The 72089-nt window shown below is 36.5% G+C and overlaps 1 protein-coding gene and 1 pseudogene across 1 annotated transcript; both read right to left on the reverse strand.

Annotated features, from left to right (window-relative positions):
- Positions 1-13642: 13642 nt before the first annotated feature.
- On the reverse strand, positions 13643-39826 carry Gypa (glycophorin A (MNS blood group)). Its single transcript, XM_004868906.4, has 7 exons — positions 39511-39826; positions 37139-37219; positions 22811-22882; positions 20838-20879; positions 19306-19391; positions 17848-17923; positions 13643-15269 (listed from the first exon to the last, which is right to left on the reverse strand). Exons 1-7 carry the CDS (start codon positions 39545-39547, stop codon positions 15262-15264), a joined length of 402 nt encoding a protein of 133 aa, XP_004868963.1. The 5' UTR covers positions 39548-39826; the 3' UTR covers positions 13643-15261.
- A 15251-nt stretch (positions 39827-55077) lies between these two features.
- LOC101704449 (dynactin subunit 4 pseudogene) lies at positions 55078-56651 on the reverse strand (annotated as a pseudogene).
- Positions 56652-72089: the final 15438 nt, after the last annotated feature.

A 72089-nucleotide genomic window follows, 5' to 3' on the forward strand; every position in this document is an offset into this window, starting at 1 on the left:
CAAACATTTCCAGGAGATTAAAAACTCCATTGAAAGCTTATGCATCAGAATGAGCCAATGTGAGGACAGAATTTCAGACATAGAAGATAAGATTTCAATTAGTGACCAGGAAAAGAAAAATTGCTGCAAAATTGTAAGGGAACACAAGAAATCAATCCAGCAGCTGCTAGATGATGCAAAGAAGAATAACATAAAACTGATTGGAGTCAATGAAGAAAGAGGAGAGAGTGCAGATGACATAAAAACCTGTTCACAGAAGTGATGGCAGAAAACTTCCCGAGCAGAGGAAAAGAACTTGACATTCAGATAAGGGAGGCATATAGGACTCCAACTAGCCTTGATCAAAAAAAAAACTACATGTAGGCATATAATTGTTAAGATTCCAGAAACTCAACAGAAAAACAAAGTTCTACAAGCAGAGAGAAAAGAAACAAATCACATACAAGGGAAAGCCCATCAGAATCACAGCAGACTTCTCAACGCAAACCCTCAAGGCTAGCAGAGTTTGGAGTGACACATTCCAAGCCCTAAAGGAAAACAGCCTCCAACCCAGATTGATATACCCTGCAAAACTATCTTTCAAAATTGATGGTGAAATAAGATACTTTCATGATAAAAGTCACCTTAGGAACTTCATGAATAACAAACCAGCACTCCAAAAAATTTTGGACAATATCCTAGGAAAAGACAATGAGGATCACAACCTCAGGAAGCCCAGCAGAATTAATCTGTTGGGTGTGAAAAGAAAGTAAACGCAAAGGGGGAGAATCCAACAAAAAGAAAATGTCATGTCAATGATGAGTCAATACGTATCTGTACTGGCTATTTATCATCTTCTTATGTCTACTTTTTAATTGGGTTGTCTATTAATTAGCTGTAAGAGTTCTTTATATATTCTGGCCATAGATTATATGTATTATAAATGCAGTCTGTTTAAGGACTACTTTTCATTTTCTTAAAGATGTCATTTAAAGTTCTAAATTTTGATGGAATCTCATTTATCAATTTCTTTTTTTTATACATCATGTTTTGTGTATCCTAGGAAATTCTTGCCTACCCTAAATTCACGAACATTTTCCCTTATAAATTCTTCTTAAAATTTTATAGTTTTAGTCCTTCATATTTAGGTTCATAGGTTTTTTCAAGTTATTTTATGTATGGAAATAAAAGATTGAGGTTGTTTTTTTACATATGGATACCAGGTGTTCTAGTACCATTTGCTGAAAATACTAGCTTTTCCTCTGCTCTTGAACTGAGCTTATGTTCTATAAAGTGTTAATGTTAAATAATCTTTGAAAACTCGGTGGACCATATATGTGTGGTTCTACTTCTAGATTCTCTGTTTTATTCCATTGATCTATATGTCTTTCCTTATGTCAACACTTCCTTGATTACTGCAGCTTTAGAGGAAGTCTTAAAATTAGTTAATAAATGTCTTCCAACACTGTTTGTTTTTCTTTTTCTTTTTCCAGTTCCTTTGTACTCCTACATAACTTTTAAATTTCCAATTCTTCATTTATAGCAAGTATACACAGACCTGAATTTTTATATATACCTTGTGTTTTCTAATCCTGCTAAATTCAAATACAAGTTCTAGGGGCTCCTAGAGATTTCTTAGTATTTTCTCTGTAGATGATCATTTCACTGACATATAAAGATCTTCTACCTTGTCAATCATATGCTAATTGCTTCTTTTCAGACTATTTTGGCTTGGGCCTATGTTCCAAAGTTTAAGGGACAGATGAAGAGTATGCATATCTGCCCTTGTTCCCATGTTAGGGAGAAAGCATTGTATCTTTTCCATTCATATAAGGCATTTTTGCTGGAAGTATGAAGTACATGGCTTATCTGTTGAGAAGGCTCTGTTCTACTGCTAGTCTCCTGATAGCTTTTACCATGAATAGCTGTAGAATTTAGTCTGATACTTTTTCTGCAACTACCAACAGGATCTTATGGCTTTTTCCTTTCCCCTGTTAAAATGTTACTTATAGGGGTGGATCTTCCAATGCTGAACCAACACTGCCATCCCTCTAATAAAAACACTTTCCACATACTGCCAGATCTGATACATCCTTCTAATAGTTTATTTTGTGAAACAAATTTCTATCTATATTCATACTTTTTTCTCCTATTATCTTTATCCAGTTTTAGTATTAGCACAATGCTGATTTCCTAAAATGAAGGGAGAAGTGTTCCTTTTTTTTCTGCTTTAAATCTTTGATATAATTCATCAGTTAAAATGTATTTGAGTCTGTTGTTGTCATATAGGTAGATTTTTAATCTAGGAATATACTTTCTTTAATAAGCGCTATTCAAATTTTATATTTCCTTCAGAGTCAGTTTCGTTAATTTGTCTTTCAAGGTACTTCTTAGAAGTTGTCAAATTTATTTCAAAAAGGACTTTTGTAATATGCTTTCTATATCCTTTTAAATTCTGTAAAATCTGTGGTAATGTCCTCTAAATTTTGATATTATAATTTAAAAATGTATAAATGATACTGTGTAATAGGAAGAAAAGGTCCAAAGGAGTAGGGGAAATGAGAGGGATAGGGGAAAGGAAAGAAGGGAAAAGAAAAAAATGTGAGAAAAAGAAAAGAATGGAAACAAAGTCTTTGCAAATAGGGAAGGGTGGAGGGGGTGAAGGGAGGGCAGGGGAAGGGGGAAAAAGATAAGAACCAGGATACATCATGTAAAGGTACAAGATTCCAATGATGAATGTAACTATTTTATACCTAAAATGTACCAATAAACTTAATGGAAAAAAAAAGAATGCTGATAGAAATGTTTCCAATAAAGACCAGGTTCAGGAGATTTCAGTTAGGAGGAAGGACTACATTGGCTGGTGGATCATGCATGTTTTGCTGGCAGAGACCATGCATGTTTTGAGCTACTTCCTCAGCCTGGTAGTTAACTTTTAATAATTTCTGAGAATTAGACTTCATTTTTCCTACCTTTTCTTGGGCAAATTCTGGTAATTTACATTGACAAATAAATACACACACACACAGTTATTATTTATAACTTTACATAAAATCAATCGTTTCATTTGTTTCAAATTCATGTCCATTATGATGTTTTTATGAGTGGTGGTGTTGGATTCCTACATCCAATATACTGATATATATTCCCAGTTGCTAAAAATATACTTTCTTAGTAGTGTAGAGTGCTTTCACTTTTTGTATTGTATTATGGAGCAATTATGTTGTTCTCATTGCATTTTTACTTTTGTCTCTTATCTCTGTGATTGGTGTGTAGAAGTAGGGGATTCACCATTTGTTCAAGTTGGTGTCTTGGAATTTTGAAGTGGAATATCATGTTGTTTAGCTACCTGATTTTTTATTCATTAATACATTGCATAAGTATACACACATCTATTTTGATGCTGAGGGTATTTTGAAACCACATGTACTTTGTTACCCTTGATTCATCTTGCTGACTCCTTTACTCCATTGTCCAGATATCTCTGGTCACCATATCCCCTACTCCATAGGCTCAGGAGGGGTGGATGGGGTGAAAGTTTTGTTGTATATATGACTCTGTTTTTTTACACAGATTAAGTTAAATTTAATTTGTTTCAGACTATGAAATATTCTTCAAATCATGTTGGTCTTTCAGTTACAAGATGAATAAATTCTGGAGGTCAAATGAACAGCATGGGATTGGAATTTAAGACAGTAAACCTTAAATATTCTGAATATACACAGACACACACACGTATCTGTGGGATAATATGAGTAGATGTACTTATTAGCTTTATTTTGGTAATCATATAACAATATCTATGTGTAGCAAAACCTCATGTTATATACTTTAAATATATACAATTGGATTTTCCAATTATACCTCAATAAACCTGGAAAAGAGCCAACTAATTTATTATATATATTTGGGTCTATAAACAAGTTCTTTGCTATATTCCACTTATATGAATATTTATGTCTTTACTTGCACTATGTTCTTTTCATTAATATTTAATTAACATGGGTTTGTAATATGTTATAATACCTGGCTGAGTAAACTCCTATGCTTCATTTTGCATTTTCAAAATTTTCCTGGCTATTTGCACCAATGTGTTCTTCAGTCTCATCAATATTGACGTTCTGAGTTGAATAATTCTTGTTATGCGAATATAGAGTGGGATGGAGATGAGGCGTCCCGTGACCCCTGACTTCTACCCATGGGATGCCTGTAGCAGCTCCTCCAGCTGTTGTGACAATGAAGACCCTCTTTAGACTTTGTCAGACGTGTCTGGGGCAGGGTGCAGAATCAACCTATTTGAGAACCACCACTAAACTTTAGAACTATTTTCTCACAGGGACAGTATACAGCATTGTGGGTACCTATGCAGATAGTGGAGTAGGCCTCAGCTTGAATTCTGGATCTGCAACATACTTATACTGTTGAAAAAGCTGTTTAGACTCTCTGTGCCTCTCTTTACTCACCTGTAAAATGGGTATTAATATGCCTGGCAGGACTGTTGGATTTATTAATTGAATTATTTTTGTAATAGATACAGAACTGTGTCTGGCATATAGTAAGTATTTGATAAATGTTAGCTATTACTGTTTATCACATACCAAAATATATGATTGATGTTTTAATTAATAAATGTCAGGCATGGCCCTTGAACTCATTCAAGTTCTCTTCTATATTCCATATCAGAGCCTCACAGTTTCTTCACACAGTCATATTTTTTAAGTAAGCTAAGTAAATAAAGGATACTGGTGGGATCGCTTGACACTGTGCCCCCATGTAGGAATGCTACATTAAATCCACAACTTTCTCTCTATTTTATCCAAAACAATTTCTCTGCAGAGTTTCTTGTGTGAGGATTGGATTGTTTTCCAATTTCAGAATACAGTAATTTTTATTCTATACTTTTTCATTCTTTTAGTTATTTAAGCAGATTTTAAATAAAAGGGCTTTGTAAATGTTTTCTTAAACTGACACTTTACACTTCTTCATTAAGAAATAATTAGAAGTATTTTATTATGTTTTTATTTGCTTTACTATGATTTCCAAATTATCATTTTATCAATTTTGTAACTAGCTGAGAGACGTTGAGGGTAGGTTTGAGATGGGAGGGACTGTTTTGGTGGAAATAAATAAGGACATGGTGGAAAAATGGACCACAAATTTATGCAATTATTTTGGCTTCTCACAAGATCATAGCCTTTCCTTAGTGTTAACCACAAACAAGTGAAACATTGCAGTAACTGCCATTTCTCTGCTTGCAGATAAACTGCAAATAGCTCTTAAAAAATTGTGATTGGCTCAAGTACTTGATATATAAACACACTTTCTGCATTTTTCACACTTGAATGTTGTAGAATAAACCAATAAACTAATGTTTTCTAAGAAGGATGGATCCCTCCACTGACTTTTTTTTTTGCCAGAGTTGCCTCTGTCTGCCATAAAATTCCATCTCTCATGCATGACTTGAATCAGTCTTTACACAGTAAAGCTGAAGTTAAGATAGACACCTCATACTTTCTAGTTTCTTTTGCTATTAAAATTATTCCAGTTTCAAAATGCCAAGTTCATTTCTAATGGAAAGTTCTACAGCTACACTCTTCTTTCTTCTAGGAATTAGCTCCTCTGACATTGGGATCAGAGCAAAAGAATTAGGGAAGGGATTTTTTTTTTTTTACTTATCTGTTCATGGTAAAGTTCTCTGCTTAGTGGCTGTAGCTGCAGAATGGATTTTCACAGGCCGATCATCAGTGGACTCCAAGAATCAGAATCTAAATGCTCAAAAAGGCTTAGAAAGAATGTCAAAAGATTTTTCCAACTGATGGGAATTCAACTCTACCCTCTGCCTCTTCCTTTCTTGCTTGATTCTCATCATCCAACTTTTATCACAATGCTTTAATTTCTGGGTATCCCTTTGCTTAGGGGACAGTCTTCTTGGGTAAGATCAACAAGGTAACCCATCAGCCATGTTCCATTTGAACCTTTGGGTGCTCTGGCATCCTTACACACCAAATGGATGGAGGTCAGCTGCTGCACTTCTTCACTCCAATAAGCCTCTGCCATCCAACTCCAATTCTCTTCCTATTACTCATGCAGAAATAGGGACATAGTAATAAAATGCTCTCTAAACAGCCTTCCAACAGAAAAAAAAAGTCTTTCTCACCTGCCTTCAGGAATCTTCAACCTTTATAAACATTTCTCCCAGAGTATCCCTTTCCTCTCTCCACTTAGATTCTGGAAATGGACATCCATTCCCTTATAGATCACTAACAAGGAGCTCATAATATGCTTTTGTTCAAACGCTGAACAGATATGTGATTATGTTCTTACTGGCAATTATGGGGAAGGGATGCAGCACATGGCCTGGGCCTGCCACACCCTGTCTATTAGGATGGAGAGGAGAAAGCCCAGTGTTCCACAAGCCCATGTGCTGCCAATCAGAGTGTTCAGGTGCGTGTGAGGGGAATAAGGATGCTGCATATGGGAACACTAGGTTTTACCCATCTTTCTTGGGGCTGTGGACTCTTGGAGTCCTTCTGAGAGTCCTGACCCAGCATTCTGAGCAGGATTTGTCATGTCTTGGGGTGTGTGTGTGTGTGTGTGTGTGTGTGTGTGTGTGTGTGTGTGTGTGTTCAGTGCCCTTAGGGGCTGAGCCCTTTCCCTGCATGTTCTTACACTTGTGCCTGCCAAACTCTAAACTCCAGGCAAGTGAATTAAAATGGACACTGGTGGAAGCCAATCAAAAGATTTGAGCAAAATTCAGTCCCTCACCCAGAGCATCTCATGGTATAATAAACTTGGTCTTCTGCTTGTTTTTAATAAAACAGATTTAGCAGTCAGGTATTTTGACTGGATCATCATTCTTCTGTCGAGTTCCCTTCCCACTCTCTCTTACTTGTGTTTTCATTGGATCTTGTCAGCCTCTTAGATGAGAGGTTGATGTCTCCATTGCTCTTCTGTGTGTTCTTGCTGTCCAGCATCTTCAGCCCTCATTCTTTCTCATCGATCCCACAGTAATGGGCTTTACATTTTAAAACTGAATTGAAATTACAAATCATGACTGTAGTACCTGTGAATCTTGTGTGTTACTTCACTTTTATTTAGAAGTAGGGAGTACAGTGGTAGTTACCAGAGGCTGGTGGGGAGGTGAAGATGGGGAAAAGGGACAAGAAATGTTTTAAAACTCAAATTTATTTTTATGAGATTATAGTAACAATCACAACTGCAAATGTAGATCATTTATAAATGGCCCACTTGGCACCATGCTAAATGTTACCTCAATCCACGCCACAGTTCTTGGAGACAGTACTGCCTGTTATTATTGCCTTATATTCCAAATAAGAATAACTGAGTCCTACTACAGATTAACTGACTTGTCTGTGACCTCACAACTGATAAGGGCAGAATTTGGGTCCACACACATGTTTTGCCCACACAATCTGTCTTTTTTACCACTGTGCTAATTTCTTGACGATTCCCTGTTGGTTTCTCTCCCTGCTGTTCCTCTCCTGACCCAGAAACTCACACTCACACAGGCCTTGTGGTGTTCTCCAGGGAGTCTGGTCAGTTTAGGGGGAAAATACTATTGTACAAATCACTTTCTCCTTTACACCACGTTGTCACTTTTTTTCTGCTTTCAGTTTTCCAGATCTTTAGTAACTATTGATCTGTTGTTATTCCTTCTCTGTTCTTGTCATTTTCTTTTTATTCTTTGCTATCATTAGGTAGAGTCTAAAAGACCAAGATGTCTCTGGACCCAGGGTTCGTCCAGTATGATTTGTAACCTGGCTGCAGCCTGCTTTCCCATCTCCCTCTTGTTTTTCTCATGCATGCCTCATATTTTTTTTTACCTCTCATGTCAGTCCTTGAGTCTTTCTTGAAACCCACAGCTGAATAGGATTCCTCCCCCACTTCTACTCCTATAGCACTTGTGGTACCTCCTGGGTGCTGGGCATTGAGTTTTCTCTTTAATTATAGTCATTTCTGGTGACATTTTCATTTCCATATTGCTCAGAGGCTTCTTATGAGTGTTACTAGATCATTTTTGGTAGGAAAACATATGTTTTGAAATTATGTACAGTTGTGTACAAATAATAACTAAAAGACAAGGGAAGATTTAAATTTATAAATTCTCTGTAGCTGTAGAAGTAAGAGCAAAATGGACTCAATAATTACTTATGAAGAAAAACCTCTAAGGAACTAGAAGAGTTTTCTTAAAAAAACTTTAGGAAATATTATTGTTAGTGCAGAAACATGAGTTCAGATACAATCCCTTCAGGGCAGGGAACAAGAAGGATGTTAATGATCACAGTCACCGTAATGTGTCACCAAAGGCCATGGCTGAAACACATCCCTGTGCCCTGGCAGTTTGGTGTGGTCATGCATCTCGGTGACACAGACACCAGCATGTGGGTAAAGGCTGCCACTTGTACCACAGTCTGGCTTAGAAAACCACAAATGAGTAGTGCTCCATTATTTTTCTCAGCTTCTGGCTGTTTGGGAATGTGATGTCTCAGGTGCCTTTTGTAGACTGAGGACCAAGCTCCTGAATGACTGACTGAATAGAACAGAAATCTCTCTCCATGCCCATTCTGGAGCCACACTGGACAGTCATATTATCTAAATAAACAACTTTCTTTGTGCCGAGTCCTTAAAGTTTGGTCCAAAGCACTTAGAATGCCTAATTCACAATTAATTTGCTATTTAACCAAATATTTAACTTGCTGTGTATTAGGTTAGTGTCTGAGTAGTAACTGATAAAGTATTATATATTAAACACTAGAAAGTAGCCTATTCATGCTATGCTGAGATAAGTTATTTAGTGAGATTTGCATACAAGAACTTAGAAAGACTACTACTTGTCTTCTCTACCTATATTTTAGGAGAGTACTTAGAGCCCAAATTTTAATGTTTGCTAATTGTTACTAGCTGCATTTAGAAATATCCCAAGGAAAAAAATCAATTCAGAAAGAATTGGCTGATTTTCAAGAAGAAATTAAAGATCACAGAGTGTTGTAGAAACCAATTGCTTCTGGATATAAAAGACTAGAAGATAAGACTGAAAGAGACTTACAGAAAAAATACACATCAATGCTTCTTATTAACTGAAGGAACTCAGCCAACAGCTAGGATCACATCAAAAATATTGTTTTTGATCTTGGGCTGTTATGTAAGATAACTCAAAGAGCCAATATTATGTTTGAGGCAAAGGTAGATTCAAGTACAAAATGAAGTGAACAGATTTAGAAATGTGTTTCAGAAATAATTTTGGATGTAGTTACTGGCAAATGGAGCTGACAAAGAAAATTGACTAGGAAGTCACTAAAGTCTGTAACAAATTTGTATTGCCGAAGTAACCATGAGCTTGACTTGAAAAGCCTGTATCTATTTCTCCTATAAAATAGTCCTACCCTCATTGAGTAGCGTGTTGCATCATGTATACTGTTCACAGTAAGAGTGAGCCCACTAATAAACATTTCAGATGTGACCACTGAGTTAAATGACCAAGGAAGAACCTTTCAAACTACAAAGCCATCACTCCTGGGGAATATTGGCCCTTTCTTTTACTTCCAGGAAGAAGTTTTGACAGTGTTTGACAAAGAGATTCTCTTATTGTCTCGGACCAATGACTGATGTGTCTTTTACATTTACCTCTTTCTTACATCATCATTTGTGTAGATATCAACCCTTTCAAGGAACAGACTTAGTTGGGAGGAGTAAGAGAAGCATGGTTTTCTGCCTTCTGTTTCTAGGAGAACAATCTGCTAATGGTACCCAAGGTGCTAAGAGGGAGAAATACTCTAATTTTTCAAACTAGGATTTCAATGAGAAATTAAAATTAATTGATATGGTCAAATATTATGCAGATTAAGTTTTCTGAGTGATGAATTAAGAGACATATTACTATTTTTCTCTCTCTTTGAAAGATTTATTCTTCAGCTCTTAGAGACGACTTCTGCAGAGTCACAGAGCACATTTTGAGCACGCCCAAAAGAACACATGTTTTTTGAGATATGGCTAATGATGCAATACCGAGATGTCCCTGTGTTCAGCTTTGAAGTAGAGCCCAACTTAGAGATATTCAACAGGAGCTAGCAATGTTGCACTGCATATAAAAAACAGTGGCACTGCTTCTTAAACAGCAACGAGAAAGAGGAAATTATTGAACATTGCTCCATATTTATTTTGACCTTCTAAATATATGGATCCATAGTTTTGTTTAGGACAGGTTAAATATACTAGATTTTCTACTTTTACATTTAAAAGTGATGCATACATATATTTTGACATGTAAAAAGTTATATTATTATTATTAATAATTATTATTATAATTTTTCATTGTTAAATAACAGTTTACTTTGTTAACATACAAACGAGGGAATTATGACAGTGGCTACCAAGCTGCCAAACATTTAGACCATTTTCATTATGTGTTTTTTGCTATTACCTGTTGCTATTAATAAATAAAGTAAATTACAAAAATAATTTAAAAGAGATGTCGCTATTTTATCAAAGTACATTCTTCAAAATAGAAATACTTGGTCAAATTGTATAGGCAATTTTGTGAATTTGGGGATATACTGCTCTATTGTTTCCGAGTAAATTTGGAGTTACAATGTATATTTTTTCTATTTTACCATATCTATTTTATCAGAAGATATTGTTACCTCAGCTAAGACTCTTTTTAAGTGATGTAAAACCTAATCAAAACTGGCATAAGTAAAATGTGATTCATTAACTCATACAACTGAGAAAGTGTGTTTGCTCAGGCACAACTGGATTCAGAGACCAAAAAGACTGAAGCTTATCCTCATTCTTTTTCCTCCCTCTTTTTTCCCGCTGTTGCTCTTCATGTGCTGACCCTAGAGAGGGTCTCCCTGTGCCGTTTGCCCAGCTGGCTCTCCATCCCGCCGTCTCAGGTGGTGCACACTAATTTGCAGTGTTTAAATTAGGACCCACAAACATCTGCATTTCATACTCAGTCAAACTGTGTGCTCTCTCATTTTCTTTCTGTTAGCTGGTGGTGATACCACTGCACACAGAATTTATACCACTCTCACCCCTGCCAGACCACCCAGCCAGTTGTCAGGTTTAAAATTCTCTATTCTGTGGTTACATTTTTGACCCTTTAAATGTAGATTTAAGAGGAAATTACCACGAATTCTTTTTATGAGTAAACACCTATTAGGAAACAATACATGCAATGGTTAAAAATAATGCTAAATCAGGGTAAAAACTCCTTCCTTATAAATGGATTATTTTCTGTCACACACAGTAATAAATTACCTTGAGGTTAAACTGTGAAAAGGCGATTATGCTTATCTCTTTGTCTTTTTTCTTCCATGTTAATTTTGTTTAATCTTAAAATCCACAAGCTTTATATAAATTTCAATATAGCAAGTTTACATTTTTAAAGAGATAAATTAGGGTTAGTTCTGAAAAGCTACTTGTTTGTCCAAACAAAAAATCAGATAGTATATATAATCATATCTCAGTGACCACTTGGTGTAATATTCCTTTTTCTTTCAAAAAGTGTTTGCATGCTTCCTTCTTATAGGTTAACCTATGGTTAATATCTATGCAGGAAAAAATCCAGGAGCTTTAGTTTGAGGGAAAGAGCTGTAGAGAATATCAGACTCTATTCCATCAACATATAAATAAACCAGACACTATTCTGGTTTAAATACATATTAGAGAGGATGGCAAAAATTCTATGTACTCGATCGACATGTGGCCCACACTGACATGTGGAATACATTTTGTTTTCCTTTTCGACTGACTTCATTTAAAGTTTTCTTCTGCTTTTTTCCGTTGTGTATTATTGTGCTTTCCTTCTTGTGGATTCAGTACCTCATGAGAGGGTGGCTTGATGGCTCTTCATAGTTTTGTAAACCCTTCCACCCATTACATTTCTGCAGTCCTCCTAGGATTCTTCTTACAATACATAGACTTTTTCTCTGTGTACTGTATTCACCATGTGCACATTTCCATGTTTGCATGTTGCTGTTTCTCTGCATTTCAGTCTGAACATTCTCTTCAGACCTGTCCTTCACTTTTCCAATTCCCTATTCATCTGACTCTATTATGGTATTAAACCCATGTACTGAGTTTATAACACCAGTTAAATATATTTTTGGGGTGTAGAATTTCCATGTAACTTTTAGCAATATTTAAAACAATAACAGGCCCTCTGAGTGCTGTAACTGAAACACTGTGGTGTCTGCCAACATGCTCTTCTCTGATGGGTCCTTCTTAGGGTTTGAGTCTTCAATGTCCCCCAACAGTCCCTATGCTAAACACTTGGTCACCAGCCTGTGGTGTAGTCAGAAGGTGGTAGAAGCTTTAGAAAATGGGGCCTAGTGGAAAGAAGTTAGGCTACTAGGGACATGGCCCTGAAAGGGATAGTGGGACCTCAGATCCTCCTACTCTGGTGTTTCCTCTCCTACAGAAGTCTCATGTGCGCAGAAGTGAGGCTTTTGGAAGACAGTTGGATAATGAGGGTTCTGACTTCATCAATGGATCAAGCTCAATGTTCTGATAGGAGCTGGGCCCCCGTGGAGGAGGTGGGTCCCTGGCGAGGTGCCTTTAGAGAATATCTCTCAATATGGCTCTTTTTGGTTTCTCTGTTTCCTGGCTGCCATGAGTTTAGCAGCTTTTCTCTGCCTAGCTCTTCTGCCATGCTATTTTTGTTTTGGAGCCAACCAACCATTGACTGAACTATCTGAAATTGTAAGCCAAACAGACCTCTTCCTGTAAGTGGTGGGTATTAGGTATTTTGTCCCAGTGACGGGAAGGCTGACTAATACAGTTACACTAAATGGTGAAAATCAGGAGATTTTTCCCTTTTATGAAGATTGTCTGCTCTTTCAACTTACTCTAAGGGAGGTGATTTCTTTTTCTACATCAACATAGTAAAAGATTATATTGTGATACTAAGGTGACTAAAGAATATTGGTTGTTTAACTTTGCAGATCAAAAAAAAAAGAGACAAAAAGAAACCTAAGAACTAAACTTGATGATGAAATATTTCTATAGCACATTTAAAGTTAATTTTCTAGAGGATTCTAAGTGGCTTATTGGTAAGAGTTTGCATCAAGTGAGAGTAATCAAAACTGCCCTTCGTTGACCACTGAGGTGGTACTAGCTGCCATTTATACCTCATTCTTTTTTATAAAGCTCAAGACAGTTTTGTAAAGTAGCATGGAGAGTAATTAATCCTGATATGCCAATTTTATTGGATTAAAAAACACCTAGAAGATTACTAGAGCATGCTTCTGGTGTCTCTGGGTGGTTATGGAGGCATGGTCTTGGGGACTTTGTATGGTCCCTCATGCTTTCCTCTCTGGCTCTTTCACCTGCTCCCCAGTTACCATGTGCTAAGCAGTTTTGCTTTTCCATGCCCTCCTGCTACAATGTTCCTGCCTTCAGGCCAGCTGTCTGTGGAATGAATCCCCCTTTGCTATTCACATCCTTACTCCATAGTGTCCCTCACTTTTTCCTACTCATTTTCTCCTTCATTTAGACCTCTGCTGACATGGGTACAAAAAAATACCCAGAACTAAAGAACAAAATTTTCTAACCAAGTCACCATCTCCTCCTACCCCAGTATCTAACTTTAAGAAATTTAACCTGAGTCATCCATGGGGCCATTTTGTCTTCACAGGACAGGTTTCTTTATTAAAATTTTTATTTAGTTATTTAAAAAATACAAAGAGAATAAAAGTCATTTCTTCCCACAAATACCAAATTTAAATGTAGAAAGTCTACATAGAGAGGTACAGAGAAAGTATCAGGAAAAATTCAAAGAAGTTAAAGCAATTTGTAATTTAATTACTCTGGAAATTCTGTACCTTTGTTGGAGACAGTGTAGTCCTCTAATCTCTTGCTGGTTTTGATTTTTAAATTACCGTAAAAAGATTAGTCTTTTGTCCTTAGCTCAACATTTTATCTTTATTTTTAGAAATACAGTTAAAATTACCTTAGCACTTGGATCATTCATTGGATTAAATTAACATAATAATTTATTTTCAAGCTACTTTTAAAAAACACATTCTAATGAAAATGTTCTCATTTTGATCCTTTATTTTAAATAGGGAATTTAGCACAAAAATGTTCCCTGAACATACAGTAAGACTTAGATTTTTTTAGAACTAAATTTGTTTCTAGATCCAAATATGAACATATAATTATTTAATTCTTACACAACAATGGAAAGCCATATGGATTTTTATTAATTGGGAAATATAATATCACAAGAATTTCTTCCTTCCCTGTATACATATATTTATATTAGATGTCTTTACAAATGAGTGACAATTGTAAAGACTTACTCTATAATATCTGGAAATTCCATTTGTATAATCTAAAACAGTTTCTAAAGTTTTGTCATTAAGAGTAAGTGGAGTGAGTCTGGATACATTAAATAATTTAATTGAAAATATAGTGTGACTTATTAAAATATTCACCAGCATGTAAAGTTTGTACATCTTGTTACATTCAGAGTTGTTAAAGTTCTTTTGCAAGTCATTAATCTTTTTCTTACTCAGAATCTTCCGACCACTTATGTAAATAACTCTTTCAGTGGAACACAGTGCATTAGTGGTTTATTGCCAGACAAATTATTTTACATGGGCCAATTGTATATAGTCAATATCTCACCTTTTGAATGGCAGAAAACTTTGGTCTTGATTTATGCACTAAATAATGAATGTAGGTACCATTATATATAATTTATATTTATAGCACTTTCAAGCATAAGTCATATCAGTGGGAACAAAATGTCAACATCTCTAGTGTAATCCAATATTGTGCCTATTGAGCAATAAGGAAAATAAATCCTTTTAATAGATGTCCCTTCAACTTATTTAAAATAATGGAGAACTCAAAAATTTAGAATGGGAAGAGAACTTAGGGTGCATGGAGATGTCACAAGCCCTATATTTTACAGCACCATTAGTAAAACACAGTAGAATAGAATAACGCAGATAAATTCAACTGGAATTGTGGGTCAAAATTTTGAATCAACTAATTATAAGATTATGCTAACAAGAAAGCAAGCATGAGGAAATATGTGTTCTTTATCTTGAAGTATTAATGAGCAGAGTTATTTTTCCATGGTTAGGTCACTGGAACTCACTATAATGAAATTTGTTTCCTGAAGTGGTACAATTTAGGCAGGTACAAAATTTGTTGAAGTGCCCAATTCACAAGCTCATTTTTTGATTGACTGCCATCTTGTGTCTTGTTGAGTTCTTCCACTGTTTTGCTTGGTGAGCACATTCTCATTGATTACTCTTCTGTAAAGCATTGTAGGGGAAACATTAGAAAAGCAGTGCGAGACATTTTTAAACACAACAGGAAATTATTACACAAAATAAATTTCAGGATTTTTTAGTCTTTAGGTTTTCTTTGAATGTAACTACTAATCAATGAAAGGTATACTAATCAATGAAATTTACATATCGGCTCTATTGGAGATTTTTTTAAATACAGAAAGACACAGAAAATAGAAAATGTATTCTAGAAGCTTGAGATAGAAAACAAATTCTTCTGCTCCCACTTTGAGATGAAAAAGTGACAGCACATATAGGGAGTAAATAAGTGAGTTGAATTTCATAAGCATGTGTGAATTTGAGAAAGCATCCAAAGTTTGTAAAATATCTTTTAGGAATAACTTTTTTGAAAACACGTCTGCACAGAAATTATAGCTGAATTATCTGATTCTGGCACATAAAAGAAAGCACTAAGATGGTTTCCTGCATTACAACTCATATCTTCACTTTCTTGTTTGGAAATTTGAATTGATGTTATGTGTAGGTTGGATTGCTGTTTATGTCCCAGCAAGCACAAGACCGCAATGGGAAGAGCCTTTGCTGTTAGGGAAGTACGATATTTTCCAATCTTTTGCTTTGTTTACCATGGGAACTGAGCAGCCAAAAATTCCCTGTGAGAAATGGACTAGCGTGGTCACATGTAGCTGCCACAATGGGCAGTTGATTCAGATTCACTTATTCTCATTTCCCACCAAGCACAAACAACCATGTTCAAATTCAAAGAGGTTAAAGCAATCCATCCCTGTATTATTTCCTAAAGTCTCATATTTCTATTGGGATAACACAGTAACGCTAGCCTCATATGAATTTGCCTTGTAGATTACTTTAGAGCAGTATTACTTAATGGACTAAAGCACCTTTCATAAATGTGTGTATTCTGACACTTCCTATGTGATGAAGTGAGGTTTCATAACTCCTTTCAGTAACTTACTAAGATAGTCTTCATAATTTCATTTACATAAATATGAGGAAATTAAATGAACCTAAAGTTTGCTTCACCTGACTTTCCACTGCCTTTACATATACTTTGTCTGAGACATCAACAGCAAACTGGAACATTAATTCTGTGAATGCAGAAGGGCACAGGATTCCTGGGTGACCACATTCTGTCTTCCTCAGTGGCTTTGTCAAGCTGCCTTCTGCTAGCACTGTCTGCCTTGGGTAACTTCTGTCTGTTCTTTATGACTCATCATGGGATTCCATCTCCAAATCCTTTGCAACCTGTACCTGTCACCTCCATTACCTTAGAATTGTTCACTACTATGACCATCCCAGTTTCCTGTTAGACTCTCAGCTTCTAAAGGACAAAGACTCAGATTGGTGCTGATACTGTGAGTGTGGTGCCCACAGCAAGCATTTAATACATGTTTTTTGCACTTTATTGAATTAAATTTCCAGGGATACTTAATCCACTGTGCTGTATTAACTGTTGCATACTTTTGTGGTCTATTCTATGGAAAGGTTCAAGACTATATGAAAAACAAGTCACAGAGGAAATGCTATACACTCAATTTGTCACCATAAATAGCTCAAAACGTATAGAAATTTAGGCAATAAAAACTAGGATTTGAGTACATCAATGCATTTTATTGTGAAATAAGGCAGAGTATAGATAAAATGAACACTCTACAGTGTCTTGTAATAGCTGAAAGTCTGATTACAAGGTGACCTCAGTAGGTTAAGTGAATCTGGTAGATGACTGAAAAGCTTTTGTTGTTTTAAGCATCTGCAGATTGAATTTTATTCATACCTTTTGCTAAGAGTTATGGCTACGCCATTCACTCTGTGTAGCAGGAACTTCCTAGGACTATGGGATGAGATCAGAATCACTGTGAAACTTTAAGAACTGACAAGATAATCTGATGAATAAGACCTTGCATATGATCTGGGGAGCTGCGGTGGATCTTTTAAACTGTTTTTATGATGCCAACCTCTAGAAAACTTAAGTTCTTTGATGTTAGAGGTCTGACCCAGCATTACAACTAGAATCTGGATATCTCCTGAACCTAAGATCTGTCATAATAATTAACAAATATGGGAACATTTTCAATTAGTTTTTCAGAAAGCAGAATCAGAACCCTTTACTTGAGCATTCAAACTGATTCCGGAAAATTGTTCTTGGTGGACATTTCCCAAAATAGCTGTTTCTTGAATTTATGCTTCAGGCCAAGTTTACTAGAAATTATGTACTCTCAGTGAGATTTTTCCCAGGAGCCATTATGGAGGCAATAAACTTGATTGGGCTAGATATTTAGACAAATAGTAGTGACAACAGCCCCTATTTAGCTTTTACGACTTGCTCTCATGCTGATATGGAAGCTCCCATCATTATTAGAGTTTAGATTTATAATTAATATTGGAATATAAATATCAACATCTACACTTTTAAGGCTGGCAACACATTCTCTTTTAAAATTCTTATAGCAGTAGTATTGATGAATTAGAATATAAATGAGTGCTAATTGGTTATCCCTTGCTCAACCCAGAAAGAAGGACCTTATCAATTCATTTCCCTTCTTAAAAGGCACATATTCACACCAACCTGTATATTCTACTTCAACAGAACTTAAAGGTTCTCCTGTGTCTTCCAGGGGTGGTAGCTTGTCACCTGGCGATTTCTATGCATAAAAACCAGGAAAAATATTAGCACCAGAATTTTGAAACTCAAGGCAATACAAATTTAAATACTTAAGCTAAAAATATTTTTCAAAACTTTTTTTCATTGACAATCACTTTGTAGTGCCATTTGAGAATAATGCTCTTTTATAGATATTAATAAATACTAATTTAAAGTTCTCTTTGTATTTCTAAATAGTATTTAGCATTCAATAGGTGGAATATTACCCCATACAGGGACTCTTCCATATTCCAGTGCTGTAATTAACAGTGAAAATTCATGAAAATGTACAAATGAAATGCTCTGAATTTTTCCAACTAAGCATTTCATTGATATATTTTCAGGTTTAGAAAACTGATCAATCAATTCAGTTTGGTATATATTCTCAAACAGATGATTTTTCTCATATGTATATATATATATTTCAGACAAGAGAAGTAATCTCATATTCAGGCCCTTACACAATCTTTTGTACAATAGCACGTTAAAGTTAATAAACTATTGTAGTTAATAATGTGGGATTTATTAATATGTAATAAAATTTTATTAAAGTATTATGGAAGATGTGTTTATGCCTAATAATGAGAATCATAAAAGTGAATGATTATAGAGGTCACCTTACAGACATTGTTTATAAAGAAAGTAGACAAAGAAACTTAACAGACTTGGTATCATGCTGGTGGCTTCACCACTGGAGTGTGGCTACCCTCTATACAAGCTTGTTAAAGGGACTAGAGTGATTATGGTCTAGAGATTGCAGAGATTAAGAATAGAAAATGAATGAGAACCCTGCTGTACCAATCTTTTGTGACTAGGCACTTTGGATGTGGGATATAGATCCAGTGACAGCATCATAATGTCATCTCTGATGTTGTGTCTTACACATCTTAGAAAGTTGTGTGCTTTGGAAATCTGTGTCATATGTACTTAAAAATAGCTTTACTGATTTTAGAGAAACTCTCATGCTAAAAATTCATGGATAGACTGAAAAATTTGTTTTAGAAAATGTGATAATGGGAAAAAGCCAAAGTTTTAAAGATATTTAAATATATAATTTTATTTGAAATATTTTGTACATAAATACTGTAAGCAGAAATTTTCATCTATATCCATTAAAATATACTATATCATATTAGACAAAAACTTTGGGGGAAATTTTAATTGGGAACATGGAAGACAGATTCATATTGGAGGGTTATCATAAGCATTCAAAGACAAAAAAAAATTCTGCTAAAGCGACTCAATTCAATAATGCGTCCAATTGAAAAACATGGAATTTTAAACAGTTTTCATTCTCTTCATTTTTATTTTACTCAAAAAAACAAACTTACCTAACACTGCTCACATCAGAACTTAAAGCAAAATTAAAAATTGACTTCTCACCTTTGTCAGTAGCTGGACACAGACAGCAAAAGAGAGAATAACTCCAACAATAGCAGCTATCACCCCCAAGATAATGGCTATTATCACTATGGAAGAAAAAAAGAGAGCAGAGAAATTATATAAGTGTGAAATGAACTGCCATATGTTACTTGAAAAATAAAACAGGTAAAATGATAATATCACCTTGCCTGTTTACAGAAAATATATTAGTACTGCAAAATTTTCTGCATATTTTATAAATTTTGAAAATTGGAGACTTCAAAATAACTGTGTGGGCATTTAGAACTTTGAGTGACAAAATATTTTACTTAGGGTCACTTAGCTAGTTAATGACAGAACCAACACCTCAGAGTTCTGATTCCAAGTCCAGTGTTCTTTAGAGTTGTAATTATAGGTAAGAGCTATGTGATCATTCTACCTAGATGGGAGAAGAAGCCACAAACTCTTTTGTAGTTTGAACATTAGGAGAGAAAATAATGTTTTACCTTATTAAATGGTGCTAAACAGATTGCATAATCAATCATTAAGCGTGGAACAAAACTGGCATAAACAGTTTTCAAATGAGTAAGTAAAGCCTTATGAAGCTAAGTCAAACATTTATTTGTGTAGAATTGTAATTATAATCCAGTTCTCCTATATTCTAAGTTTGTGTTTCTTCCAAACCATCTTTATGCACAGTCACTAATACAGTGGCTCAAAATAATTTTGAAATCTTTTATATGTTGTAAATGAAGCACTTTAAACCAGGCAAGTTAGAGGAATTCCCCATATTTGCGGTACATGTATAGTGCTGCCCAAGATGTGAGTATAACCGAATGCTAGGTATACAGCTGACATGGCACATTTATTTGGCTAATTTATGTCTAAAAGACCTATTTTTTTATTTAAAGAGCAAAAGCACATCTTTTAAAGGTAGCTTTTCCTCCTGCTGATGTTGCCTAGCCTTCTTGACTACTTGACTTTAGTCTGTGAGATAGCAATGAAGTTAGTGTTTGTCACTTCATTCATTTTTCCCTCTGTGAAATGTGGACATGCCCAAGAGTGAATGGAGAGTTCAAAATGTAAAACAGTGGGAACATGAATGAATTAAGGCCAGACCTAAGGCAGCACGAAGGGAAGGGGATGACATCAGCTATGTCAAACATGAATCAAGATTGAGGTGATCTGTATTTATTGTCAGTATCACACCAATTAAAAATTTTTGAGCCTCTTTTCTTTACATTAGGGAAGAATTGTTTTATACACTAAGAAACTTTTCTCAATTACCTATGATTGATTACAAAGCCAGAAAAATGTAACTTAAAAAAATTATCAACATTTTGTTGCTATTTCCAAAGTGCTTAAAAAATTAAAAGTCTTCTTGTAAATTTAGGAGAACATTTCGTTTGCCTTTTACAACTCCGTGTGAGCAAAGTTAATAGCATATGCTTTTCTGTTTTAAAATAGACACTTCTTATTTCTCAGGCATTTCAAACTAACAGTATATAATTTAAAATGGAATGACAATCAGCCTATAGCAAATATTAACATACCTGGTTCTGAGAACATGTGAACAAGTTGTTTTCGTCTTGGTGCTAAAATAGACAAAATTTGAAATGAGTCAGAATAAATAGGATATGTATGAAACTTCTTAGAGGTAGATTATTTTATGGGTTTCTTGTTAACATATTTGGGGACTAATTTTCAACCTCAAATATTAAGCTAATAAAATTTAGTAGAGAAATGTGCCAGCCTTTTACCATTAGTAATTTCAGAATCTACTTTTAACTATCCAAAACGTGTTCATAAGTGAGAAATAGCAAACTATCCCCTTTGCTAAAGGATAGAAAGGAGGAAATACTGATGAGCCACCTATAGATTTTCACAAGAGGTAGTGGGTTTTTAATTTAAATGTAAAAATGATAAGAAAGGAGACACGCCGCAGAACCAAGACTCCACCCAGATTCTAGTCCAAGCCTGTCAAACACCATGTGGCTATCAGTTTTCTAGTTTTATGCCACAGCTACTGTCTGATTCAAAACCCATACCATGTTTCATTTGAGCTTTTGACAATGGCTCCACTGAATTCCTTGTCTGTACAAGTTTCTAATAGATTTATTTGCCTTAAGGTTCCAACCAATCAATCTACATCTTAGATTTCTCTCAATGTTGTCTCCATGTTCCCTTTCACATCATGAAACTCTCTTACTACCACAGCCACAGAAATTTCTTGACTTTCCTTAGTACAAAAAACCCATTGCACTACATTGTGTCATGTAGTCAAGGGCTCTTATATTTTGTCATTCTTCAGGAGTTATGTATACAGGTTCATTGAAGCTTCTCTTTTATTGTATCAGAGTATGAGGGCTTTGGAGAAAACAGATGGAGTTTCAGCCATGACCATTGTCTCTTACTAGTCAATTTCTCTGTGCTTCAGTACTCTCTTGGGAAAAATGAATATTACAATGCCTATCTTGGGTTCCTATGAGAATAAATTATGTATGAAAATACTGATTGCCCTGCCAAGCTGGCCATTATTTGCATAATACATGGCCTGTTAGCCTCATGTATGTCTATCACTGGCCCCTTAAATGCTTTCCAGTTTGACTCTATCATATTGGCTTCATGTCGAAGGCACCTGAAAGTGAGATTGTTTAATTAGATCCAGAAGCCTAATAATTAGTTCTAAGCTCTTAGCCTAATTCCCTTGGCTTCTGTTCTTAAAATCCATTGCTGCTGGGCTGGGATTTAGCTCAGTGGTTTGGCTACCTGCCTTGCAAGCACAAGGTACCAAGTTTGATCACCAGTACCAAAAAAAAAAAAAAAAAATCTATTGGCGCCATTTATCTTGGGACATTTTCTCAATGGTTTTTCTAGCTTCTGATTGCAAGGCCACTCTACAAGTCGTCTCTCAGGCATCATTTTACACCTGGAGTATCTTCCCTAAAGCCCTGCTACAAAAGACTCTCACTTTTTACTATCAACCAGGCCTTTTAAAGTCATCTTCTTCTCAAAAGAAAACTATTGAGAAGGCCTCCTGCTACCTTTATCTCAGCACCCAGCTTGGCTCATGACTATCAGTTCTCAGGCCCTCAGGATGTGTCAGAGCTTTGCATTTTTACATACATCTTACCTAATGTTTAGAAAAACACTATGGGGCAAGGATTACTGGCTTCATTTTAAACATAAGGCAATTAACTCAGGGTCTGCAGGCAGCACAGGCCTAGCCCAGGTCCTAGCCAGCTCTGTTTGGCCATCGGCCCTCTTACTGTGGCACCCTTGGATCTCTTTCTCTGGCCCAGTACTTCATGGCCACATTCAATCTTTCCTTGCTATTTTAGTTTTCTTTAACCCACAGTACTATTTCTGTGAGAAGTGGAAGTTCCACAGAAGTAGGTGCCACATCTACCTAGCTTGCATTTCTCAGTGCTTGTCACAGTTTCCTCATGGTAACTAGTCAGGTACCGTTAGAGTTGCATCCCATTAATTCTACATTCAAATCAACCATGTACAAATAAAAGCAGACCTGGTAGCTTTGGAGGTATGTAAGGGTCGTCAGACACAGCAGTGTCTTCAGCTGTCATTGTATGACCAGGACCTATAAAAACACAGAAGTTGAGAAAGGGACCAAGAATGAGGTGACCAAGTGGGCCATGAAATAGATCACAAGACAGTTTTACCCCACAGCCCTCCTAGTAGCAGTTCCAGAATTCTGCATAGCAAGGGCTTACAGATGAGGCAGGCAAGACTTGCTTTCTTCAGTTGTACAACGGAAATGCACACCTCAAAATGGAGTAGGAAGGCTTTCTCAGACCTAACCCACAGACAAGGTCACCTGGGCTCCTCAGCTGGAAGCTCAGATTCATGGAAAAGCCACAGAAAACTGAGCACATCTTCTTTGACACCTCTGATCTGTCTCCTCTCGTCAGCTGCCAGCGAGTCAGTTTGTTCCCAAATCATGGAGTCATGAATCATTGCTCCAAACCCCACAATGTTTTGTCTTCTATTATAAATTCCACTTTAAAATTCTTCTGCTTCCTTGACTTGGAACATTTCTACATTTTTAAACTACTAATTGTTACTTGTGGAAGTTCATGTATGTTTCTTCCAATACTCTATCACATCTTTCGCCATAGAGAATGATAAGCTTTCCTAACTTATCACCTGTGAAACCTTGGTGGATAGCTAAGTGTAAGTACTAAAATTTTCAATGTTAAAACTGACATATTACATAATAAATTTAAATCAAGCCTATCTCCCCATTCATAGATATATATATATAATGTATTTATATTTACCACACAAATTAACTAAAGAGAATGCAAAACATACTGTTTCTGAGTTATCCTTCACTACCCAGTTATAATGGCTTTTTAGATAATAGAAAAATAAATACTATCAAACACCAACCTATTGATAGGGATTTTGAGGTTCAGCAAATATTAAGATTAAAATTATGAAAATATTGTCCTTCAAATAAAATGAAAATATATAAAATTATAAAAAGGGTTAAGTAATGAAGAAAAATAATCTATATCTCTTAATAAATGCTGTATATAAGCTTTAGCTTACTCCTACAGCACAAAATGTGGGAATCAGTGGAAATTATGTCTGTCTATTAAAGTGTTATAAAAACAGCTAAGGAGAATTAGTAAAAATAATCAGAAAGTATTAAAGGCCAGAGGCACTGAGTATACATTTAACAAAAACTTGATAGCAGCCTAAGGCTTAGCTACTTGGTAATAAAACTGGAAAAGGCATTTGAATTGCTCGCTCTTTTCATCGGTTCTTTTTCTCAACTTACTCCCTCTACGGTTTCTCCCTCAAATCCTCCTGTTTAATATATTTCATTTCAGGTGACTCATTTACATTTAGAATGCACATCTATAACCCTTTGTGGACACCACATAGGTTTATATGACTGGAAACTTCTTTTTTTGGAATATCCCCAGCCCTAGTAGAGATCTCTGAAAGGAAAGACATCCAGCGAAACAATAACGTCATGAGTATTTATTTGGTCAGCTTCTTACAAAGAATGAAGTGAGTTCCTAGACTGCATCTGAAAGTGAACAAAATGAATTCAGACAAATGTCAAAGTAGCATATACACAATAAGAGCCAGCTCAGCATCCATAAAGGACCAACAAAATATTTTCAACATTGCACTAATAAGCACACATTTTTCCAACTAGAAGAAAAAATACAAGGGTGAAAACAACTGCAGAAATCAGAAAATTTATCAGTTTTTAACAAGTATTAAATAAGTATTAAAGTGTTAAAAATTTAAGTGAGGCTATATGGGAGTTTGACTATGACTATCAACACATCTCCTACTGTGGGTTTCAGCAGGACCTTAGGAACAACCTGAGTTGGATTCCCATGGGAACCCACTAGGGTGGTGTGGTCCATCTATGGATGGTGACCCACTGTTTGGTGTGAATACCTAGAAGGCCATGCATGATGTGCCCATTACTTGACACGATGTCCCCCTTCTCTCTGGGGCTGCAGCTTTGCTGGACATCAAAGACACCATGTCTTTTCTATGCCCAATATTTTGTGCCTGTGTTTCCCTTCACCTGGACTCTTTCCCTCCCTGTCTTTGCCTCACTATGTTCTTTTCAGTTCTCAGTTGGGAATTTCTAATATCGAAGGCAACACACTGCTTAGAGAAACAAAGTCATTTAGACAATTTCCAAAACCTGTGTATGTTTCATGCAAGTTCCATCTGCACATGAAACTTTTGAGAGTTCTTCCCTGGCCTCCCCTAATTATGGAACTAAAAGTTCCATTAACTGCTTCCGCTTGAGCTGATAGGGAAAAAGGCCCAATAAAATCTTAGGATTAACTCTTTAGAAACCAGATATGTGTTTCTTAGCCCTTGATGGTTACTGGACATTTTCCCTGGTTATTTATTTGTTCAACCATTTATAAATATTTTTGGGTTTTTTGCATCACCAATATAGGCAATGTGCTAGAAGTCTAATGAAAATAATTCATGGTCTTTAAAGAAAATTCCAACTCTGTAGAGAAAGCAAGTACTTCAGCAAAGTCTAACAAAGTATTTTAGGATGCAGGAATAAGATGGGGCACAAAGAACACAGTAGTCAGTTCTGCCTGATGGAAGAGTTGGTGGAAAGACCTCATGTTGGAATTCTTTGAGTTTTTCTTGAAAAGGGTGTAGGATTTCAACAGGTTCACTCTGTGCACCTTTAGGTACAGAATCAGCAGTTTCAGTGATGTCCTAGAATTGGAGACCTCATTGCAAGCTGGGGGAACTTGTGTGTCCTTGTGGCTGCAGCAGGACATGTGGGAAAGGAACAGAGAAGATGAGTAGAAGAGGGAAAGGCTGACGGGATACTGCAGGACCACGTATCATGGGCCAAACTATAGAGCATGGTGGACTTTGTCCTGAGTGCAGCAGAAAGCCAATAAAAGATTTGGACCAAATGTTCAGTCGGGGAAGTCACTTTCAATAGTGTGGAGGATAATGTGGGTAGAGAGCACACCTAGAGATCCCCTGTGGCTGGGAGGGACCCAGATAAGCAGGTCCTGAGCATGCAGACCGCCCTCCTCACCCAGGGTCCTTGTCACTCTATGACATTGCCTTGGGAGAAGCTGATCTGTAGCCTAAGGGCACAGAGGGACAGAAAATTATACCAATACATAAAAAGGACATGGTAAAGATCAAAAATAAGATTTAACATTTCTTAAAATTAATACTTTAATGCTCATAGTTTTCAGTAAAGTCAGAGAATAGGAAAAGTATATCATAAATATATGTAACTTTTTGGTATCCAAATAAAATGTTTCAGGAAGCGAAAGCTCATTAAAATAAGTTTGGAACTTTATCAGAAGAATTTTAACCCTCTAGTGAATAGATTTCTTTCACCAGCAGCCATCCCTCTTAGGAAAAGAATATCACATAGAATTTGTATTCAGAAATAGAAACTAAAGCCTCAAAGATAAAAAAAACAAAACCTGCACCCAAGTTTAGAATCAGACTCATATTTTGTCTTACATTAGGCTACAGTGCCTCAACACAGTAAGGAAATAAATACAGGAATGGCTAAAAACAATTTGATTTTTAAAAATACTTTAGTATTATCTTTGCAACAATCTAATATTGGTAGCTGACCTATAAAATGACCCTTCTCATAGTTCTTTCTCCACTTGCTGAAAAAAGTAAATAACCTATGAATTTCAGTAGGACTTCATATTGTGCTTGCTTAATGGTGAAAGGAGGGCACAGATACCTTCTCTTGAAAGTTCGTAGTTACGAAACAGTATCAGCTTGAAAGAACAACAGTTCCAGTTACACACACAGTTTTCTTTTCTTTTTCAGTATTTAATTAAATTTTAAAGATTTGCTAGGTTTCTAAGATTCACTTGGGGTAATTTAAAGAGTTTTATCAATAGCCTCAAATTAAGTAAACCAGTATTTGGTTGAAAAAAATCCTTTACCTGAAAGGAGAAAGAAAAGAAATATCTTGTTATGGACCTAATTAGCTAATATACATCTATGGACATATTTGGGTCTAAAACACTACAAAACATCTATGAATATGTGGACTCTGAACAAGGTATTTTACCATTACATCTTGAGATCAGTGAGCTTAACAGAAAATATTGAAGACAATTTCTAATCCTTAAACATAACTTGCCTAAAACTTATCAGAAGAGTGTCTGTCCTGTTTTTTGCACTTCTTTGTGCTCTGACCTCTTAGCTTTCTTTCTTTCTTTTTTTTTTTTTTTTTTTTGGTACTGGGGATCTAACTTGGGACCTTGTGCTTGTGAGGCAGGTAGCAGAACCACTGAGCTAAATCCCCGGCCAAGCTCTTAGCTTTCATAGCTAAACCAGTTTTCAAAAATCCTTTTGCATCATTCTAAGGTTAAAGGTTAGTTTAAATATTGTCCTGCTAAATTTGTAATGAAGTTTAAGCTAGAAGGCAACTCAGAACATGCAATCCAACTTTCTGCCTTTACAGATAAAGTGTGTCCAGCATCTGACTTCTCAGGAATGAATGGGCCTTGTGCCAACACTACATTTTTTTTTTTTTTAGCTGCACTGAGCTCTAAGAAACTTACTTTCAAGCACAGACCCCATGCATACTTGCAAACAAATTATGGGCTGGCCCATGAAACATGGGCAGAGCTTTAGGTAGAGATATGTAGAGGAGTTAAGATGTAAAAATAGGTTAAGAGATAGAAAAAGGAAAGTGTAATATGCATTCATGTGGACTTTGGAGGGAGACTATCAGGCAAAGGCTCGAAAACCACTGAAATTCATAAGAATTTAAAGTCTAAGAAGAAAGTTAATCTATATAAATAAATAGATTAGCAAGATCTCAAACATCTAGTTTAAAATTCTGTTCTCAGTCATGGAAGTGGCATTTGCTATGATCAATAGAGGTGCATCTCCTACCATCTGCTATACACCCTATTTTGTTGACCACATGGCTTTTCCCAAACTGCTGTCATTTTTAATCTGAAATGTAATTAGAAAGCACAGAAATAAAATGTGATGTTGGGCAAATACCCTGATGTTTTGCACCATGGCAATATTTCCAGTGGTTGAGCTCCTGTCGTGATGTGATAAAGTTAGGTCACACAAATGCTGGCTTGCTTTTTGGTTCCCTTCTGACTTGTGGTTGATAAAAGTCTTATCTTGCAAATGCACACCCTTTCAAGGATACACCCTGCCCAAAATGCTTTATCTAGTTCCCAAGCCAGAAAACTAAATGTTTAAAGTGTTACAATTTTTTTGGCATTGTGGTGACCATGTAAACTCATCAATCAATTTATCTATAGAAGTTTTGAAGAGTTAATTTGTGGTAAAACTGGAACAAAAATTCATACCCACTGATCTGCAGCTCTGTGTTTTTCTGTCAGACCTCATTATCTTATGAAGAATGAACGATAAATGGAACTCTTCCTTGTGCCAAAAGATGTTTGCAGCCCACTGCCATGGAGCAATGCCTTAAGGGAACTATTCAATCTTTCTCTTGAGCCAAAGAACGAATAAAGTCAATCTGCATCAAGGTGCAATGATATATGGTACTCAGACGCCTGCCCTGTCTGTTATCATTCAGTTTTCTTCTGTGGGGAGGTTTTATTAAGTTTATTAAACCAATTAAAGTTCAGAAAAACTAAACTTTCTAAAGGATAAAATGCTCTGTGCGATGACGTTTGAGCCCTGGTTTTCGGTAGCCCTCAGTGACGTTCGTCTGAACTCTTCAGTCAATGGCTTTTAAAGAGCACGGCCTGTTGGTGGGGGCAATTAGCGGGCCAGGTACAGAATGCAATGACCCACTTTCTGCTCATCGACAGATCGCGTGCTGTGGTAGTTCCCGTCCAGCCAATAATCACAGGGCTTCCTTCCCTAACTTGGTGCAAAGCAGCTTTCTACCCAGTCTACCTGGAAGGTGTTGTGGCCTAGGACAATAACAGCAAACATTTTTAGACCTTTCAGTGATACAAACTGCCCCCTTTGGCACCATCACTGGCCTAGGAGGACAGCAGTTTCCCTCAAAGAACTTTGAGCTTTATAGGTAGCCTAGCTCTGTTCTTCCTAGCCCTTGGTTATCCTCATGGTCCAAAGCCATACCTGAGCTAGTTGGGATACAGAGAAAAACCAGGTTGCAATCTCAGCCACTGTATACCCTTTGGCAGAGACATTTCTGTCCACTGCTGCAGTAAGAAAAGAGATCACAGATTCAGTCTTACAATTGCCACCAAACGATGGAGAATTGAGCAATTTTCTGAACTTATCTGGGCCTCAGTTTTCTTTCCCCTATTATGAGAGTAATGGAATAAATATTTTCTAAGGCACTGTGTCATCTCCAGATTCTAAATATCTGTATGTCGAAGGCTTATTGTTACTTACTGTGTTTCAGCCACCCTCTCTTGCCATCTTTAAAACAATTTGTTGAGAGTCTGCTCGTGTGTATTGATTATTATTTGTAAGTACAAAAACAAATATCAGAAACATTGTCAAACTTGCCCAAGGTCAAACAGCTAAGCAACAGAATAGATTTTTAATTCAGTTCTCTTTAACTGTAGAAATATCTGCTAAAGCCTACTGTGAGTCACACGGGCTAAACAGAATGAGAGCACCAGCTATGTTTTCTTGAAAGTTGACTACACTCTTCCCAAATTATAGAGCAACTAATTCTCAAGCAAATCTTCACTTATAGCAAATCAGGGCTAACTGAAAAGATATAAAAATAATAATTCACCTTGTTCATTATCAGAGGGAGGTCTGTACTCTAACACAGAATTACAGGGTGACCCGGAGCGACAAATCCACATACGGAAAGGCAAATGTTTCCAGTGACTGGAATTGCACTTTTCCAGCCAAGTATGTTCCCACCTTCCTGCTCCTGCCTACAGAAGAATCCCAGAACAAAAGAGGATTTCACGTACTTTACATGCATCACCATTATTTTAAAATGTTGCTGTTTTTATAGCTGAACTATGCACATTAAGTTTGAGCTTAAGTAAATTAGGTTGGATGAAAAGAACTCTAATTAGAAATGAAAATTTAATCTAACTTTTCATTAATACTTCTTGTCCCTAGTGGAACAACCACAAATATAGATCAATACTTCTTGCTCCTACCTGTACATGAGTCACCTGTGCTGTACAAGCAGCAATTCTGATAAGCTGCCAGCACCAGAAATTGCCCCAGACTGGATTAACATATATAAAATTCGTACTTCTGGGTTTTGAGGTCAAAATTTACATATCTTAAGGTTATGTTATTTGTATTTACAGCATGAACAGTTTTGGAAAATGACAGAAAATTAACCTGAATTTCTTGAGGAACAGAACCATTTGGCACATTGAGTGCTGATACTCCCTTCACTTTTGTGTTAGGAGCCCCCCCCCCGATGACACACATGTTCGTGTGCACACACATTTGACTTCACCCTAGGCACTTTCCAAAGTGCAGCAGACCAAGCTGAAATGCTCAGTGGATGCTGGCCTGGTGGTAGGTCTCCATGGAAACTGAGCTTGGAAATCCTTAGTCTAAAGTCAAATTTTTCACATTACAGTCCAGGATCCCTTAGTGCAGAGGTTGATAAACTTTTTCTGCATGGGATCAGAAAATAAAAATGTTAGGCTTGGCAATCCATACAGTCTCTGTTACTATTATTCATAAACTATTGATAATTAATTAATTTTAAATTGGAACTTGGTCATATTCCAATAATAATTTATGGACACTAGAATTTGAAGTTTATATAATGTGTCATACAATATTATTCTTTTGATTTTTTTCAGCACTTAAAATATAAAATTCATTTTTAATTCATAGGCTCTGCAAAAGTAGGTGCTGGACTGAATTGGGACACTCACCTTTGATGGGCCCAGTATTTGTATAATCAGGGTCTCTGGATATGGAGCTTGATGGTCAATGCTTCTTAGATGCTCTAAGATAATTCTAATTGGCTACCAACACACTGCTTTTCTGCACTAATAGGCCATGAAATAAGTTCACTGGATTATCACGAGAATTAAAAATTGAGGTGCATAAAATAGAAAAGGTAACATCAAAGTGCACTGCACTTTGTAAGGACAAGTATCATGGAATTTTGTTTCACGTGTGTTTATGGGCAGAGTGCATGTGGAGTGAGTTGTAGTGAGTTATAGTGGAGTGTAGACAGTCACTTTCTCTCAATAAAACTTGATTGTGTTTTAAGATTGAAGTGCCTGGCTGTAGTCTATCTGAATACTTGGCTGTCAGAGGGACCAAGGGATCAATAGTCAAAGACTTCCCTAGTGACACGTTGAAGGTCTTCATAAGCCATTGGGCATGTGGTTCATAAGTAATCTCATCCAGCTTACATAAGGTCCATAAAATCATTTAGAGTCTGTGTGTGCCTGGCCATTAACATGTCTGGGAATTTTGAGACAGGCTGTCATTTAAAATATTAAGCTAGACAATGGATAATTAATAAACGTGTGACATGCCTTTCAGATATACATGAGGACAAGGGTAAACAAAACATTCTACATGTATACATATATATATTCAGAAACAAAGAATATATAATAAAGTATGAGATAAAGATAAGAAAAATAAGATAATAAATGTCACCTGTGAATTCACAAATGTATATAGATTAAATTTCTGGGTTAAAAGATGCAAATCTTTACTTTGAGCTTAAACATACAGATTATAAACATTTTATATATATATAAAACACTATATATACATATATATGCTAGATCACAAGGAACACAAAATGAAAGGATGAAAAATGTGTAAAAACATGAGCAAAGGTGTACTAGACAAATAATAATAAACATAAAACTAAAGAGAAATCACAATACTAATATTAGACTAAGAGAATTAAAACCAAAGACATTAAAACAAAATGAAGAGGATTAACATATTGATAAATGCTATATTACACAATGATTCTTATGTAAAAATAGACTATTAAATCTCATAACACAGCAATAAAGAATATAAAGCAAAATAAAAAATTGGCAGAAATACAATAATAGTCAGAACTTTAAACAGATCTCTCCTATTGTGACAGGTCAATACAGCAAAAAGCAAACATTGAAAGAATGGGAACTATACTTGCCTTGACATTCCAAGCTATTGATTTAAACTTCTTTTCTTCCTAATGAATAAATCAGGATATATTGTGTCATGCCTTCCAATATTCCCACACATGCATTCTGAGGGGACATTGCTACACTGCCTGACAAAATACTTTGAGATCTCACACAATCAATTCGTGTTTTTGTGCTTTGTGTTTATTTTTTTTTTTGGCTTTTAAGTCTAATTAAAATGGGAAAATTACATCAAAGATAAGTCCTTAGATTTAAAAGAAATCCAGCCTATATTTAAAAAAAAGAACAAAAAACTAACAGAGTACTCGTATGGCCAACGTTAGTTCATTATGTACACCTAAATACTGCAGACTTTCACTAAAGATTTCACCTTAATGAAAACAAGCAGAACACTAAATGATAATGTTGTAAGAGTATAGGAAGAGCCAAGCATGGAACAGTACTATATATGACGAAGAAAGGCACCATAATGTATCCACTCTGGATACATGAATGGAGTTGTACCCATTCAACTTTGACTCTAGAGTTGAATCTCCTGCATTCAAACTAATCCAACTAAGGACTGGGTGAGATTTTTAAACAATTAACCTCTGTACCTTTGTTTCAGTATAGTAAAATGGAAAGAATAATGATGTTTATCTTATGGAGTTATTGACAAGCTTAAATGAATTAAAAATGTGTAAATTTTTGCAGATGGAAAAGCTGGTCCTAAAATTTGCAAGGAATCGTTAGAAACCAAACTAGCCCACATAATCTTGAAGAATAAAATTTGATATTTCATGCTTTCAAAACTTACAATGAAAAGATGGTAATCAGAAATGTGGTATTGCCCTAAGAGTAGACAGACATATCAGTGGGATAGAACTGAGAGTCCAAAAGTAAACTTATAAACCAAGAAGGATTCCAAGAACATTCAAAGGTGAAAGAATAACAATATCTTCAACAAATGGTTCTGGTAAGACTAGGGTACACTCATGCAAGAAAAATGAAGTTGAATGTTACTTCACACCGTATATGAAAATTAACTTAAAATGAATCACAGATTTAAATATAAGAAGCAAGACTACAAAACTCTTGAAAGAGAGCATAGGAATAAATCTTCATGACCTTGAATTTGAAATGGGTTTTTAGATCTGATACCAAATGTATAAACAATAAAAATTAATTAGGACTTCATAAAAATTAAAAGTTTTTAATCTATCAAGGGACACTATCAAAAGTAAAATGACAACCCATAGAATAGGATAAAACATTTGTGTATTGTAAATCTGATAAGAGATCACTGACAATACAAAAAGAAATCTTGTATTTTATGAACAAAACCTCATTTGCCTGTGAACTAGCACAATCAACAAGTGGGATCTCTTCTTATTAAAAAGCTTCTGCACAGCAGGAGAAACCACCAACAGTGTGAAGAGACAACCCACAATGTGGGAAAAAATCTTCACCACTATCTCGAATCTATAAAGAACTTAAAAAGATCAGACCTCCCAAATTTAAAGACCCAATCCAAAAATGGGCATCTGAAATGAACAGACATTTCTCAGACAAAGAAGTAGAAATAGCAAATAAATACATGAAAAAATGTTCAACATCACTGGTCATTCAAGAGATGCAAATGAAAACAACTCTGAGATTCCATCTCACTCCAGAAAGAATGGCTGCTATCATGAAATCAACAAATAACAAATCCTGGAGGGGCTGTGGGGAAAGAGGAACCCTACTCCACTGCTGATGGGAGTATAGACTGGTGCAAGCACTGTGGAAATCAGTATGGAGATGCCTCAAAGAACTAGGACTGGAAGCCCCATTTGATCCCGCTAGTCCACAGGGGATCCGCTGGGGATCTTCCCCAAAGAATTAAAAGAATCATACCACAGTGATATATGTGCACCCATGTTCATAGCAGCACAGTTTGTGATAGCTAAAACTTGGAAACAGCCCAAATGTCCATCAACTGGAGACTGGATAAAGAAAATGTGGTTTTTAAAAAATAAAATGAAGTACTACTCAGCCATATAAAATGAGGAATTAGAGACATTTATAGCTAAATGGATGCACATTGAGGCGATACTCTTAAGTGAAATAAATAGGACACACATGTATAAATACCAAATAGTTTCTCTGGTATGAGAAACTGAAAGAGTAAATAAGGACTAAAATGCATAATAGGTCATGTGAAATAGGAAGAAAAGGGGCAAAGGGGAAGGAAGTGGGAGGGCTAGGGGAAAGAAAAGAAGGGAATGGAATTAATATGAGAAAATGGAAAAATAGGAAGAAAATCTTTGTAAATAGGGAGGAATGGAGGGGTTGAAGGGAAGGCCGGGCAAGGGTGAAAAATAAGAACCAAGAGAGATTATGTAAAGGTGTAAATTTCCAATGATGAATGCCATTATATTATATACCTAAAATGTACTAATGATCAGAATGAATAATCGATAATGCAAAATAGGAAGAAAAGGCCCAAAAGGGTAGGGGTAGTGGGAGGGGCAGGGGAAAGGAAAGAAGGGAAAGGAAAAATGATGAGAAATGGAAAAAATGGAAATAAAGTCTTTGTAAATAGGGAAGGGTGGAGGGGGTGAAGGGAGGGCTAGGAATGGGGAAAAAATAAGAACCAAGATGCATCATGTAAAGGTACAAGTTCCCAATGAGAAATGTAATTGTGTTCTATACCTAAAATGTACCAATAAAAGAATTTAAGAAAAAAAAAGAAATCTTGTGACTCAACATTATAAACAACAATATAAAAATTTTTTAAATGGGCAAAGATTTGATCAAACACTTCTCGAATATATACAAAATATAAATGATCAACAACCACATAAAACCATATCATTAATCATTAGAGTAATGCAAGTAAAAGCCACAATGAAACTCCATGGCATGTTAGGATGGTAATATAGAGTCTTTGGATTATAATGGCTTGACTTCTAGTTTTTCAAGTTTATGATAGTGTAAAACTGCATTCAAAAATGTCATTCTAGATTTTCACTTTTAGTACAGTATTCGATAAATTACATAGATATTGAATACTGTAGTAACTTGTAAAATAAGCTTTGTGTTAGATTATTTTGCCCAACTGTAGACTAATGTATGTGTTCTAAGCACATTCAAGGTAGGCTAGGTTAAGCTATGATGTTTAGCAGTTTAGGGGTATTAGATACGTTTTTAACTTACAATCCTTCCAGTTTCCAATACATTTATTGAGACATAACCCCATTGTAAGTTGAGAAACTTACATTGAAGGACATTGTAAGTTGAGGAACGTGTAATTTAGAAAACAGAAAACTAAAATATTGGTAATTATGTGGAGAAATTGGAACCCTCATACACTACTGGTGGGATGCAAAATACTGCAGCTCCTGTGGGAAATAGTGGTTCTTCCACGAGCTAAATGTAAAATTACTATAACCAAACAATTCTATTTCTAGGAATATACTTATGAATATTGAAAATGGTTGTTCAAACAAAAGCAGTTTAAAATATTCAAAGTAGCACAATTCACAATAACCCAAAGTCAGAAACAACTTAAATTTCCTTCAAATTTTAAATGGAGAAGCATGGCCAGGGATTTAGCTCAGTAGTGCCAGTGCCTGCCTTGCAAGAGCAAGGTCCTGAGTTCGATCCCTGGTACCAAAAAGAACCAAACCAAACCAAACCAAAACAATAAATAGAGAAGCAAATTTGGTATTATCTATACAATGGAATAATACTCAGTGTTTAAAATGAATGAATACTACGTGCTACAACATGGGTGAGACTTTATCACATTATCCTAAGTGAAAGAAGCCAAAAGGATATACAAAAGTATAGCTCTGTACTTCTATTTATATGAATTGTAAATATAGGCAATTCCATAGAAATATGAAATATGAAGTAAATTAGTGATTGTTAAGGACTGATGGGAACGTACTGATAATTACTATAGGATTTTCTTTTAGAGTAATGAAGAGATTCTTCAACAAGATAGTGGTGACTAATGCACAATATTGTGAATGCATTAAAGGCTCCTGAATTCTACACTTAAAAATGGTCAAAACAATAAACATAATCACGTGCATTTCACTTCAATAAAAAACTAAATGTATGTAAGGAATATAGAGCAGTGTCTGGTACAAAGTAAGTGCTTTATCATTGTTGGCTCTTACTCAAAACCTAACTATATTCGAAACCAACTTATTGTGTAGAAATCTAGAGATGAGCTTCATGGTCTTGGTCCCCTTCCACTCATATGTTGGCGCTCAGGGAATAATGTGATGGTATGAAGAGGCAGAGCCTTCAAGTGTGACCATTATCATAGGTGGCTGGAATGTAAGAGAAAGGCAACTATCTGAATCAGAAGGTTATTACCATAAACAGTATGTTGGAAGACCCGTTCAATTAGAGGGCACAAATACATTTTGTACACCAGAAAAGGAGCAGTAATAAATATCACAGTCATATAAAATCTTATGGTCTTCAATGTAGTTTGGTACCAAAAGCATCTTTCTAATAACACTCTTTTGTTTATGCCACAGAAATTAATCTTGTGAAGATGACCAATGTAGACATATCACAATAACATGTTTAGAACTTAACCAATGTAAACATTTTATAATAACATATCGAGACAATATTTATTGCGGTGTGTCTCCCATAAGATTATGAAAATTACTGGGGGTCCCTTTAGTGAATTAAGACCAGAATAATTATTTTCTGGGTGGCCGCTTCATTATTCACCAAAGGGAGGACACACGGTTTCTATTTACTTTGACAAACAAACAAAGAAAAATATACATAAGCTAGTTCACCTGCCTTGTGCTACTGTAGCACGCAGGAGATTAGGACTTACTGCAGAGGTTCTAGAAATGTCCCCTTTCCCTGTTCCTTACAAACAATAGGTTATCTCATTTGTTCACTCACTTCTTTCTCTACAAGATTCCCCAAAGCAGTTCCAGCATGCAGCCTAACCAGATTGAGTAATTACAATTACAATGAAATGAAGCACCCACAAAACCAGGAATTGTGTTCTTTCACTTTGCCTTTCAAATCATTTTAAATGTTTTGTCATTACACTATTAGATTCTCTTTGCACAAAATTTAGAAAGTATCAAAAAAATGTTATCAACCATTCCATCACTCAGAAAAATCTCAAGTGGTTTTATTTCCATATTTTAGTTTTAGTTTAGTTCACTTACCACAGAAAACTGCAAAAATAAGTACTTATTAAAGTCATGGTTATTAAAACAGTGGCTAGAAATTTATTATGTAAAAGATACAATTCCTACCTACTGTTAATGACACTGGAATTTCTGTTGTAGAAGGTGCAGGTGAAGTTGCAAGGATGGAAGTTGATGTAAAAATATAACCTGTAAAGTTAATGTGGGGAAATTATATTAAAACATGCTTCCTACAATCTACACAATAGGAAAAAATATTTGGCAACTATTTATCTGACAGGATTAACACTCAGAATACGTAAGGAACTCAACAACATAAAAATAAGTAATTCAATTAAAAATGAGCAAATAATCTGAGTAGACACTTCTAAAGAAAGAAAGAGAGAAACAGAGAAACAGAAAGAAAGAAAGAAAGAAAGAAAGAAAGAAAGAAAGAAAGAAAGAAAGAAAGAAAAAGAAGCTAGGTGTGGGGACACATGCCCGTAAAACACTACAGAAAGCTAAGGTGGGAGGATCACATGTTTGAACCCAGCCTGGGTAACTATTGGCTTAGCAGGAAATTCTCTCAAAATTAAAATAATAACAAAAACAATAATAATATTAATATTAATAATAATTAAAGGACTGGAGATGTGGCTCGGTGTGAAGGCTCTGGGTTCAGTCCCTAATACCACACACAGACACACACACATGACAAATGGTCAAATAATATATGAAAAAGTGCTCCATATGATTAGCCACCAGAAAAATGTAAATGAAAAGTACAATGAGATTCCATTTCACCCTAGTTAGAGTGATTATTTTTTTTAAAAAGCAAGAAATATTGTTAAGGATATGGAGAAAAAGTAACTCATATTCTGCTGGTGGGAATATAAATTAGTACAGCCTGTATGAAGAAAAAATATGAAGTTCCTAAAAGAACTAAAAATATGTCTTCTATATGATCCAGCTATCCCACTTCTGAGCATACTGCAAATCCAAAGAAAATGAAACCCATACACCAAATAAATATCTGCACACCCACTCTTATTACAGCAATGCACAATAGCTAAGACACAGAGTGGGCCCATGTGCCCTTCAGCAGATGAATGGGTAAAGAAATGGAGTTTATGTAGGCTATGAACTATTATTTGCCCAGGGTTCTTACCCTGGTTTGATTCTTCCTAATAGGTAGTATCTATTTTAATAATACTTATTAATCCTTATTATTATCATAACTAATACACTAGTTTAGCTGTGTCAGGCACTGGAGTACATGCAGTGCACTAAATACTTGTTTGGCCCTTCTGCTGTTACTGTGAGGCAAGCACCAATGTGGATAATTATTTAATCTATGTTTTAATATCCATCAGACTTCCAGATGCAGTTTACATTTGAACCCAGGTCTGATTGCTCCTGATGCCTGTGCTCTTACTCAGTACTCTATGTTATCCCCTAAGGAACCTTAGAAAATGTGGGCTGTCTTCTCTCTGTCTACAGAATGCTCAGGAGACCTTGCTACTCACCCTAGTGTGGTTACAGACAAGTCAGTGAGTGAAGTACACCTTGCTCCCCATCTCTGAGCCAGGGACAAGTCTTTCTAACACAGAGACACTGCATTTGAGAGGATGTCACTTACAAGACCCTCAGAAAGAGGCCACCTTTAAGAAGGCTAATTTGATACAGTAATACTTCCGGGTAATTTTTTTTTATTTTAATGAATTGACTTAGATTTTTCCCAAAACCACATGAAACTTAAATCAAAAAGTCTTGTATTCCTGCATCCAACCTCAGTAACAGATACGCAGAGAGGGGATCAACTGTCCCATGATTTCAGGCTTGTGGCTTGTCCCTTTTTGGCAAGAGGAGTAGGAAAAAACATGTTTTGAAAACTGAGGACCATATACCTACCATCACCCCCACTAATTACTAAGTCAGGTGTGGTGAGGACACACTTGTATTCCTAGGTCTCTGGGAGACTGAAGCAAGTGGAGAGCAAGTTTAAGTCCTCCCTGGGCAACTTAGTAAGACCCTGTCTCAAAATGTAATTTAATAAATCCAAATGGGCTGGGAACATAGCTCTGTGGTAGAGCACATTTTGGATTGATATCCAGTACCACAAACACGCACAACTATTTCATTTAGAAATTAATTTTCTCACAAATCAAACCAAGCAACAAATTTATTCACCCAAATATATCTGTCATATTTGATAAAATTCCTTTAATTCCAGCTGGGCTTAGAATCCAAGCAAACTTCTCATACTGGAAAATGTTGATTCCACCACAATTACCAGGCTCCCTTGTGCAATACTCCCATTACTGTCCAAATCAATATAATCCATCTACCAGATTAGAATCTAAGATACTAGCTAATTTATTCATTTAAATAAGATAGAAAAATGGGAGTAGTTTGTATTTTAATCAACGTTACCATATCCGTCAAGCTAAGAAAAGCATCTAACCAAAATGTAATAACATTAAGCTAAAAATTTCACTCACCTGACAGTAGTACTGCAATTGTGATTTTCTCATACATTCTGGGATCCTGAGCTGGCTCACAGAGTCAGTGCAAGAGGACTACTGAGGAGCATAGACAGCATCAGTCTTGGGCCCCACCTGCATGCTGTTATCTTTCTGGCCCACCTTTCTGAGCCCGCTGTCATGTGATAGGCATTGGGCAGCATCTTATATAATGCAAATTTGGTAAAAGCCTGTCAATAAAGTTACATGACTATCTGCTTAACAAGGGCTATGAAAGTGGTAACTTCAAGTGACTGCTTCATGTTAAATTTTCTTGGCATGCATTCAAGGGAATGACTGCTTCCTGTTAATTTACTTTACATAAATTTAATGGGCAAGGCAAGGCCGTAGCCAAAAGCTGCCAAATTTGGCAAAAGAATCAAGCTGTGTGGGCCTAAGGTCAGGACACCAGGCTGTTGAGGAGCCATGACCTTTCTCATTTCGGAGAAGACCTCATATAATGTAAATGTCCTTGTGGAACAAGATGAAAATTACTTTTTATTTTCAGGGTCTATTTTCAAGCTCACTATGTAGCTCAGATCAGCCTCGATCTCAGAGATCCCCCCCACCTCAGCCTCCAGAGTGCTGTGATCACAGGTGTGCACCCCCCCCCCCGGGGAAAATGACTTCTTACATGTACAATCAACATATTGGAGAATTTTAATTAGCATTTGAGTGTTCTGGGGTTTGAAGAGACTCAAACTAATGACAAGTCAAATAGCAATAAAAGAGACACATGTAAGACAGCTTCCACTAAAAAATGAATTAACAGAGTAGCCAGTGGCCGTGCTTGGTGGAGCCAGTGAGTGGGTTCTCTCCAAAATATTATGGTTCGCTATGTTATCATGAGTTATTAACCAAGACAACGAATGCAAACACTCTAAAACAAACACTCAAACTCCAAACCATATTGGAAAGCAGGTTAAAGGTAGAGGTGTGGAACAGCCACCTCTATGAGAATAGGACACGCGAAAGCAAGGGATGTTTTGCTCAAGGTCACTGGAAGGTTAATACAGGTACCCATCTTCTTTGCGGGGATAGGTTGATATTTCCTGTCATGATTAAAGAGCAGCAAAAACCTGGTGCGTTCTGGGTGTGAGAATTGTCAGATTTCTCATCTCACAGATTGTGACGGAGCGGTATGGTGCCCTCTAGTGGTGTATCTGTATAATAGGAGGAAAAATGTGTGCCCCGAAAATACAACAAAAAAATACACACATTCACACATACACACAAATAAATATACCTTTCTCCAGCTTTCTTTATATTCTTGTGAAAACACATGTCCAGGAGTATTATGAAGTCTCACCTATGAGATAAGTGTGTTTGACAGATCATCTATCGTTTGAGAATGTAGAATCTGTGCCTAAAGCACATACTTTTGAATCATTTAATCAAATATAATAACCTCATCCCAATTTCCTTGTACTATATGCTTGAAGACCATTTTTATGAGTCACGGCTATGACATGGTCAAGGAGAAAGATGAAATTTGTTATTGGAAGCCAGGAAAACCTACTTGGACTGATGAATACAGACTGACACCTTATCTGCTTCATGACAGGGAAACAGCCATTTATTTTTGTCAGTCACTTCTCTTTCAACTCCCTCTGGCTCAGATTACTTCTAAAGGTGCTTGCCTGCTAGTCTGACCTACTACTGGAAAGTCTGCTTTTCATGTTTTGCATAGAGGTCCCGAGAAAATAGAAAAGGCAGAGAAGTTAAATGGCACTGATCTACACTGCTTGCCTCCTTGGTACCTTGTCATCTTAGGAATCCCCACAATGGTTTCCAGGGTGATCTAACCACTTTCCATGACCATCTTGGTTAGATTATCACTTCCAGACTTTAAAAACAGGAAATATAAGAGTAGGCAAATTTGCCACTCAAAATAACCCTGTTAGCAAAGCAGAACTCATCATATCGTTCTTTTGCTGCATGGTAAGTACATGGTGAGGAAACTAAGCTGTGGTAAGAGACTGCAAATGGATTCCTTGATCAGATTTGACCACAAGTGTTTTTTAAGCCTATTAATTTAGTTTTCTATTTTAATAGGAAGAATATTTTAATTAAAAATCAGAAGGAAATTATGACCATTAAATGTTTGAAAAAACGTGACAGTGAAGTTATTCATGCCTGGTGTTTTATTTGTAAGAAAGGTTTTAATTGCCTTAAATTATGAAAACAATTACGTTGTGTGTGTGTGTGTGTGTGTGTGTGTGTGTGTGTGTACAATAGAGTCTTGTTATATAAGCCAGGCTAGCTTCAAACTTGCATTCTCCTGCCTCAGCCTCCTGAGTGCTGAGATTACAGGCATGCTCCACCATACCAGGCATGGATCCAATGTTCTTTAATAGACCAAGTACATTTTATTTTATTTCTTCTTGTCTTAATTTTGATAAGTTTTCAATTTTATCTAAGTTGTCAAATTCATCAGCACAATGTTATTCATAAAATTTTCTTGCTACATTTTTTAATGTCTATTAAATTTCTAGGCCTATCTTGTTTTCACTCCCAATTTGGCAGTTGACGTTATCTGTCATGTTTACTTAATAATTCTCAGTATTTTTGAGGAATGAACTCTGGATTTTGTTTCTTTTCTCTGCTGTGCATCTGCTTTCTATTTGAATTATCTTTGCTTTACCTTATTCATTCTACACTCTTTAGAGGTAATTTGGTGGCCTTTATTTCTCACTTGTTAAAATGGACACTTAGGCCATAAATTTGTGTTCTTTCTTCTCTACTAATATGAAATTAAGCCTATATTTTCACTATATAGCATTTTAGCTGCATACGGCACATTTTATTGTTATAGTTTTATTATTATTAAATTTATTTATTCTTTTATTTATTTATTTATTTATTTATTTTTGGTACCAGGGATCGAACTCAGGACCTTGTGCTTGCCAGGCAGGTCCAGTGCCACATCCTGGCCCTATAATGTAATTTTAAACACTTTATTCTTTTTCCATTATTTGACTCATGGATTATTTAGAAGTTCATTGTTTATTGTAGCTATTTGGAGATTTTTATTACTTTTTTGCTATCAATTTCTAATTGAGTTCCCCAGCTGTCCATGAGTGTGCCCTGTATTGTTTTAATCCATTATATTTGTAGGAGGTATTCTTTGTACTCTAGTATGTGGTTTATTTGACAAATATTCTATGTATGTTTAAAGAAATGTATTTTTGCAATTTGTTGGCTATAATGTTTTATATACATCAGTTAGGCCAACCTAATTATTCACATTTTATTGACATTTCATCGGCTTCTTTATCAGTCATTGAAAGAGATGTATGAAATATCCTGTCGTGAATTTGTGTCTTAATTCTCCTTATTTTCTTCTTTTATATATTTTATATTATTAAGTACGTGTACATTTTGGATTTTTATGGTATAGTGCTAAATTGTCTTTTTCATGTTTTATGAAACGTTGCTCTTTGACACAAACAATACTTCTTACATTAGATTCACTTTCATGTGATACTAATTTAGCCAAACCAACTTACTTTTATTTAATATTTATATGTGATATCTTTTTTTCATTCTTTTACTTTAAATCAATGTCCTGAAATCTAAAATGTGTCTCTTATAAACAATATAAAGTTGGCCTTTTTAGTCTGTCAAAATTTGTCTTTTAATTGTAGGATTTAGTCTATTTAAATTTAATTAATCAATTTTATTTTTGTATTAAATCTACCATCCTAGCTATTTATTTTGCATTCATTCTTCTGTTCTGTTTTCTTTTCTGACTTTTGTCTTTTGTATGAGTCAAGTATTTTGTTCCTGGGTGGTATAGTCATTTATGTTTTAGGCTGATTTACTGCAGCCTTCTTTATATTAGGCTTGTCAATTCTTTTTTCAATTTTTATTTTTGTTTGTACATGTTTGCAATGTATAATAATCACATTCTTTGTGAGGAGTTGCTCGTGGATATACTACCTCTCCATTCTGTTTTCCCACCCTCCCCTTTTCTTTTCTCCTCCCCCTCCCCATCTCTTGGTCCTCTTGTTTTTTGCAAAAACAAATCTACCTTCCTTCTTTCTAGTATCCTTTTAATTTTTTTCTTTATTTATCTTTTGGGTTCCTTAAATAAAAGAAAGTGCAATGTTAACGCTTGTGTGTATGATTTATTTCACTTAACATTATGATCTCAAATTGTATCCATTTTCCTAGAGATGACTCAAGTTTATCCTTCTTTATGGCAGAGTAGTACTCTATTGTGTATAAATACCATATTTTCTTTATTCATTGATGGACATATAGATCATTTCCAAGATTAAGCTATTATTAATTGTGCTGCTATTAATATGGGTGTGCATATATCACTGTAATAGGATGCCTTTAACTCTTTTGGGAATACACCTGGGTTAAATGCAATTGCTATTTTATTTAGGAATCGCCATACTGTTTTCCATAATGATTTTACCTGTTTACATTCCCACCAACAGTGCAGAAAGGTTCTTTTTTCCCCAAAGCTTCACCAGCATTTGTTATTATTTGATTTTTTATCATAGCCATTCTTTCTGGACTAAAATCAAATCTCAGTGTTGTTTTAATTTGCATGTCTTTAATGATCAGAGATGTTGAACATTTTTTATGTATTTATTGGCCAGTTGAACTTCTGTGGAGCACCAATTTATTTCAGTTGCCATTTTTTATTCATTTAGTTTTTTGGTACATTTTAGGTATACAATATGATGACATTCATCATTGGGAATTTCCACCTTTACATGATATATCTTGGTTCTTATTTTTTCCCCATTCCCCTTCCCTCCCTTCAACCCTTTCACTCCTCCGTATTTACAAAGACTATGAATTTTACAAGACATTTAGAGAAGAACTATTGCCACTACTGTTTAAACTCTTCAGTGAAATCAAAAGGTAAGCAATATTTCCAAATTCATAGCTGGAAGCGAGCATCACCTTGATCCCAAAAGCAGAGAAAGACCCAACTGAAAAAGAGAACTATAGGCCAATCTCACTAATGAACATAGATGCAAAAATCCTCAATAAGATTCTGGCAAACAGAATGCAGAAAATCATCAAGAAGATCACACATCCTGACCAAATGAGATTCATCTCAGGGCTGCAGAGATGGTTCATCATATGCAAATCAATAAATGTAATACACTATATTAATAGAGCCAAGGTTAAAACCCATATGATCATGAGAAATGGAAAAAATGGAAATAAAGTCTTTGTAAATAGGGAAGGGTGGAGTGGGTGAAGGGAGGACTAGGAATGGGGAAAAAATAAGAACCAAGATGCATCATGTAAAGGTATAAGTTCCCAATGAGAAATGTAATTGTGTTGTATACCTACAATGTACCAATAAGAGAATTTAACAACAACAACAACAACAACACAAACCGCATATGATCATCTTAATAGATGCAGAAAAAGTGTTTGACAAAATCCAACTTCCATTCATGATTAAAAATCCTACAGAAAATTGGAATAAATGGTCTTTATCTTAACCTGATAAAAGCCATCTATGAAAAACCAACTGCCAACATTATATTAAATGGTCAAAAACTGAAATCCTTCACACTAAAATCAGGAACAAGACAAAGATGTCCACTATCACCACTCCTGTTCAGTATAGTTTTGGAAACATTAGCCACAGCAATTAAACAAGAGAAAGAAATAAAAGGAATAGAGATAGGAAATGAAGAAGTTAAACTGTCATTATTTGCAGGTGACACGATACTGTATATAGAAGACCTCAAGAACTCCACCAGAAGTCTTCTAGACTTAATAACCAAATTCAGTAGAGTAGCTGGATACAAGTTCCCCACTTTTTGATTGGATCATTTATTTTGGGGAGAGGTCTAATTTTCTTAAGTGTTTTATATATTCTAGATATTAGCCAAGGCAAGGCATAACTGGGAACATTTTTTCTGTAGATTGTCTCTACAATCTCTTCATTGTTTCCTTTACTGTGCAGAATATTTTTAATTTGATATGATTTTACTTGTTGACTCTTTTTTGTTTTGTTTTGTTTTGTTTTTGTTTTTGTTTTTTGGGATCAGACTCAGGACCTCACACTTGCTAAGCAGGTGCTGTGGCGCTGAGCTACATCCCTGGCCAACTTGTTGATTCCTGATGTTATCTCTTGTGCTGTTGTATTCTGTTCAGAAAGTCCTTGCCCACACCTGTGTCTTCAATAGTTTTACCTATTTTTGTCTTCCAGAAGATGAAGTGTTGCTGTTTTAACATTTAGATGTTTGATCCATTTTGATTTTTAGTTTAGTACCTGGTGAGAGATATGGGTTCAGATTCAATCTTGTGCATATGGTTAGCCAGTTTTTTCACCAATATTTATTAAAGAGGCTATCCTTCCTTTAGTGTCTGTTTTTGACCCCCTTGTCAAAGACAACATAGCTGGATGTGCCTGGTTACTTCTGTGTTCTCTATTCAGTTCCATTGATCCATGAGTCTGTTTTGTGCCAGTACCATGCTGTTTTTATCACTGTAGCTTGTAGTATAACCTGAAATGCAGGATTGTGATGCCTCTTGCTTTGCTCTTGTTACTCAAGATTGCTTTTGCTACTCTGGATCTCTTCCAGTTCTATACGTAAAGAATGCTGTTAGCATGGGGATTGTGGTAAATCTATATATCAGTTTTAGAAGCATGGCCACTTTGATTATATTAGTTCTACCTATCTAGGAACAGGGGATATCTTTCCATTTTCTGATGTCCTCTTTGACCTCCTTTTTTAAGAACACTGTAGTTTTCAATGTAGAGGTCTTTCATTTCCTGGGCCCGGTTAATTTTTTCAATTCTTGAACCATGTAAAAAACATACTACACTTCCCTCTGCCATTTGCATAGCTATTATGTGATTTTTAACTTTTATATATGTTGTAAATCTCGTAAGGCCTGACAAAGTAAAATATTCCTCTCTACTCACATATTTAAACCTGCCAGTATTTTCTGGGGTCTCTCTAACTCATGCTTCCAACTGGAAGCATTTTCCTTCCAGCCTGCATTGTTTTCTTTACTATTTGTTTATTACTCATCTCATGGTGAAGAATTTATTCCATTTCTGCTTGTATTAAAATGATTATTATCTTTCTTTAACCTTTGAAGGGGATTCTAGTTATGAATCGATTTCTAGGTTTTTAGCTTTTTGTCATTTTAAAGTTTGTCCTTTATTTTCTGACCAATATAATCATAAATTCTGCTGAAAATTAGTTTTATTACTTTACATTGAAGGGAAAATGTGTTTTACGCTCTCGCTGCTTCTTAGATTTTCTCTTTGCTTTAGATTTTGAGAAACTTTATTATGATATGCCTACTGGTAATTTCCTTCCTTCCATTCTTCCTCCAGTTTTTCTTCTTTCCTTCCTCCCTTCCTTCCTTTCTCAGTGGACTTTGCTAAGCTTCTTAAAACTGTAGGTTGATATTTTTAGAAATTTTGGAAAAAATCTTGATTGTCATTCTTTAAATATTTATAAATGCTGCCTCTCTCTCTACCCTCTGAGATTTCCAGTATGCATACTTTCAAGTAGACCTTTTAACCCATAATGTTACTCACATTGTTTTAAAAAAGTTTTTAAATTCACATATATTCCTTTCCTTATTATGCTTCAATTTTCGCATAACTAATGATATCTAATAATCTTGTCTGCTGTGGTTTTTTGTAAATCTGTATGGTGATTTCAATTCAGAATGCACATTTGAGTTATGTAGGTTCCAATTTATATTTGAAATTCTATTTATTTTCATTTGTTTTATGTACCTTTTATTATGCTTTCTGGAACATATTAGAGTTATTTAAAAGGTTTTTTTACTCCAATACCTACACATCTGCAGTTCAGCTTTTATTTATTTGTTTTTATTATGGTAAAATATGTGTAATATTAAATCACCATCTTAATAAATTTTAAGTTTATAGTTAAATGACATTAAGTGCACTCACATATTTTACACCATCAGCTTTTATTTTTAAATATATTGACTATTTGCTCCATTTTTCTGTCTCTTTGAAGGACTAATATTTTGCCCTATATGTAGGCTATTCAGCTTTGCCTTTTTGCTACCTACACAGGCAGCTTCAATGGAGAAGAAGGAATTTATCCTGTTTTTTGCAGGCTTCTTCCCTCTGTTAGGATTTTGCTGTTTTTCCAACTTAGCTTCCCAGCCTACTCTGCCATCCTAAAACTCAGCACGTGTTCTGTGGGGGAAATAAGCTGATGATTAGGGCTGTAGTTGCTACTCTAATATGTCAACCTGTTTATGCACGGAATGATCAGACGTCACCACCCTCAACGCTACTCCTACAGTGTCCTTCTGCTTAAAATTTATTTATGTCCCCATGGAAGAAATCAGCAAATAGGCAAATTTCCCTGAGGAAAGAAAAAATTTCTTCCTTTCTAACTGTGTACTTCCCTATTATCTCTCCCACCTGCACATGACTATGAGGCCAATAACGGAATTTTCCTGATGATATTCTCTCTCTTTTCTCCAAATGCCAAATTAGGAAGAATGGTTGTATAGCATGCTTTAAATAATCAATGAGTAAATAGCCAAGTTGTCATTTTTGGTAACAGACTTCCAATTTTTAAAAACTGGACCAAAAACTGGTGATTGTTACAATAAATTCTGAGAGTATAGATTCCTATGTTGCTGCTAATTTCCCTTTCTTGACTACAATCTTGGGACAAAAGGGCAGAAACTGGTGGCTTACTGTAGTAAAATGTAAGTGAGCTTCCATGGGCCCTGAGAGCCAGCTGGACCCAAGATGATAAATTTATTTTTAGATTATAGTACAGTGGGATGCTTATTATACTGTTATCTATTCACTCAGTTACTCTTGCTTCTGACAGGCCCATGAGAGTAATTAAAAATCACTGAGTGCTAACCTAGTGCCAGGCCTTGTACCAATGACTTTTGTGTATTATGTATTACTCCTGATCATGATTCTCTTGGGTAGGTATTATTCTCATAGCATGTGATAAAGCCAGTATTTGAATATAGGCAGTCTATCCTCAAGTTCTAGGTTGACACTCCGTAAGTTACAATGCCTCCTGCTGTATTTGACCATATAATAAAAAGTCAATTATTTTGTCTTGGGAACAGAAAACATATCTACTATCATGCTAAACAGTCCCACATGGTTAGCCATGCACAAAAAGGCTCCTTTAGTCATTTGAAACTGAATTGTCTGCAATGGCTTCAGTCACCAGAGCCTTCACTTGTGCCATGGAGACTTGTAAAGCTGCTTATCTTGGTCCCTGGCAAGTTCAGTTTAGTCTCAGCTCTGCTTCTTTTTTTCTTTTCCCTAAATTCTTTTATTGGTACATTTTAGGTATACATTTACATTATCATTGGGAACTTGTACCTTTACATGATGTATCTTGCTTCTTATTTTTTCCCCATTCCCCTGCCCTCCCTTCAACCTCTGTATCCCTCCAGATTTACAAAGACTTTGTTTCCATTTTTTCATTTTCTCCTATTTTTTCCTTTCCCCTACCCCTCCCACTTCCCCTACCCCTTTGGACCTTTTCTTCCTATTTCACATTATCAATTATTCATTTTAATCCTTATTTATTTACACTTTCAGTTTCTCACACCAGAGAAACTATTCAGTATTTACACGTGTGTCCTATTTATTTCACTTAAGAGTGTTGGCTCAATGTGCATCCATTTAGCTATAAATGTCTCTAGTTTCTCATTCTTTATGGCTGAGTAGTACTCCATTTTATAAAAAAAAAACCCACATCTTCTTTATCCAGTCTCCAGTTAATGGGCACTTGGGCTGTTTCCAAGCTTTAGCTATTACAAACTGTGCCGCTATAAACTTAGGTGCACATATATCTCTGTGGTATAATTCTTTTAATTCTTTTGGGAAGATACCCAGCAGAGGAATAGCTGGGTCAAATGGGATCTCTAATCCTACTTTTTTGAGGTATCTCCATATTGATTTCCACAGTGATTGCACCAGTCTACACTCCCACCAACAATGGAGAAGGGTTCCTTTCTTCTCACAACCCCATCAACATTTGTTATTGGTTGATTTCTTGATAGCAGCCATCCTTTCTGGGGTGAGGTGGAATCTCAGTGTTGTTTTCAGCTGCATTTCTCGAATGACCCGTGATGTTGAACATTTCTTCACATATTTATTTGCTGCTTTTACTTCTTTGTCTGAGAAATGTCTGTTCATTTCAGATGCCCATTTTTGAATTGGGTCTTTGAATTTGGGGGGCTCTGATTTTTTTCAGTTCTTTATATATTCTAGATAGTAGTCCTTTGTCTGAGGTACAGCTGCTAAAATTTTTTTCCCACATAGTAGGTTGTCTCTTAGCTCTGTTGGTGGTTTCTCTTGCAGTGCAGAAGCTTTTTAATAAGATGAGATCCCAGTTGTTCGTTGATTCTTTGTGCTAGTTCCCCGTGCTACTGAGGTTTTGTTCATAAAGTCTTTTCCTATGCCAGTGTCTTCAAGCGTTCTATCTAAGCTTTGCTTCATTCTGCTAACGATTCTCTAATTAGACACATCAGGGCCTGTCCTAATGGAGACTCTTGATTACAAGTATTGCAAACTTACTTCAAAATAGCTCCCTAGAACAAGAAAATTTATTGGAACAACACGGGGACAGAGGACTACCTTACAGATGCTAGTGTCAGGCAGCTGAGAGCATGGGCAGTTTAAAGAGCTAGGGAGATTTTCACTCATATTCACCTGAGAACTCCATTACTGATAGGGTTTAGCTTCTAACTTCCAATCCTCTGTGTTGTTCCAGAGAATATGTGGGCTGAAGTTGTGCCAAGTATCTATAGATGCACTGCTCAGCCATGGTCAAAATTAATAGTCACGTAATGAAATATATGACTGCTGAGAGCCTACCTCTGAAGGGAAGGAAGTACTCCAAGAAAAGGGGCAGATGCTGGGCAAAGGGTATCTTTCAGAAGATGGCAGCTGGATGCTATAGAAACCTGGGACTTAATTGAGTCAATATGGCCTAGGTCTTCTCTGTGTCTCCAAGGCAAAGTGGAAAAACCTTCTGCAGCCTGTTCAACCAACCTGAAAAGAATGTAAGCCTCTTTCCCATGACTCTTGTCCATCAGAATAGAGTGAACACCTTTATTCCCTCTAAGTATGGGTGGATGGATGACTGCCACATATCTACCTTCAGTCTAGACTACTCTTCTGAGAGCCAGATTCAGTAATCCCTCTTCTTTCCTACTTCTTCATAGATGTGTTTCAGAGACCTCAAATCCAACACATCCGAAATGAACCTCATATTTTCCCTCACAAATCTGATTTTGCTTCTAGAATTTTCTCTCTCTAAGGAGGATCACTCTTTACCTAGTCATATGAGCTACAGAATTTGGATACAATATTTAGCCTCCTAAATATGCTTTTCACACTGCCATAAGTGAGATGTGAACCTGAATGATCTCCTCTTGATAAACTCTGCTGAGTCCTTCCCCCACTGTTTCTCTAATGCAAAAAGATCTGGTTATTTTTTACCCTTAAAAAAGCAAACAAACAAGCAAACAAAAAAACTGCCAAGGAATGGTGTTGGTCCTCTTTGGCTTAGAGTCAAATCATGTTACACAAATTCTTTTCTTGTTTATATGGTTCAGCCAAATCAGCAGGGTTCTTTTCCCCATAGAATGTGGCAGTACAGAAAGCAGGCTCCCTCCTTACTTGAGACTGAGAAGTAGACTCCTGTGCTCTTAACCTGCTACTCATCAAAAGAAGAATTTTTATTTTCTTCTGAGGCATTAAGAAACTTAACAGATGGTTTTGTTAAAAAAAAAAAAAAAAAAAAAAAAGTGACTCTTTACTTGGGCCTACAGCTAGTTACCAATAGGTAACTAAAAGCAAAACAAGACCCAACCTTCATTTTGTATCCTTTAGTACCTTAAAATTTTGGATATGGGTATTTTAATTGTTTAGGAAACATTGGCAAAATAATTTTACCAGCCCTAAATCTCCCTAACTTTTCTCATCCCCCTTCGAGACTAAGGACAGCAAGATAAGTGATTTACATGGTCTTCCAGCTATGCCCAGAAGTCTCCATTGCCCTAAACCTAGGGTCACCTAGGATTCCAGGAGAGCCCCACATGCTGAGACTGGCCCAAGCACACACAGTCAACTCACGGAGACCACATCTCCCTTCAAGCCAAGGGGCTTGAGCTGCAAAATCAGGGCTGAGATAAAGATAAGCAGACCCCAGCCTGCCACAGCAGTGATGCAAGTGCTCTCCATTCTTTTATGAAAGGGCCATTCTGGACCACCTCTTCAGGCCTGTGCCTGGTTAGCTTCTCAAGTCCAAACTCTGTTCCTGTTTTGTTTTACTTTTCTTTGTTAGAAGACTGAATTGATTTTGTACAGCTGTTGTCTCCTTTATTTTCTCTTACTTTTAATTGAAAAGTAAATTTATGCTGAGTGCCCCTGTTTAAATTTCTGTTCATTTTGATTTCTATTACCACTGAAGCAAGGGCCTGTGCTTGTCGATGAAAGTTCTATACAGACACTGCAGAGAGCAATGAAGGTTAAAAATTCCTTGAAAAAATTTATATCTTTCTTAGAGACAAAGGTCTCAGAATAAGTGATGACAGAAAGCATTTTCAAAAATCCTATTTCTTTTTTTTTTGCCATTAATTTTATTGGTACATTTTAGGTATATAATACAGTTACATTTATCATTGGGATCTTGTACCTTTACATGATGCATCTTGGTTCTTATTTTTTCCCCATTCCCCTACCCTCCCTTCATCCCCTCCACCCTTCCCTACTTACAAAGACTTTATTTCCATTGTTTCCCTTTTCTCATATTTTTCCTTTCCCTTCTTTCCTTTCCCCAACCCCTTCCACTTCCCCTACTCCTTTAGACCTTTTATTCCTATTTCACATTATAAAATATACAACAAAAACCCTATTTCTGTCTTACTAGCCTCATATCTTATTAGTATGGTTTAATAAATGAGATACATAGTATAATGTGTCTAATGTATTGTATTATCTTCAATACAAAGTACAACAATGCAAGACCCAGCCTAAGAGAATAAGCAAGGAAATATTCTGTCATAAGAATGCAAGGAAGATTTTAGTAATACAATGCTTCAATAACTTCAATAGAGATTTAGGATTTATCTGTTTAAATCTTACAGATTTGTTTAATGAATTTTTAAAATGTTGTACTTTGTCAAAAAGAAAACTGCTAGAACTCAATAATAATCTATAAGTTATTCTCCAAAAATACCTAAGACTGGAGATTAGGCACTAAATTGATATAATTAGCTTTCTGGGGACTTTAAGAAATAAAAAATACATCTCACTCCGAAAATATGTAGTATTTAGCAAATAAAATCGACTCTGGCTCTACATAAACTAGTCTTCCTTGGGTGAATAGGATTGAAAGAGATACTTAAATGTGTCCCAAGAGGCATTTTGAGTAGAAGGATTCAACCACACATATGGTTTTATTTTTAATTTTATTTATTTTTATTTTTCAAGCTTTGTCTGCTTTACTTCACTACATTAAGTTAAGCAATAAGCCAAAACAGCAACCTGTCATTCATAATGGATAAGGACTGCCTCTTATTCCCAAAAGGGACCAAAAAGGATGCTTCTTTACAAATATGCATGACATTTAGTTCAGGATGCCTATTGTATGTACTCTGAACAAGAGAAAACGTTGGTGAGTAAAATAAATCACAAATCCAAACTAACTTAGGCTCATGTTTCCAAAAGTGTAGTTTCAAGTGCTAATGACATCTAACTCTCCTGTGTGGGTGCACACTGACTAGTGTTAAACCTTGCACCTATTCTAATACAAAAAAAGACAACAGATGAAATTTCTAATTCACCAGCTGAAGGTGTGGTACCAGTTTTATCACAGAGAATACCAGATTGTGCTAAAACCTATCGTGAGGAACCTGAAACCAATAGCTCTGTTATTCTGCACATTAACTTGGCTTCTGAAGAAAAAAGTGATTAAGCAGTTTTGGGTTTTGGTATCACATGGGAATGATGAGATCCATTACTCCAAATACCAACTTCGTGCCATAAAGGCCTGACACACAACTCTGTACGGTGCATGCAAATGTGTAAACGTATGAGGCTGTCTTCTACTCTCACGCCCATGTCTTCCACTGGCCAGTATGGAGCAGTGGTTTCACAGCAAGCTCTAATACGCAGTGAAATGGAAACTGACACTCCGTGGAGTCACAAAAAACTAAACTCTTTCTACAGTCTGCAAAACTATTAGTTACCCATTTCCCTGCCCCAACTCCTAAGAGGCTAAATTTCAATTGTTATTACCATAATATTAGAGATGAGCATTTTTTTCTTATACTGCAGCATATATTATTACTCTGCGGGAATATTGCTTCATAAACTTGGCTTGACCTTAAAAGTACAATTTACGGTCTTTCAAAAGCTTCCTAAATAGCCTTATCTTTCAAGGAGAGCTGACAGGGACCATGTCCTACATGTATTCTAGATTATATGTCTTAGTATTTTTAAGCTAAAGACTTAAAAACAAAATCAGGATAAACAGGAAATTTATCTTTTCCTCAAAAGTCCATTGGCCACTTACTAAGAATGCTTTTAAAGACACATCGTGTGCAGCCAGTGGTCTACTTTGTCAAGTCTTGTTTTAGAAAACATCACAGAAATTAAAGTAGCAACTCAGCTCCAGTATCCAAGTAAAAACAGTGCATCTGCTGTTGGGTCAGCATTCTAGGCTACTTGTGGGACTGTGTTATGGTTTACAATCAGAGTGGTCTTATATGATACACCACAGGACAAAAGTCTTAAACTCTGCAAGAGGAAAAGTCCTTTTTTAAAATGTACAGTTTGGGATGCAAGAGATTATAATAGTCAATTTCCCTTTCAAGTTAGTGGAAAAAATATTAGTTCAGATCATGCTAAAATTCTAACTTATGTTTTCTGCATTCCAGAAATGAACTTGTCCCTCAGGCTTTCCTGAGCTCTATCCCACCACTTTTTATTTCGTTTTGAGACAAGGTCTCACCAGGCTGCCCAGGCTTGCCTTGAACTTCCACTCCTCCTGCCTCTACCTCCCAAGTAGCTGAGGAGTACAGCCCTGTGCCACTACGCCTGGCTTGATAGCACGTGTAACTACTCACTTCTGAACTTTTTATTAAAAGAAAAAGTTCCATACTCTACTGGGAAGCCATTTAAGAGCAACTGAAAAATAAGTCTCCTGTATTCACTTAGAAGAGGGTAAATAAAGAATGCCTTAAGAATTTTACAGGTTTTCCCATCATCACAAAACTAAAGACAATGTGGCAGTTGTATTTTTCTGCTATGCGGAAATCTGTGGCAAAGTGAGAGCCATGATGGCAAGTGAAGGGATGTGCTTTAGACTGCCCAGCTATATTTCATGGAATGCACAAAGCAGTCAGTACACCAAGACCAAAGCTGGACAAGTAGCAGGTCAAGCTTTGGGTTATCATTGTAAGTCTCCTCTGTCAGGCTGATCCTTGTGAGGACACTGAGAGAGAGTATGGTCAGTTTCTCTGAAACAGCCATCCCTTTGCTGGGATGGAACTATGTTGCTGTTACTCAGGTGCAGGGTAGAATGAGGGAGACACAAACTTACTGGTGCCAACACAGGAGAGAGCAAGAGGAATAGCAGCTACCCTGTTCCCAATGCCTGGCTTTGCTGCTTCTCCTAAGAAGAAGACTCCGTAGTGTGTGGCTACATCGCTAGAAACAAGGTCTAAGGAAGCAGCAGCTTCCACACTGTGACACAGGTTTGTGTGGTAACATTGCTGGTGGGATCTGTCCACCAGGGAAACTTTTAAGGGAAGAAGCGGACCCAAGCTGAGTTCCATCTATTGGGTGAGCTAGATGACTCCTGGGTCCTGGTCACTCTCTTTGATGGGGCAGATGGGAGCTAGCAGGTTTTTAAAATCATGCTTCATTTTGAAGCAGACGGTCACTTCGCCCTCCTCGTGCTGCGGGGTGACTTTGATGAAAATGCCCACTTCGTTGGTCTTTCTCAAGGCTATGATGTCAGAATCATCCTGAAAGTCCTGGGGATCTGCCAACTCGTCATACTCGGCTGCTGCATCCTTGCCAGCTAACATTAGCTCTTTGGGAGGCACCACCACCTTAGCTGTGCTGTTGGTATTATCAGGGTCCTCTCCCTCACACTCCAACAGTCACATGTGTGAGGTTTTCCACTGGATTCGTAAGAGTCAGGAGGACCTGGCTGTCCTTCATGTAGCGAAGGTTGGGAATTGACATAATTCTCACTTCTGGAATATTATTGACAGCCACAGCTGGATTTTGAATTTGATAGATATCGGATTAAACTCTGGCTTGCTCGAATTATGTTCACAGGGACTGTTTGATCAGAAGATCCATGTGTTGAGGGTAAAGCTGTGAGGCACAGATCCATTGGAAATCAGGATGTTGGAGGTGCTGCTGAAGAGTGGTCACCTCTGTTAAATTTACTGGTTTTGTATCATAGTCTCCAGGTAGAGGCTCCACTTCATCCACAGCCTCAGGGATCAATCTTTATCTCTTTCTGGTCTTCTCCTTCTTTAAGGGAAAGTCCAGCAAGAGTACTAATGGATGCACCAGCTCGTGCCTGCTGAAGCCATGTTCCAAGACCATATTTGTCTGATAAAGCCAGAGGCATATAGTTTCTACACCATGCGTTTCCTGAGAGCTTGTTCAAACTTTTCTTTCTGAGCAAGCTGCTGATAATATTCAATCAGTTTGTTCATCTGTTCTGTGTGAGGATTTTCTGGTTCTTGCTAATACCACTAGCTACAGATTTGTCTGAAATGCCCACATCTCTAGACATCCAGCAACAAAATCCACAGGCCAAGGAGTAGGCTTTCTTCATGGTGGTTTTGGCTGGGTCACCTGAAAGCTGTGTGGAGATGCTTGTTGCCCAAGTGGAGAAGGTGTGCATGCAGAATGTGCATGGAAAGGATGTGACTGTCCTGACATTCAAAGAAACTGGCACATCTATTCTTTTTAGTTTGGCTTCAGCTGATGGCATATTTCTAAGCAACTGAAACAATGATGGAAGTCCACCTCATGCTCATGAGACACACGTTCCAGCCACCCCAGCTCATTACAATAGCAGCAGAGGTGGAGTTTGGAGAGTGGGCCCCGAACCTTCTTTTCTCCCTGTGCTAGACAGAGGACCTGTTCCGTCTGCAGCAAAGACGCTATCATGGTGAGGGAGGAGCCAACCACGTAAGGTTTTAATAAAAATAGTACAACTGGGGCTAAGGAACCACTACCCTCCATTCACAGAAACCTGCGCAATACCCATGGCCAACCCTCTGATCTTTGCCCTAAAGTCTATTACCTGGAGGCAAGAAATAAGAAAGGCAAAGCCCTCTGGACCTACCTTAGAAAATTCTGGGGTGCCAAACCAGAATGCATGTATGCCAGTCTCTCTGACATGACCTATAGTAACCTTTCTTCACTTAGAGCTCATTAAAGGTTGATACATGTGAACTGCATCTCATACATCCAATTATAACAAAGTGAATTATGGGAAGGGTCATGGGCAGTAAACACAGCTGACCACTCAGCACCCTGTCAACAACACTGTCAATCACACAAGGGAACACCCAGTGGGAAGGGCCCTAGACCTGTTGCAACATTTTAAATTCTTAAACCCAATACATTCAGTGCTATGCTCCTTTCCTCTGGCGCAAGCCCACTCATTCTGAGCATATCATCCTACAATTCAACTTCATTAAACTTTGCTGCTTTTTCCTTACTGTCATGCACCACATCCAATTTTTTTGTTGCTTGCAAGAACCTAGAAACCCCTCTGGGTCCCTGTTACTCATGACAACATCTTGACCTGGTTCTTCCAAACTGGCAATCCTTCAGTATCTTCTTCTTAAGTCCTCTCAGTTATTCTTTGTGTTTGTTTGTTTATTTATTTATTTATATTCTATCTTCCATTACCCATGGTTGATTGATTTTCCTTGCCACCATGTAACTCTAACCAATACAAATATAGCAGCAGACACTTGTCACAGAAGAGAAGGAGCCCTAAAGTCAGTCTCAGAGGTGAGACTGTACCTCAGGACCATGAGGCTTGGATTCAGCCCAGAAATTCTCATTAAGGATTTGGTGCCTTGACAGTAAATCAGGAATTTTTTTGTATTGTTAAGAGGAGGCTAAAGTCAAGCAGGCTAGTCCTGCTCTTGGTGGAGGTGCCATTCCTGCTTTTGTTATTTCGTTGTGGCTAGACAGGCAGTGAGTGGCTATTTACAGCTCTTGGGAGGCTAGCAGTACCTCGAGAGAGTGGGGCTCGGTGCCCTCAATTTTGCCAAAGAATTCTTACTAGAGACCAGGTATATGTAAAATGCTCAAAGGAACCCTTCCCACTTATCCTTCATTTCAATCTCTAGCTATCTTTTTTTTGGGGGGGGGGCGTGAAGTTACTAAGAATGGAACCTTGGGCCTCACACTTGTTAGGTAAGTGCTCTATCACTGAGCTACATCCCATCCCTTTTTCTTTCTTTCTTTTTTTATTTGAGGCAGGGTGTCACTAAGATGACCAAACTGGTGTTGAATTTGAGATCCTCCTGCCTCAGCTTCCTGGGTACACACAGGGGTGTGCCATAGTGCCCGAAGGTTCCTTCCTCAGTTTTAAACCACCAACATTTGATTGAGTTTTGCATTCTGTAATTGGTATTAAGAAAGAGGATATGTGAACACTTTTCTTACAAACTACCTAGTCCTGTACCACTGTGATACAAACTCCAGGGGAGACTGGGTACACAATGGTTGCTGCATATATTACATCACTGACAGTGTCACTTATAAAGCAGTACAGCCGTGAAATCTAATTGCTCTCTGCAATCTAATTTAGACAGCAAATATTCCAGAATGTGCTTGGTAATTGGAAAAGCATAGAAGGGATGATCGAAAAATATAGTGACTGTTTGAATTAAAAAAAATTACAGTAAAAGACACACTGCAAAGAATGATAGGTTATGTGTGTTCAGAGCAAAAGGGAATATTCTGAGGGAGATTAAGAGCAATGTAATAATTTTACTGTAATAATTATTAAATTTTAAGCATTTTCCATTTTTGATCACCCCTCTTTGATCAAACTTTATGGCAATTTCTGTCAAATAAAAACATTATAATGTGTCCTCCTCCACCTTCTTGGAACCATACAACTTGTGAGTCTCCCCTGAGTCAAAATGACCCTGAAAAGTAAACATTTGGAATCGATTCAGGACACGGAGGCAGCCACAGCAGTGATACTCAGGAAAGAGGACAGCCAGAACTGCTTCAGAAAGTGGCAAAAATGATGGGATACATGTTGACATGAAGGGGAGTTCTCTGAGGGAGATTATTGGCAGTGTGTCTCACTGTAATCAATTTTTTAAAATTTAAACATTCACATATTGTTTGATCACACCTCATGGTCCACAGTTCTTTTCTCCTCACTCACCTGTGTATTACGAATTGCACTTGAATGTTATTTATCATATAAAGACAGGAAAAGGAGAACTGTGCATTCATCTCATCAATGCAAACTCCATAGAAAACTACTTAAACTGTCAGCAAACTCCACACACAAACCTCAGCTGACAGCTGGTGAACGGAGACTATATAAGAATAGAAGTTGTTTCTTATGTGGGAATCATACACCCTATGCATTTACAAAATAAAGTTCCTTGGAATCTGATAATTCTTTAATTATTCCTTTTCTCCAAGTGCTATAACCTTGAATTAACAGGCAGGTGCTATACAATTTACTTATTTTAACATTTTTGGTACCCTCTTTAGCCATAGAATGTCTACATGATAGCTGTGCTTTGCATATAGGCTGCTGCCAAAGATTGTCTACTTCATCCCATGTTCCTTCTGGGAGACACAGTAGTCATGTCTAAGTGATCATTTCTGTCTTAGCGTTAGCTGGTAATTTGATAATATGTATTGAAAATCATTGTATTTTCCATGTTTTGTGAGCCAGACATTTTCTTCTCTCCTCTCCTCTCCCCTTTCTTTTCTTCTTCTTTCCTTTTTCTTTCTTTTTTCCTTCCTCCCTCCCCCTACTCCTTTCTCCGTTCCTTTCCTTCCTTCTTTCTTCTTTTTATTCTAGAAATGTTTTCCATTTTTATTAACTGTAAATAGAGTAATACAGAGAATAAGTGTTCTAGGAATTTCTATTTATGTTTTGTTATCAAATTTATTTTTTAGACATAGAGAACAGAACAATTGTACATATTAGTGGGTACCATGTTATATTTTGATACATGAATACATTGTGCTCAAGTTTCATTTCTAAGAGTTAACTTCAAAGCCATAATTCTGTAAGAGTGCAAAGATTTAGCTTCAAAAATATTAGAAAAGTCAAAATGACCTAAATATTAATATTTAAATAAATCACAGTGAAATATTAAGTAGCCAGTAAAAATAATGTGGTAAAAGTCCATGTAATGACATGGAAAAATAATCATAAAGCATTGTTAAAAATACAACTTGAAGAATGGTATACCATGTATAATCATACTGTGGAGAACATCTATGACTGTGAGTTGCTGGAAACCTGTATGTAAATGTATAGAGACAGATCGAGAAGAATATGTCAAATACTAACACTGCTTTCTATTTTTGCTTATTAAATATTTTACCATGAGAATATACTGCTATTCACTCATGAAAAAGTCAGTGATAGCTATTTTATATTAAGAACGGGTAGAAAAGTTGTAAAACAAGTAAATATGTAATTTCTGACCTTGGAGAGCCCTGTCCAAAAGAAAATCTGGTAAATTTGTTCTCAGTTTTGATCACTAGAGGTCACCAAAGTCATAGAATTATTTTAAATCCCCCCCTCTCCCCCGCCCATTTTTTGAGTCAGAGCTATGTTTCTGGTCTCTCCTGCTAATGCAGTTTTAAGCGCTTACCAGAATATCACTTGATGCTTAGATTTAAAGAGAGTAAACTGTTTGGACAAGTTTTTTATTTTTCTGATATTAAATATTCCCTGAAACAGGCAGCCACCTATCTAAGTGAGTATTCAAAACAGATGGGTGTTTCTGAAGAATGTGATTTATTTCCTCCTTTGATACCAAAGGGCCTCTTGGCTGATACCTGCTGAATAGGAATTCTGAGTAATGTTGTTAGAACCACAGAACACCCAGCAGCAGCAAACACCATTTCAAATGAAACAGCATGAACCATTTCAAGGAAAAAGCATTGTGCCTTTACTGGTAGGACGGCTTTGATGAAGCACAACATTCAAGAACACCCATTGCATCTTTGGAAAAACAGACCATACTGCCTTTTTGCATGTTAACGATTCTGCTCTCTTTTAAAACTCAGCATTTGCACCAAATTATAGGAGATAGAAAGATTTAAAAAGTAGATTCTATTTGGCAAAGGTTCAAAGAAACTATCTCACTTCAAAAGGTTCATCAAATATAGCTAGAAAAATATAGAAATTAATTTCAATCTTCTTAGCATGCTGACATTCCAGGGAAATATAGTTCATATTAAAAGGTAAGGACTCTGGAATAAAACAAGATGTGGCATGAGAGGTATATACATTTGTCAGAAGTTAAACAGCAGATGAAAATGTAATAGGAGAGACGCTTCTCCCATTTTCTGTATTTCAATTACTGATAGACATATTAGTTACCTGGTTATGAAGATAAATTTTTGTTTGAATGCCCTCCTGAAGAAACTAACAACATATTGTTTCCATAAGAATTTCCAGTAGTTAGATACTGGAGAAATCCAAAGTTCAGACTTTGATACAAACCATAAACTAAGAGACTTCAAGCCAATATCAATGTGGCACATTTTGCATGGAGGCTTGTTCCTTACCCATTGCAATTCATTCCACTTTGATCTCAGTTAACATTGAGGCATCCAAGGTCCCCATGTTCCATAAGATTTTGTTCTCTTTTAGGTTAAATCAGATAGGAGGCAAAGAAAATCTAAACCTTGAAAGAAGTGAAAGCAACTAGACACAGTGAGCTACATTTTTTTCCTACTTTGTTGAAAGTCACACATTGCAGTACTTAAAAAACTTCACATCAGCGAGTTACTTGTTAAGTTGTAAATAAAGAAAATCACATTTTCCACTGCATCTCAGGACACATGTGAAAATACGTTGGGAACCTGTTGTATGCTTTATGCCAAAGGTTTAGTTAAATGCAAAACTATACATTGTAGTTAATGATACACTAAACACAATTACCACAAAATAGGTGCTAATTTAAAGAAAATTTTATGTAGGAATTCTATGCCTAAAAGCTGAGTGCTTTGTGGAATTTTATAGAGTTTGCATTCAAAAGTCCACTATAACTGGAGTCCACCTTTGCATCACAAAATAATTCAACCCTATATCTCAAATACTCATTAGTTTTGATTTCACTTTATTATGTTTCAGATTCTGAGACATGCTAAAATGCTGAAATCCATATACAAGTGTACACACATATATACATGATATATGGGTGTGTATAAACTTATCACTTGCAAAAAAAATAATTAGTTGTTTTGTTTACAAAATGTGCCTTATAGTATATTAAGAAGGAATGTTTCTTTTATGAAACATTTTAAATTCAGCCCACCCAAGTACCATTTATTTCTTTCACGATACTTCACTTGGTTTATCATCCTCTTCTCTATATTGGTGTAAGGCAGAACTTCCTTCTGTTAAAGAAACAGTAAATTTAGGTTATACTGGATCACTTGAAAGGTCTTCTGGGGTCTATTCATATTACTGTTTTAGCCTTATTCCAGAAAAAGCAGAAAGCATGAGTTATCATTCAGAAAGTCTAACTTCTTTTTTTGAGTAAGTCAGGTCCTATCAAATTACAAATCTGGTGTAGTTATTGGACATATAATCAGACTGGTGGTCACTTAAGCACTTGGTAGAGTTGAGTTACCAACTGTGGGCTTGAAAGACATCTTAGAGTAGAATAAAAACTCTGAAGACAAAAGGTCTCATTCTGGTACCAGTTCTTTACCCATCTTTTGGACATCTGGAAGAAAGCCAGAAAAAAATTAATTATTTTACCTATAATTGAAAACCTTAGGGAAGAAACTAAAGATTCAGAGATATGGTGGTGATGTGGATAAAAACGTGTAAGCCTCTGTACTCATTCTCCTCTGTGAAAAGTGTTAGCAGCAGGAGACATGTAGTCCAGCTCAGGGTGATTCTGGCCTTGACAGTACTCCTCAGGTTGACACTGGGTGCCACCTTGCCAGGCTGGGATATTATGGCCAGTGCCTGGAGTCTCGAGTTGCAATACTCAGCCAGAATCTGAAAACAGTGTGATAGTAGGTGGGATATTTAACCTCTTTTAATCTCAATGTCATCATTTATAAAATGGAGATAGTGCATACTTGAAAGAACTATCATGAAAACTACATAAAAGGCTAAGTGGAAAGCACTAGCATAATGCCTAGCTTGCAATAAATGTTTGATAAAATTGTGTTTCTTTCCACAGAAGGTTATTGTGCGATTAAGTGACTTTCTATTTGTAAAAATGCTCTGTTTTGTAAACTACAAAGTGCTAATCAAATGTCCAGTGGATATTAATGCTATTTTAAACTCCTATTTTTCATGCAATATTTCTTTGTGGGTACTTCAGTCAATAAAATAGATGGTCTAGAATTGATACAGGAACTTTGACAGATAATCCAAACTCAATTTTAAGAGAATATCCATTTTCCTATCAAGAAAAAATTAAGAAAAACTAAATTTATTATTTGCAATAGCTGCCAGTCCTTTCTTTGAACACTACCATGCTCCAGAGGTGGATAAGGAAATACATCAAGGTGGGGTAGGAAGGACAAGAGGAAGAAAAGAAAGAGAGATGACTACACATGGACTATGATCTTAATTAGTGTAAGGAATAGAAAAACCTTTTTAAATGTAGTTTAATTTAAAGGACATATTTATTTGACACCTATAATTAGCAGCATGCCACTCAGTAGAGCTGGAAACTTTGGTCATTTGGGGCTGAAGGTACACTTTTGACGAGCAGGATGCTAGTTCAGAAGTTCCCCAACATGTGCTGGAAAAGTTCAGATTGTGTAGCTGAAGTCATAGGCCTATCCTGGAAAAAGGTGACACCACTTGGAGGATTAGGATCTCGCACCTTGGGAGAAAGAGTGTTGTGTGGGCCTGAGGTGGCCACTAAAAGTAGAAACTGAGTTTAGAAGTTACTAGAGCATGGAATATATAGAGGTTTCTCCTGTGAGCAGGTTACAATTGGGATTTACTAAGTCTAAGTTAATAGATGTAGAGGTGTTCACAAATTGGGGGCCTAATATACAGTGACTTGTTCAAAGTTGCAGAAGATACCTTAGCAGAATCGAGGTCAGTTTGATGAGGAATGACTAGGCAACAAACCACAGGGAAGAAACAACAGAACGTGCTATGAAAGCCTCTCTCTTTCCACATTGTCCTACGTGACTTTGGTAAATTTGGTCAAATGATGAGCTTCAATTCCTCCATCTGGAAGACAGTGATGGCATTACTAGCAATGCTGCATAAGGAAGAAATGAGAAAACATATGTAAAGATTTTAGCTCCATGGAATAATTAGTAGCTATGATAAATAATACTTTTTAATAAAATACTCACAAAAATACTCTATCATGTGAATAGGAGCCTCCAACCGAGGACCCTTTGTGGAAATATGCTAGGAATGCAGGGGCTGTCCTGAAGAATGTTCTGGGCTAACTTTAACTGAGAGTGAAAAAAACGACAGCTTAGATAACAAAAAACAAACAAAACAGAAACTTTATTCTAATACGCTCTTTGAAATCACTTCAAATGAAAGTCACACTAGGCTAAGTTGAAACAGCCTCCACTCTAGAAGTTTCATCTTTCAAACTATAACATTTATCTGTGTGCCCATTTGTTTTTGGCTCTGTAGAAAGCAGTATTTTTAAATATACTAAAATTTATTACATATTAGTCAGCTAGAGATGTACTCTAAACAAGCTTTATTCATGTAAATATCAATAAAATACATTTATGCCTATATTTGACCAGCCTTTAGTTCTTTTGAGGAACTTCGGTCCACAAAATAGATGACAAAATTCATGTGAGAATTCTACCAGATAATGCAAAGCCAAATTTGAGCTTGTATCCATTTAGTTCTACAAGAAAAGTTTTATAATAACTAACAAAACATTAACTTTATTATTTGGAATATCTGCCATCTTTCTTCCTCTGAATACCAAAATGTTCCAATGCATGCAGCTATTGATAGACATAGCAAAATAAGGTGCCATTGGTAAGGTGCTACTTTTTCTTATTCTTCACACTCTGGTGCCTCCCAAGTTGGCCTCAAGTCCTGCAGTCTGTGCCACATCTATTGTAAAATCCAGCTGGGAGGGAAAGGGATTAACTAGAGAAAGACAAAGTAAAACTCCAACCTGAGTGGATATTCTGCTAAGAGGTAAGAGAAGGAATGGAAATAGTCTTCCTCCCCAGGGCAGATTTTGTCCTGACACTGCTGAAACTTCCAATCACAGCACCACCTTGAAATGTTCACTGGAGGCCATGCTTTGTCACAGTCAGCAGGTGCAGTTACTTACTTGGGCATTTGATTCACAAAAATATACATAATCTTTGGCATGTAAAGCATTAACATTGTTAATGTTCATTAAAACAGTCAAGTAGACAGAAGATAATAGTGAGAGGATCTAGTAGACTAAAACAGTTCACCATAAGGTCTTCTAAGGACAAACCCAATGGTAAAGTAGAGGCATGGATAAAAGAAGATCAAAAATAAGACAGAGAAGACAGTCTGTGGAAGGCTGAGCAAGATTTGTGTCCAGGTGATAGCAGTGCAACTGGAAAGGAGACCGGTAAAGAAAGGGTGAGGTTTCTCTTGCTGTGAAGAAGCTTTTTAATAAGAAGAGATCCCACTTGTTGATTGTTTGTGCTAGTTCATGGGCAACTGAGGTTGTGTTCATAAAATCTTTTCCTACACCGATGTCTTCAAGAGTTCTACCTAACCTCTGTTCCAACTGGTTCAGAGTTTCTAATTTAATATTTAGATCTTTAATCAATTTTGATTTTAGTTTAGTGCATGGTGAGAGATATAGGTCTAGTTTTAATCTTTGGCAAGTTGAAACCCAATTTTTCCAGCACCATTTATTAAAGAGACTATCTTTCCTCCAGTGAGGGCGTTTGGCTCCTTTATCGAAGATGAGATGGCTGAGTGTGTCTGGTGTTGTTTCTGCATCTTCTAATCTGTTCCACTGGTCCTCAGGTCTGTTTCTTTGCCAGTACCATGCTGTTTTGATCACAGAAGCTTTGTAGTAGAGTGGCAGGTTGGGGATTGTGATACTCCCTGCCATGTCTCTGTTACCTAGAATTGCTTTTGCTATTCTGGGTCTCTTCTTATTCCAAATGAAGTTTTGGATTGTTTTCTCAAGGTCTGTGAAGTATGCTGCTGGGATCTCAATTGGAATTGCATTGAATCCATACAGCAGTTTTGGAAGTATGGCCATTTTCACTATATTAATCCTTCCTACCCAGGAGCAGGGGATGTCTGTCCATTTTCTGATATCTTCAATCTCTCTTTTCAGAGTGCTATAGTTTTCAGAGAAGAGGTCTTTGATTTCTTTTGTTAGGTTGATTCCTAGGTATTTCAGTTTTTTGGATGCTATTGTGAAAGGAATTGTTTGCCCTATTTCTCTCTCAGTGAGTCTGTCATTCATGTAAAGGAAAGCTATTGATTTTCGTGTTTTGACCTTGTAACCAGCTACTTGATTGAATTTGGTTATTAAGTCTAGAAGACTTTTGGTGGAGTTCTTGGGGTCTTCTATATAGAGTATCATGTCATCTGCAAATAATGACAATTTGACTTAAAAAGCTTCTGCACAGCAAGAGAAACCACCACCAGTGTGAAGAGACAACCCACAATGTGGGAAAAAATCTTCACTTGCTTTTCCTCAGACAAAGGTCTACTATTTCAAATCTATAAAGAACTTAAAAAGATCAGACCTCCCAAATTTAAAGACCCAATCCAAAAATGGGCATCTGAAATGAACAGACATTTCTCAGACAAGGAAGTAGAAATAGCAAATAAATACATGAAAAAATGTTCAACATCATTGGCCATTCGAGAGATGCAAATGAAAACAATGCTGAGATTCCACCTCACACCAGAAAGAATGGCTGCTATCATGAAATCAACCAATAACAAATGCCTATGGGGCTGTGGGGAAAGAGGAACCCTGCTCCACTGCTGGTGGGAGTGTAGACTGGTGCAACCACTGTGGAAATCAGTATGGAGATACCTCAAAGAACTAGGACTGGAAGTCCCATTTGACCCCACTATTCCACTGATGGGGCTCTTTTCCAAAGAATTAAAAGAATCATACCACAGTGATATATGTGCACCCATGATTCATAGCAGCACAGTTTGTGATAGCTAAAACTTGGAAACAGTCCAAATGCCCATCAACTGGAGACTGGATAAAGACAATGTGTTTTTTTTATAAAATGGAGTACTACTCAGCCAAAAAAAATGAGAAATTAGAGACATTTATAGCTAAATGGATGCACATTGAGGCGATACTCTTAAGTGAAATAAATAGGACACACATGCATAAATACCGAATAGTTTCTCTGGTGTGAGAAACTGAAAGGGTAAATAAGGACTAAAATGTATAATAGGTAATGTGAAATAGGAAGAAAAGGGGCAAAGGGGAAGGAAGTGGGAGGGGTAGGGGAAAGGAAAGAAGGAAATGGAATTAATATGAGAAAATGGAAAAATAGGAAGAAAATCTTTGTAAATAGGGAGGAATGGAGGGGTGGAAGGGAGGGCTGGGCAAGGGTGAAAAATAAGCACCAAGAGATATTATGTAAAGGTGCAAATTTCCAATGATGAATGTCATTATATTATATACCTAAAATGTACCAGTGATTAGAATGAATAATCGATAATGCAAAATAGGAAGAAAATGTCCAAAGGGATAGGGGTAGTGGTCCGGGCAAAGGAAAGGAAAGAAGGGAAAGAAAAAATGATGGGAAATGGAAAAAATGGAAATAAAGTCTTTGTAAATAGGGAAGGGTGGAGGGCATGAAGGGAGGGCTAGGAATGGGGAAAAATAAGAACCAAGATGCATCATGTAAAGGTACAATTCCCAGTGAGAAATATAATTGTGTTGTATACCTAAAATGTACCAATAAAAGAATTTTTAAAAAAATAAAGGGTAGATATAGGGGTAGTCTAAGATGATCCCCAGATTTCTGAATTGGCAGATGGGGAGGATGTTGGTGCTATTCCCACAAATGAGAAAAATCAGGAAGAAAACAGCTTTAAAGAGACACATAATAATTTAGCACTGGCCAGGGTGAATCATTAGATATAACCAATAATCAAGTGGATGCACACATCTAATTTTCTAGAATAATATTGAAACAAAAGGCAATTGAGTAGAGAGCACTCCACATCAAGAATATTTGGAGCTATAAATAGATTTGAGTCAATCATGACGCAGCTGTCTTTTATGAGTCATTAAAATTTAAATTGATGACACTACATGTTATTAGTAAAATAAATTTGAAAACAATATGACAATAAATGTCTTGGACCTCAACAATATTAGTATTTTCTTTAATAATTTTACTTGTAAGAGGTTAAGAGGCTAATCACAGATGTAGAAAATATTCAAACAGGTATATAACACAATAATTAAAGGGGCAAAATTGGAATCAGTCTGGAAATCCAACAAAAGGGTAGTAAAAAAAATCATTATATATATATATATGAACTATCAGTCAACCATTAAAATTATTTTCTTGAATAATCCTTAAAAGTGTAAGTACTCTAATTTTCTATTGCTGCACAGTCAACCACACCAAAACATTAGCTTAAAACAAGAGCCATATGTTATCCATGGAATTTCTCAGGATATGGAGTCTGGGAGTGACTTATCTGGTGATTCTGGCTCTGGGAGCCTCATGAGAGTCTACTTAAGCTATTGTCCAGGGTTGCAGTTTTCCCAAGGCCTGGCTGGAGCTGGCGAAGCCATTTCCAGGCTCATAGATGTGGCTATTAGAAGGTAGACTTTCTGGCTGCTGGCTGGGTTTGGTTTTGTGCTGTGCAGGCTCTGTTATAGGGATCCTTACAATATGGCAGCTTCCTGCCCCAGAGTGTGCAGTGAGAGAGAGAAAACTCAGTTATGGAGACCACAGACATCTGTAACCTCATTTCAGGAGCAAGATCTTCCATTTCTGTCATCGGCCATTGATTGCACAGACCAATCTTGATACATTGTGGGAGGAGATGACACAAGGATGTGAATTACAAGAGGCAGGGATCATTGCAGGACATGCTGGAGACTGGCTACTGCCTGTATGACAATGGTGATGATTAAATAATTAACTGAGTAAAATGATGAATGTAAAAAGACCGTAGTTATTCAAACATTTCAGAGAAAGAACACAATGTAAAGATACCAGAATATTAAGTATGTTTATCTCTGTTGCATAACTATAGGTGGCATTATTTTCCTCTTTCTCGTTTTTGATATTTTGTAAGAATTTTATAATTGACATTTATTTTTTATATTCATAAATGTTAAAGAAACCCAGAAAACACGCTGAGCTTTTAACAAAATTTTTGCATTCAGTATATCAGTGTTCAATAAAACTCAAGCCCCTGACTGATGTATTCTAATTTAATACAACTAATTAAGCTTGGGATCAAGAGAATATAGTTTGATTTCTTTTTGAAAAATTCCATATGTTGCCTAGCATAAGTATTTTGTAGCAGTTAAAATATAATGACTAGATTTCTGGTCAGTCATCATTAGGTTATTTTCACTCTTCAGTTTTCCCACTATATAAAAAGCTACTTTGTGCCTAGGCTGTATATTCTCTAGGGTAACTGTAGTTCTAAAATTCATCAGTTTTCAGCAGATATTTATTAAATACTTAATAAGTAGTTAAAACATAGTGCTTTATTAGTCAACTGTACCATAGTCCAAGATTCGTGAGGAATTTGAAGGTGTTTTTGGAAAGCAAAGTTGCAAATGTTTAGTTTTTACTTGCACCTTGAAATCTAGGCCCTCCCCCAACACACCAGAGGTTGGCATTTGGAGACAGGAAAAGCAATACAGAAGTTTTCTGCAGCATTTCCAGAGCTTCAGTCATCTGCAACATGGAGTGGGGCCTATTTGTGATTCCTTTAGTCCAAGCAGTGTCTGTGGATACCCTAACAAAGGTCTTCCCTGGTGTTCTAATGTTTACTGGTATTTCCTTCTGCAGGATGTCCGCTCTGCTTGTCTTCCCGCATGAGAGAGTGCAGATGTTCCTGAAAGCATCTTTGCATGGATTTACTTGAAGCAAGATGTTGAGAGAAGGGGCAAAGCTCGAAGGGAGCTGTCAGGGCCACAGAGAGGACAGCTCCTGGGCAAGGCTTTCCAGGCTCCTGAAACCTGAGCTGTTCTCTAGGAAACAGCTTCACTTCTGTTTTCTGTGAAGAGACTCTCGCTCTACCCGAGGCTAGGAATGTTCTGGTACTCTTCCAAGTGTTCAACATCCAATGTCTCCATGGCTATTGATATCCTTGGGTCATCTGTTTCGTATGAAGTGTCTCCAAAATATTTCTGAGTGTCTGAGATGCAGAGACCTGGGTATAGGAAAGGTAGGTCCAAGAAAAAAGAGAGATCTTATTTGACCACAGCTAGGAAGACCAGTGAAGGATTTCAAATCCAGTCAAAAGAACTCTATAAACACATCTCCAAGTGCTAACCACATGGTAAAACTACCACCACTGTGCAGAGCACTACAGCCAGGCCTCTAGGCTGTAGGTGACTACAGGTGCAAATAAAATATTTCAATGTTTAATAACTTGTGGTATATTGCACTCTTGAGTGACCAGTGCTTCCTGGAAGATGGAAAGCACTGAGTTGTGCTCCAGGGACCTGAGGACTTCCTAGAGAGAGAGAAATACCTTGAAGATATTACTGTCAAGAGACTAAGCAAAAATGGACAAACTTAGAACATTTCATACACAATGATGTCAAATACTTTTTGCAAAATTGCATGCAAAGCAATGCAAACCAAATAATTCAGACTATAGTTTATGGGCTAATACGAATCTGTTCTAGTGGAAGCATAGTAAGAATAAATATATATATATATATATATATATATATATATATATATATATATCAAATCAATGTGCCATGGAATGCAGAAAATTCTTGGCCATGTTAAAGTCAAAAGACAAATACTGAATCCATAAAAATTAGTCTGAAAAGAAAAAAATATAAGACTCTACCAACCTCATCTTTTCCCATACTTCCCCAAATGACGAAAGCCTACCCTAGAGCTTAAATTAAATGAATGAATAATGAACACAAACTGAAAAAGGTGGGGAGGTGGCTAACTTAGAAATTCAATGTTCAGGGCTGGGGAATTTAGCTCAGTGGTGCTACTCCTGCCTGCCAAGCACAAGGTCCTGAGTTTGATTCCCAGTACCAGAAAAGAAAATAAAAAGAAATTCAACCTTTAAACTGCAGTTCATAGCCATAAACTTCTGGATTTTCACTCAAATCCTTAAATACAAAAACATGGCAAAAATTATAAAGTTAAAGTCCCCAGGTGGTTGGAGGACTACATCAATATCAATGGAATTGTGTGATCTTCTTTTAGAATGATTGTTCTTTCTTGTCTTCATCATTGTGAAGCAGGATTGGCTCTTTGAGATGGGAAAAGGATTTTCTAACTCATGATAAAGAAGACAACAGCTTTCTGTCTTGAAGAACAATGGCAAGTGGATAAAAAGATTTAGTCCCACTTACTACCCCGAGACTATGTGTAAAAGGAGGAATAATTAATATTTAATGAATGTTTGTATGTACAATGTAATATTACTAACTTGAATATATTGTCTCATATAAACCTATTACAGTTTAGTGAGGTAAACATCATTATTTTGCCAATGAAATGTTAGAGATCAAATATGTTTGCATTTGCCAAAAATAATGTCAACTATAAGTAGCAGAACCAATCTTTGAAACATGTCTTTGTACACCAGAGTTCAGTTTTTTTCTACTCCCCAGTGCTTTTTTCCTCAGGAGTCCTACATGAATTAGCCCATGTAGCACTGTTAGAATGGAATCAGCTACTCTACTGCTCCTTGGAAAAATCTAGCTTGCTTTCACCTGTGGGCCTTACGTCTCTCTCTAGGTACCATAATTAATCACCCAGTCTCTCCTCCCTTGTCAGGTCCAACCTGGCAATCCCATTGACAATGTGACTTCTGTTATTTACAATTGCCTCTTTTGAATTTTTTTCATAGCATTTATTTCTATATGACAGTTATGGCTTGTATCTAGATGTCCCCACAAAGCTTCATGCACTCATTGGTGAGGCCTTCTGGAGGTGGTTGGTTCTAAGGTTGTGACACTGGGATTAAGGGTGTATGGTACTGGATTAGTCCAGTAATTGGTTTATCATAGTTCAGGGTGTAGATGATGGGAAGGCCCACCCTGGGTATGGGTGGTACCACCCAAAAGGCAGTAGCCTAGATGGCATGGGAAGGGTTGCTCGCTGCTGCTGCTGCCTCCTGCTT

Source organism: Heterocephalus glaber, unplaced genomic scaffold (genome assembly GCF_053883595.1).
Source record: "Heterocephalus glaber isolate CG9 unplaced genomic scaffold, H.glaber_assembly_v1.0 deba00001587, whole genome shotgun sequence".
Classification (NCBI taxonomy): domain Eukaryota; kingdom Metazoa; phylum Chordata; class Mammalia; order Rodentia; family Bathyergidae; genus Heterocephalus; species Heterocephalus glaber.

Coding starts and splice junctions, on each gene's coding strand:
- Gypa (XM_004868906.4), bottom strand. CDS start 39,547: ATGTATGAGAAAATCACAATTGCAGTACTACTGTCAG. Junction 37,220..39,510: donor AATTGCAGTACTACTGTCAG/GTGAGTGAAATT, acceptor TTAACTTTACAG/GTTATATTTTTACATCAACT. Junction 17,924..19,305: donor GTGTCCAGCTACTGACAAAG/GTGAGAAGTCAA, acceptor TTTTATGCATAG/AAATCGCCAGGTGACAAGCT.